The sequence below is a fragment of the Labeo rohita genome, chromosome 17, assembly GCF_022985175.1.
Source record: "Labeo rohita strain BAU-BD-2019 chromosome 17, IGBB_LRoh.1.0, whole genome shotgun sequence".
Lineage (NCBI taxonomy): Eukaryota > Metazoa > Chordata > Actinopteri > Cypriniformes > Cyprinidae > Labeo > Labeo rohita.
Genome location: NC_066885.1, coordinates 20,485,361 through 20,542,955, shown reverse-complemented (window position 1 = coordinate 20,542,955; position 57,595 = coordinate 20,485,361). Strand labels below are relative to the sequence as shown.

The window sequence follows — 57,595 nt, the reverse complement described above, 5'->3', positions numbered from 1 at the left end:
TACTCTCCCCCATGTCTTTTCAAAACTACATGGTCTTCTTTCTTTTATTGAAACGTTGAAGGAGATGTTTAGAGGGATGTTCACACTGCTCTTTTTTTTTAAGTGAATGATGACCAGCTCTTAAGCTCTAAAAATGACAGACGATAGATGATGACAAACAGATGGTGGTAAACAGATAGATAGACAGACAGACAAACAGACAGATGATAATAGGTAGGTTGACAGACAGACTGGTAGATGGATGGATGATGGTAGACAGACAGACGGATGTTAGACGATAGATGATGACAGATGATAATAGGTAGACAGACAGATGCTAGATAATGACACACAGACAATGTTAGATAGATAAGTAGACAGACAGACAGACAGAAGATGATAGATAGATAGATAGATAGATAGATAGATAGATAGATAGATAGATAGATAGATAGATAGATAGATAGACAGATAGGTAGAAAGACAGACAGATGATAGATAATGACAAACAGACAATGGTAGACATAGATAAATAGATAGATAGATAGATAGATAGATAGATAGATAGATAGATAGATAGATAGATAGACAGACAGACGATAGATAATGACAGACAGACGATGGTAAACAGACAGATAGACAGACAGACATACAGATGTTAGACAGACGATAATAGGTACGCAGACAGAGAAAGTAGACATAGTAGAAATAGGTAGACAGACAGACAGACAATGGTAGACACAGATAGAAAGATGTTAGACAGGCGATAGATGATAACAGACAATAATAGGTAGGCAGACAGACAGACGATGATAGATAGATAGATAGATAGATAGACAGACAGACAGACAGACGATAGATAATGGCACAGATGATGGTAGACGGATAGATAGGTAGACAGACGATAATTGGTAAATGGCACAGACAGACAGATGATAGATAATAACACACAGATAATGGTAGATAGATAGGTATACAGACAGACAGACGATGGTAGACATAGACAAACAGATGTTAGATGATAGATGATGACAGACGATACTAGACAGACAGACAGATAGATAGACAGATGATAGATAATGACACAGACAATGGTAGACAGATAGATAGACAGACAGACGTTAGACTATAGATAGATAGATAGACAGATAGACACAATAGATAATGACACAGACAATGACAGACAGAGAAAGATGATAGATAATGACAAACAGAATATAATATAAGATAGATAGATAGATAGATAGATAGATAGAAAGATAATGACACACAGATGATGGTAGACGGATAGATAGGTAGACAGACAGACAGACAGACAGACAATGGTAGACATAGACAGACGTTAAACCAGGGGTGCCCAACCCTGTTCCTGGAGATCGATTTTCCTGCGATTTTCCTGTTTAGTTCCAACCCTAATCAAACACACCTGTCTGTAATTATCAAGTGCTCCTTCAGATCCTAATTAGTTGGTTCAGGTGTGTTTGGTCAGGGTTGGAGCTGAAATCTGCAGGAACGTCGATCTCCAGGACCAGGGTTGAGCACCCCTGCGTTAGACAATAGATGATGACACACAATAATTGACTGACAGACAGACAGACAGACAGACAGACAGATAGATAGATTAAAGATAATGACAGACAATGGTAGACAGATAGGTAGACAGACAGACAGATTATGGTAGACAGACATTAGACGATAGATGATGACAGATGACAGTTGACAGATAGATAGATAGATAGATAGATTTTGTGTTTTCTGTAGAAGAAGAATGGGGGTCATTGGATTTGAAATGACGTGGGTGAGTAACTATCCATTTTAAGGCAACTTTAACAAGTGAAAGAACACTGTGTTACTTGCTAGTTAGACAGCATGACTAGAAACTCTGGACAAACAGGCACTGAAATGGAACAAAGAAGGACAAAAGGTCTGAATCATCCTTTATCATCATCTGAGAGATCTATTTCTTGCCTTACAACAAGAGACATTATTTATCAAATCCTAGAGTTTATTTTTATAAGGTAAATATTTAATAGCTTTGTGCCTGTGAGTGATATCATCGACTGTGGCAATGTTTTTACACACCTGCTTGTCAAAATAATGCTGTGTGCTGGCATTTTTCTATTATTTATTTATTTTTTGTCATTGCACATTGGGATTGAATGATTCAGTGTGCTGAGACTAAACTATGTCAGAGCATTTACCAGATTTTGATTGGTGTTTAATGTTGTGTGATTCAGAGTTGTTTAAGATAAATATTGAGAATACGTAGTGTTGTTAGAGAATGAATGCAGTGAACATGTTATGAAACACCTGGCTCATAGCGATTTAATTCCCTCTTAATTACTGTCTGATTTGGCAAAGCTGAAGTGTGTACTTGGCAGAAGGGCTCTGAAGTGATCGCTCATCTTGTTAATGTGTGGCATTTATTATCCCTTATAACTCCTGCAGTTCGCTTGACCAAATGCATAATTTCATATGTCTAGGATTCTAAATTAGAGGCACTCGGAAAGTTTGAGAAAAGTCTGAAAGTGCATAATTGCACCATTTAGACTTCAACAGATAAAGTGAATGTATAATTTGTGTCAAGCACAAATGCTGCAGGATTGTTCCGATCCACTATTCTCTTTATCCACTAGAAAATAAAGGGTTGTTGCAATGACACTCAAGATTTACCTCCAATACTATAAAAAACAAATGCACATTATTTTCTACATGTTGCTGATTTTAGTGCAAAATGAATAAATGTAGGTCTCAGGGCACTGTTAAATAGACTACTGAAAGGAAAACTAAAAATAAAACTCTAAAAGGTCTTTGGACTTTAGAAAAACCATCAGTGGTCTAACACTTATGCTTCTTCTGTTTTTGATGCATAACAATATGAAAGCAGCCAAGTGAATAAAACAAAAAGAAAAAAAATGAACAGAAGGTGCAGCAGATGAAAGCACTTTCATAATACAGTAATAGAGAGTCCATGGCCTTTTATGCAGCCTGACAGTGTTTTGTGCACATCCTTTGAAGATGGTGAGCAATAGTGTCTAAATACTGTGCGGTGTACAGAGCACAAACCACGCTGAAATTCACTCCTTATGCAATTCCATGCTCAATAAATCTAAGGAGAATTATAATATTACATGTATTTATTAGCTTTTTTTTTTTTAATATAACACATTCAATTGCATTAATTAGAAATTACTCTAATCTAATTGGATACGTGGTGTATGATTTGTGCTTTTAAATCGAACTGCTTGTAATGCTGTTACAGTAATGTGCTCCATGATCATTTTAAATGTAGGACGTTTATTGGGTAATTTGCATTTGGCTCATCTACCATCTGCTGAACCAAAGCCAAATGCATAGAAGCATCCGTATGCATAAACAAAAATTACGTTGCTTGCGTATATATGAAGACATATTATATTAAAAAATCTAGATAAATATTTTCAATATTATTTTTAATATATTTAATGCAGCATCACACAAGAAAGCATGCATGATATTCTGGGGGGGGTCAAGCACAATAGCAAGTGGTATTTAGCCATTTTACACTACAGTTCAATAAACCAAATGTAATTTTGCAAAAACTAAGCAAACTTAACTTTTTTTTTTTTTTTTTGGCAATATAAGTATTTTGTCAGCAAATGTAACCCTGGACCACAAAATCAGTCATAAGCGTCAATTTTTCTGAAATTGAGATTTATACATCATCTGAAAGCTGAATAAATAGGCTTTCCATTGTTGTTTGACATTGGACAATATTTGGCTGAGATGGAACTATTTGAAAATCTGGAATCTGAGGGTGCAAAAAAATCTAAATATTGAGAAAATGACCTTTAAAGTTGTCCAAATTAAGTGCTTATGTACTTAGTAATGCATATTACTAACCAAAAATTAGGTTTTGATATATTTACGGTAGGTAATTTAGAAAATATCTTAATGGATCTTCATTTACTTAATATCCTAACGATTTTTGGCATAAAAGAAAAAACAATAATTTTGACCCATACAGTGTATTGTTGGCTATTGCTACAAATATACCTGTGCTACTTAGGGCTGGTTTTGTGGTCCAGGGTCACAAATATTCCCAAAGAAAGCCACCACAGAGCCTTTTGAAATGCAGCATCAGTGTATTTAAACAAATCTGTTGAATAAATGATTAAATGACTTGTAAAAATGAATTGTTTTAATGGACAAGTGACTAATAATGTCACTTTTCACAATGAATTCATTTAACCTACAGTAATAATCACTGAAACATTCCTACTAATACACAAATTGACAGCTCGTCTTGTAAAAAAACAACAACAACACCACAACATTTAATATTCTTTGTTAATGTAAGTTAATAAAAATGCATTGGTTCGTTTTCATTCATGTTAGCTCAGGTCCATTAAATAACAGATGCAACTTTTGTTTTTAATAGTGTTGTAAATGTTAAAATTAACACAAAGTAAGATTTATAAATACTTGTCATGTCATGTGAGCTAATGTAATGAACCAATGGAATATTAATGTGAAGTGTTACCAGTATTTTAAATGTAATATTTAAACACAGAGTATATTCTCAAAGAATACATTTATAATTGTTGCACCTTTGTTGCAATGAATTTATTATGTGTTACACTGTATTGTATTACAGAGGATTTTTTTTGTTTTACGTAAACCTCTAATGGGCACTTGAGTGCTATACTTAACATCAAGCAGATGGACATACATAATTAATACATACTTTACAAAGCTACTAAATGAATACATTAACACAATGAGTAAACAGTAGCCTTTTCTCTTTTTTTTTTATTTATTTATACCACTTGTGTGTATTCAAAGTTAGAATAAATCCTTGAACGATCATTTTAGACATAATTTTTACAAACAGTAAGGAAAAAAAATGTTACACTTTATTTTAAGGACCAATACTCACTATTAACTATTTGCTTATTAGCATGCATTTGATCCCTTAAAGGGTTAGTTCACTTCCAGAATAAGAAAATTCCTGATAATTTACTCAACCCCTATGTCATTCAAGATGTTCATGTATTTCTTTCTTTAATCAAAAAGAAATTCAGGTTTTTGAGGAAAACATTACAGGATTTTTCTCCATATAGTGGACTTCAATGGGGATCAATAGGTTGAAGGTCCAAATTGTAGTTTCAAAGGGCTCTAAACTAGTGGTTGACTGACATATCGCCAAGGCCGATATATCAGCCGATATTTGGCATTTTTCAAATATCAGCATCAGCTGATAAGTTTTTCTGATTGGCTGATATGTTCGAGACTTTTATTTTGAAGATGTTCTGTACTTTTATTTTGATGGCGCTGAGAACGGCAGTGCCTGAGCACACAGTGCTCACATTCTCCCTCTTGTTCACTGTCGTTATTTAACAGTTCTGTCTAAAGCTGGCCGCACACTAGATGATTTTAAACCTGGGGGGCGTGACCCGATTTGAGGCTTGTCACAAACAATGTATTGTCTAAATTGTCTAAACAGTCTAATCCTCTGTTGGGTGGTAATCCATTTAAAAAATATAGAATTTAATCCATTTTCAAATTATTTGAAATTTCTTAAGTATTAAATTAAATAAATAAAATTATATCGGCCATCCTGCTTTCCAAGATATCAGCCTCAGTTGTCAAAAAAACAATATCGGTCGACCACTACTCAAAACGATCCCAGCCAAGGAATAAAGGCGGGCGTACACGGTGCGATTTTTGAGGTCGTACGAGCTCGCATGCGATTTTTTTGGTTATCGGAGGAAATCGTCTCTTCTCGTATGGTCGGGGCTCGTATGGTGTGTGAGAAATTACGAGACGAGCAGAGTGCCTTACGAGCACTTCACGACCTTACGATCATTTTTAAACATGTCAAAAAACTTCGGGTGCTGTCGGATTGAAAGCGTGACATGTGTGCTGTTGAACAAGCCGATTTGTTGAGCAAACTGGAAAGGACCAATCAGAAGCTAAGAAAAGAAAACCATATAGCAAAAGTCCTGAAGGCAGTTTTATGATTCTGCATTACTGTTCTTCCACAACAATAGAACATGTAAGTTACAGTATGTATACAATAATACCTGAACTATCCAGCATTTTAACATGTATAAAAACAACGTCACAAATTGCAGAAACTTGCATGACACGCAATGATTGTGTAATTTACATCTTCCACGACGACGATTAGGAAAAGAAAGTCTGCCCTTCAGCCAAACTCTTTGCCATGCCCTTCGTTTTCTTTTCTTTTTTTGTTTTTTCGCAAGCCATTGCTGCCACAAAGGAAAGGATCTCTTCCTCGGAGTCCATGTTTTTGGCGCGGAACTTCGTGAATGTGATTGCCTCCGAAATCGGCAGGTTTTAAAATCGTGCCGTCTACCACTGCGTCCGTAAACAAAGTCACTCGTGACGTGTGCGTGGCCATACGGTCTTCCGACTGTCCGAATTCGCACCGTGTACGGCCGCCCTAAGGGTCTTATCTCATGAAATGATTGGTCATCTTTTAAAAAATGTAGAATTTAAGATTTAAATTTGTATACTTTTTAACCACAAATGCTCGTCTTGCACTAGCTAATGTCTATGGAAAGGTCACGCATTGTTAGTTCTTCGTCTGTGTACTCTGGTTAAAAAAGGCAGGGTAGGGCATTTTTTCCCCCAACTTCAAAGTCGTCTGACATCGTAATTTGACTTTGCAAACACTGGGTTGGTGCTTACATCACATGTGACCTTTCCAAGGAGATTACATAATGCGTGAAGTCGAGCTAGTACAAGATGAGCATTTGTGGTTAAAAAGTATATATATTTCATATATATACTAGATAAGACCCTTATTCCTCAGCTGGGATCGTGTAGAGCCCTTTGAAGCTGCACTGAAACTGCATTTTGGACCTTCAACACATTGGCCACCATTTAAGTCAGCTATATGGACAAAAATCTTGGAATGTTTTGGATAAAAAAAAAATCTTGGTGAATAAATTATCAGGAAGTTTTTAATCCAGAAGTGGACTAATCCTTTTCTACCCCATACCTAAACCTAAGAACTACCTTACAAACGAGGAGAAGGAGAAGTCCACTTCCAGAACAACAATTTACAAAAATGTACTCACCCTCTTGTCATCCAAGATGTTTATGTCTTTCTTTCTTCAGTCATAAAGAAATTATGGTTTTTTAAGGAAAACATTTCAGCCTTGAGTTTGAACTTCCAAAATGCAGTTTAAATGCGGCTTCAAACGATCCCAAATGCGGTTATTCTCCCTGAACTGTGTATTCTGGCTCAAGACAGTTAGGGTATGTAGAAAAACTCCCATCTCATGTTCTCCCTCAAAATCGTCCTATATCTCTGTTTTACCTTTTTTGTTAAGGGTGTTTGATCTTCTTTGCATGTTCACTTTGCAGAGACTGGGTCAGAACTTCTGCAGCGATTTAGGATGATTTTGAAATGATTTTTGAAGTTGAGGGAGAAAATACGATCAGAGAGTTCAGAGAGAGTGAGACAACACCAGTGTTTGAGATTAAAAAGTATTTAAATTGTATTTTTTTTAATGAAAATAACCAATCGTGACGCTAGATAAGACCCTTCTTCATCGGCTGGGATCATTTACAACCACATTTGGGATCGTTTGAAGCCCCATTTAAACTGCATTTTGGAAGTTCAAAATCGGGGCACCATATCAGTCCATTATATGGAGAAAAATCCTGAAATGTTTCCCTCAAAAAACATTTTCTTTACGGCTGAAGAAAGAAAGACATGAACATCTTGGATGACAAGGGTTGAGTACATTATGTCAATTTTTGTTCTGGAAGTGGACTTCTCCTTTAATAAGCACTGAATTAGGAGTTTATTGAGGTTACAGTCATAGACAATAGTTAGCTAATAGCAAGAATTGGTCCTCAAACTAAAGTGTGACCAAAAAAAATGTCTAAACATTTATGAACATGCTTAATATTTACAAAAACCAACTATCAGCGTCAGACCATACCAACAAAAATGCATGAAATTCAAGCTGATTATTCAAACCCTGAATAACATGCAAACAATTTGATAAAAACCAAGCCAGAATGGATGAGGCTATAATTTTGCAACGCTTTTGCGTATTTAGGACTAAGTTCATACATATCAACAGAAGCATGACCTACCCTCATGAGTAGTTTTGAACCAACACCACCTACTGGTCAAGACATATGAATCATTTATTTTTTTGCCTATAATATATGAACAGTTTGACCAAACATCACAAGACTGTCTCCTTCGATTTAATACAAATGTTTAACATTTGAAGCAGATACAGACATTTTCCTCAGGAATCAGTGAAGCACATGTAGTTTTAAGAACAGAGTCATTGGTTTGCAACCTAAAGTAGCAACATCTGTTTGCTGTAGAGAAGATTCAGTCTTGTGAAATCTTACTAATGGCCATGGGAATGTCAGTAAAAGTACTAGAAGTATTCAAGCGCAGCATTCGGCTGGAGGTTGTGAGGCTGCTCTGAGTATGATGAGGTTTTCTTCTTTGAAATATGTTCTGGCATAGATATGACAAAAACTTGTTGTGAAGAGAAGCATAAATGAAAGGATTGTAGCAAGCTGAGCTCATGGCTAACAAGTGGCAAGACACTTGGATCACATTGACATGATTCTTGTTTAGGATGGCGAAGTCGGGGTCCAGGTCACGTATGAGGTTGACCACCTGCAAGGGTAGCCAGGAGAATGCGAATGACAAAACAGACACCAGCAGGAGGCGAAACGTCTTGCGCCTCTTGCGCCCCCACTTTTCCTGGTTGGATGGTGTAGCGGCCATGAGCCGAGGCGTAGCTCGGTGTTGCAGGTGGCAGGAGATTGCACAGTAGGATATGGAAACTGCTGCTAGAGGAACGAAATAAGAAAGGAGCAGGAAGAAACATGAATATATTAGACGATTGAGCTCCTGCCCTTGCCAGAACTCCTCACAAACCACCATTTCATGACCTGTCGCACTCAGATCCAGGTAGGCCGTGTGCAAAGCGGTGGGGGTGGACATTGTTAACGCACAGAGCCATATGCTTACCACCAACCACGCGCAGAAAGAACGACCTCCACGGCGGCGAATCGGGTATGCGACCACCACGTATCGGTCCACTGCAATGGCGGTTAATGACAGAACTGCTGCAAACACAGTGGCGGTCTGCATCAGGGTAACAAAATGACACATAAACTGGCCAAAAACCCAACCGCGCTCATCAAAGGCATAAAACGCAGTAAGGGGAACGCAGAACAGGCACATAACCAGGTCAACCAGGGCCAGGTTTCCAATGAGGAAGTTTGTAGTGCTGTGGAGTTTCTTGTTCAGGCCGATGAGGATGAGGAGGATGAGGTTTCCAGAACACGCTACCAGGACGAGCATGGCGTACAGAGGGATGAAGAGTGGCTTGAGGTCCATCAGGAGCTGCAGTCCACTGAACGATGAGGCAGATGCATCTAAAGTCATGTTTTTCCACGATTCGTTATAGAGATAGTCCATGTCTGCCTTGGTATGATGACAAACTGACACCTGTTAGAAAGAAATTGACATATAAATTGAAAACATTGTAAATATATATATCGAGGAGGCAACAAAAAATCAGCTAACAAAAATAAAACAACATCAATATAACAAAGTTTAACATTAAAGGAGAAGTCCACTTCCAGAACAACAATTTAAAGATAATGTACTCACCCCCTTGTCATCCAAGATGTTTATGTCTTTCTTTCTTTCTTCAGAAATTATGTTTTTTGAGGAAAACATTTCAGGATTTTTCTCCATATAATGGAATGATATGGTGCCCCAAGTTTGAACTTTCGAAATGCAGTTTATATAATGTCAAATGCTCATCTTGTCTTACTCTCCCTGAACTCTGTGTGTTCTGGCTCAAGACAGTTAGGGTATGTTGAAAAACTCACCGTATTTTCTCCCTCAACTTCAAAATCGTCCTATATCACTGTTTTACCTTTTTTGTTAAGGGTGTTTGATCTTCCTAGCATGGTCACTTTGCATAGACTGGGTCGAAACTTCTGCAGCGATTTTGAAATGATTTTTGAATTTGAGGGAGAAAATACGGTCAGAGTTTTTCTCTCTGACGCCGCATTTAAACTGCATTTTGGAAGTTCAAACTCGAGGGCACCATATCAGTGCATTATATGGAGAAAAATCCTGAACTGTTTTCCTCAAAAGTCTTTACGACTGAAGAAAGACATGAACATCTTGGATGACAAGGGGGTGAGTACATTATCTGTAAATTGTTGTTCTGGAAGTGGACTTCTCCTTTAAAAAGTGTATAAATTGCTTGTTTTTCTAAAGAAACATTGTCCAACAGCATAAAAGCATGATCTTTTTAGTGAGTAATCAGCTTGGTGAAATTTAAAGTAAATCTGGTGTCTGTGACTAATATTTACAGGGCTTAAAATAGTTAAAAGTGAACTATTAAAAAGAATAGCTGATACATAAGTTTAATTTGTTACTGGCTTGAGTTATTATTTTGGAATAAATGTAAAATGCTTAAAAACACTAACTTGATGAGATTCATACTTGGCTTTAATAAACAGAATATTGATTACATTGGTAATGTAAAAATATAAAATAGATTTTTTTTCTTTTTCTGATAGTGTAAGTTATGTTTATTTAACCAAGAAATAGTGACTCTGACATGACTAAAAAAAAAAGAAAAACCCCAAACTGAGCACTTTGGCTCCTCATTTCCTCATTATACTGTTTAAAAGTTAGGCAAAAATGCACAAAATTAATCAAAATGACAGTAAAGACATCTTTAATGTTTCAAAAGATTTCAAATGTAAGGATGGATGATAAATGCTGCTCATTTTCAACATTTATATTAATAATATATAATATAATAAATGCTTCTTGAGCACCAAATCAGCCTATAGGAATGATTTCTGAAGGATCATTTGACTGCCATATAAATATAAATGTGACATTAAAATAGGAAACATTTATTTTAAATTATAGTAATATTTCACAGTATTACTGTTTTTACTGTATTCGTTTTATTCAGCCTTGGTGAGCATAACAAACTTCTTTCAAAAAAAAACAAAAAAAAAAAAAAAAAAAAAATATATATATATATATATATATATATATATTAGTAATATTACCATGACTTGCCTAAGCAAAACAATTGTGTATTGCTGTTATATTAATATTTTGTAAACTGGTAAAATTATAGGAATGAAAAGGAACTGTGTTCTATTCTAAATGTTTTGAATTTGAATGATTTCATGTTGTTGGAAGCTAATAATTCACCACACAAAACACATTGTGGTCAGCACTTACCATGTTTATCCTTTGCAACTCATTTCTTGGGCTCACAACCAACCATTTAAGAATCACTGCTTCAGCAAAACTAAATTACAATAAAAGTACTGTATCCACCTTTTTCCTGAGTAACCGATGAGCAGTGCCATGAAGGATTCTAACTTACGTTTGGGTGATTTTGTGTTCTGGTCTCCAACTGGGGGAAAATTTGACTTAATTGAAACATTTTAAATGTAACTAAATATAAAAATGTGCGCAGGTTTAATGTTATATTATCATTGCAGAAATATGTTAATTTGACTAAACACCAGAGACTAGAAATATAAAGCACCGCTCCAGTCGGGCCAAACTTCCCCATTCAGAAAAAGGTGGATTCCTGGAACATTTTCCCCTGAGCAAATTCAGTTATTCCTTGGATCTAAATGCCCTTCATAATACCACAGATCAATATAGTACATCGGCCCAGATTGGATGTCCACTTGTATTATTTGTGTGTGATTTAAAGTGGAGAGGTCATGTACTCTGCAGAACAGAAAGACCAGTCCTAAACTCCAATATAGAGGAAAGGAAAGTAAAGCAAAGTAATCTAAACTGATTAAATGAACACACTACAGAAAACATAGCAAATCTGGGTTCTCTGTCCTCACAGAAGTGAAAAGATCTACAAATAACATCTTAAAATGATTCCCAGTCAGCACTGCGCGTTATTATTTTTGACTTCAGTATGATAATTGCAAGATTCCACACAAGCGATAGCAATGTTTCTGTTTTTGAAAGCTACAGTGCATTAGGTGTACCGAGGAACCACTTTTATCTCTCTGAGATAAAATTCCATGAACAACCACTTGTACGTACTTGTGAACAAGAAGTCTCTTTTAAATTGGCTAAGACTGAATAACTTCAGAAGACATTTTGGCTTCTATCTCTTAGAGGACCCTTACAAGATGTTAGCCACTCAGACAAGTTTTCACTGTAAAGGACGAATGGAAGGAGAATAGAAAAAAAAGAACTGGCTGTTGAAAGAGCACATTATTACTTTCCAGCAAATTTAATAAATGACTGTTTGCATTTTGCATGAAAAGTCATTAATGTGATTTAATGTCAGTTTCAGCTGTGACAACATGCCCCATGCTGAAAATGTTAGTATAAAAGCATATAATATATGAAGCAAAATATAAGCATGGAGGACAAAAGATAAATGGTCTGTGTTGATTATGTTCACCTAATGCATTCATATTGCCAGTGTAAGTGGATCTCCATTATTAATGAACATGCAGAGAACATTGTGAGACTGAAAGTCCTGTGTTTTGCTTTCTGCCAAATAGACTACACAATATGATCTGTTCCCAACAGACTGTATGAACAGCAGCACAGCTCAAGTCTGAATGAAAAAGACAGCAGTTACATTCTCTCCTCAGCACTAGAGAGGTAATTTAACAGTTGTAATGGGGGATCCAGACCCCACAAACCTAAACGACAGATTCAATCCAATACTATTAGTAATGGGAGCTTAACCTTACTTATGTTCCTCTGATGATAAATGAGGAGTTAAGAGGACGAAAAACTCTTTTCGGTGAATGAAATTATGACGATTAAGTAGCAATTATGAAATATAATATCCATTAAACGCATGTTTCCAAATATATATACACTGACGACTGCAAGTCTGCATATAGAGACAGGTAGCCTATCCTACTAACCTAAATATTCCTCGTATTGTGTTTTAGTATCGCTCTGTGCAATTCAATGAACTTGCCAGTTATATTATTTATTTCAACACAGTATTATTTCAGTTTAGGCGAAAAATAATATTTTGCTCACCTTTGATCACTTCTTCAGCGGATGCTGCGTGATCCAAGGGCACTTAGTTTAAGGATACAGGTAAGACTTCTTCACAGACTAGGTAAATCACTATTTTGCCATTATTAAATACAACCCACTGAAATTTGCTTCTTAAAACGTTCGCAACTCGTGTACATTGAGCGCCGTCGGACACGCGCACAGATGACTGGAGATCTCCCTCGACACGTCAATGCGCGCTCACAAGTGTGAGGAACCTTCAGTAACGACCAGCCTACTTATATAAGGCTTATAAAAACTATTGCAGTGTTCCAAAAATATATTTTGTTAATAAAATTAAATAAAATAACCTACAAAGACAGAATATTTGGTGCGAACGAATCGTATTATTTAAATATTCTGTTTATTGCTAATTTTAAGAACCATGCTTAGAATAATATCAAAACGTATATCAATGAGACAACTAAAAAGGTAAACGAGACGCTAACCTGTTTTTTCGGTTCAATAATGTAAAATAGACTAAACTACAGAGCTTGATCAATATACACGTATATTGTAAAAACAGAAACTTATGATACTCGGAAGGAAACTGAAAGCAGGGAACAGAAATTTGAATACTAAAATGTCAAAGTAAATAAAGCACTCATGCAATAAAATTAGCAATTTTACACGCGTAATATAAATACGATTTGATAAATGATAAAAAACTGACCAGCTCTGGAACAAAGCAATGATGCTTGAACGGTATAATGACAGGAATGCCCTGGAGTCCTGCCTCATCCATATTCAACAATAGTGACATCTATTGGTTACTGCTGGGCAAAAATATCAGCATGCATCACTACAAAGGTCACACAAGAATCTCATTATGCCTCCTTCAAAGTTTTTATTATCTTCTCAGAGTAAAGTGTACAGTTACTAACATTTTTAGAGACAATGGGCACATTACGCTTTACAATCCTACTAATGTTTCATTTAGTGGCTGTCTAGTCCACTAGTCACATTAGAATTCACTACACATTAGAATTCAGGGGAATATTCACCTGTATGACAGATATTAGATTATCAGTTCATACAAATATGCATAATGTGTTTATAAATGTAACGTTTGTGTACATTTGGATTAGTGTATAGCAATACTAGAGGAAAGGAGTAAATAAAAATCATGTAAATTCAATAGTAAATAATGAAATTCATTGTATAATACATACATATGTGGAATGTTACATGATAATGTAGTCAAGTTTTTACTATGTTTTTTAAAGAATTCTCTTCTGCTCACCAAGCCTGCATTTATTTGATACAAAATACAGCAAAAGCAGTAATATTGCGAAATATTTTTACTATTTAAAATAGCTTTTCTATTTGAATATTTTTTTAATGTAATTTATTCCTGCGATCAAAGCTATATTTTCATTTTCAGCATAATTACTCCAGTTTTCAATGTCACATGATTCTTCAGAAATCATTCTAATATGCTGATTTGCTTTTCACAAAACATTTTTATTTGTATTATTTTCTATATTTAAAGCAGCTCAGTACATTTTTCCCAGGATTGTTTGATGAATAGAAAGATTCAAAGATCAGCATTTATCTGAAATAAAAAGCTTTTGTAACATTATACGCTTATACTGTTTTTGGAGTCAGTATAAGTTCCCTTTAATTTCCAAGGATGTTTTAAATTGATCAAAAGTTATGATAAAGACATTTATAATATTACAAAAGATTTCGATTTCAGATAAATGCTGTTCTTCTGAACTTTCCATTCATCAAAGAAACCTGAAAAATTCTACTCAGCTGTTTTTAATATAATAATAATAATAATAATAGTTTTGTGAGCAGAAAAACAGAATATTAGAATGTTTTTTTAAGGATCACATAACTGGAGTAATTATGCTAAAAATTCAGCTTTGAAATCACAGGAATAAATTACATTTCAAAATATATTCAAATACAAAGTGGTTATTTTAAATAATTAAAATATTTCAAAATTGTACTGTTTTTGTTGTACTTTGGTTCAAATAAATGCAGACTTGTTGAGCAGAAGAGACTTCTTTAAAAAAAATAAAAATAAAACATTAAAAATCTTACTGTTCAAAAACTTTTGACTGGTAGTGTATGCTTGTACTTCTCTCAACAAATCTGATTTCTGCTGTTGCAGAGCATGTCATTTGGCAAGTAAAATTTCTCAAATATTTTATTTTTAATTCACATATAGATTTCTTTCAGTCCTACAGACATGAAGATACAATGATGAATCTTGAGTTGAAAGCAGACTGAGAGACATGCACAACGACACCTTAATATAAATCTGTGAATCGAATGATCCCATTAAGTGGATCGCAGTATTTAGTTGCTGTTCACAACAAGACCCCACATATGCTTAATTCTCTTAACACTGCTGGTCAGTTATCACTGTGATATGGTTATTTCTCTGGGCTCGGGCACTCTTCCTCCTCACTTTGCTTGTCAGTTTGGGTCGAGCTGGCAGGAGCCTCACTGTTGTGTGTGGGCAAGAGAAGGTACTCCAGCTCTTCTGCATTGATGGCCACCCTTTCAGGAGACAGCCAGCGCTTGAACTGCTCCAAAGCACTGCAGGATAGACAAGACTTGTTCACAATAATTACACACAAACCAAGAGCTGATTAGATTCATTTAACCACAGAAATAAATGGCATTTTTTTTAACTTCAGCAACATCTTAATTTTCTAGTTACAACTTTAGAGGACCTCAGGTCCATCTACAGACTGGTAAGGTATCATCGCTATTCGCTACTCCCACCAGGGTGGGCATCTTATCTGTCTAAGCAGCTGCAAGCATATTTTGCACACTTGCTATGGGTGATGCTGGGTCACAGACACAATCTAAGAGTAGGTCAACAACAGCGTGGCTCAAGCAGAACAAATTAAGTCTTGTAGATTGGCTAAGTCAGAGTCCTGACCTTCTCCTGACATATTATTGTGCAATCTAAAGTAGACCATTCCAGTAAGAAATTCAAGTAAATATATGCTGAAACAGTGGGCAGAATGGTCCTAAAAAGTACAAACCAACATCACAAAATTATTCCAATAATGACCTTATTTATGCCTTTTCTCAATGACACTGTTACATTCATGATTGTTATATATAACACTATCATACAAAAGTTTTTTTTATTATATTTAAGGCTCCATTTATTTGATCAAAAATGCAGAAATATTGTGAAATATTAATAGAGTTTAAAAAATAACTGTTTCTTATTTGAATATATTTTAAAATGTAATTTATTCCTGTGATGTAAAAGCTGAATTTACCCTAGTCTACAGTGTCACATTATCCTACAGAAATCATTCTAATATTCTGATTTGCTCAAAAAAAAATATTATCATCATTCATGTTGAAAATGATTGTGCTGCTCAATATTTTATGGAAATTGCCATTAGTAAATTTTATGGGTCTGGCTTCTGGTCTTATCCGCGTTCAGCTGAACAAAACAGCTTGTTTTGCTGCTTGATATTGCAAATTGGTGTGTCTTACCATATTATTTTTAATGTATTATCTTAATTACGAACACATTGTTTGTAGTGCAAGCAGTTTTACCGTTTACTTCACGTTGTTATTCTTCTCTAGCGGCTAATGAACAGGAAGTCTTGCTCATAGGTTTACTTCCTCATTGAAGAACAAAGTGAATAGACAGTGATGTTTATATATATATATATTCTTTGATGAATAGAAAGTTTAAAAGAACAGCATTTATCTGAAATAGAAATCTTTTGTAATCTCTCTACTTTCACTTTCGATCGATTTAAAGCATCCTTGCTAAAGAAGTGTTAATGTCTTGTGTTAGTCTAACTGTAATTAACAAAGATACATTATTCAAATTAGTTATAATCTACAGTTAAAGTGAGGCGAGTAGTAAAAGTGGAATTATTATAACGTGTAAACAATTATCCCATCAGCAGATGTAATTAAGGCTAAATAGTTCAAGAGGCCCGAGAGCAACAGATCTCATCCTTACCTCTGATCGAAGTTCCCATCCTGGAACAGTTCTGAGGTTTGGGCATCATGAAGGAATCTATCCCAACATTCCTTTTTAGCCTGGGACAATGAGCGGAGCATTTCCCTTGATGTTACTTCATTCGACTGTCCCTTGATCCTCTTCAGTCGATTTTCTGTAGCAACATAACATGCTCTTAAAAACCAAATCAACACACCGTATTATTGTCAAATGTTATTTCCTGTACCTAAACTGGCAATATAAACATCTGAGTCAGCCATTGGTTCCCAGGGACTGAAAGAAGCTCTGGGAGAGTTTGTTTGAGGGTTTCCTGGAGAGGAAGGCTCAAATGAGTCTGTAAACTGTCCACCATCCTGTTCCTGAGGCTCTGGCAGACTGGAGCAGATCTCAGACCACAGGTCTCCACTAGATCGGACCGCATGGGTTTCGAAGTCGTCAATCATCACGTTTCTAGTAATTAAAGCACATTTTTAATGAACAATCAGATATAAACAAGCTGCAGTGAAACGCGTGTTGTAAACACATGGACATTAACAATCATGGTTTAACGATGAAAAGACAGGCGTGTCAGGTTTATATAAAGGAAAAATCCACTACTAGTCGTTTACATAACAAGGTATCAAAAGTCTTAATGATTGTTGACATTATTAGGTCTCAAGCAAACGCATATAATAGAGCAGTAGAACATTGTCAGTCATAAAAATTAAAACAGTGGTGTTTACCTTAAAGTACAATGCTCTCAATACACCTCAGACCTAAAAGGATATATTAAAAGGAGAAATAAATACAAGCATTAGCATGTAAAACCCATCGTTCACTCTTGCTTTGCCTTCACTGCTGCTGCTGAGATGCACGTAACCGGCAGGAATTACCCATCAAATTCGATTGGTCGTTACACCTGTCCGTCAATAATTCCTTGAATGTGATTGGTTGTAGTGATATGTTTGGAACTGCTACTTCCGTTTACTTCTTCAGCACGTTGACATCGGGTTGAAATTTACGAGTAAGATTTTTGTTCTGTCTTGACAGTTACGCACTTGTAATTCATAGACTCTGTTACTATTAGAAAACAATATTGTGCAAACTTATATTCGAGACGCTGTATGTTGTTCTTTTTATTGCTCAGGGATTTTGTAGTTGTGCGTTAAATTGACTACGTACAACACTTTTAAAGCCCAGTTTGTTGCGTATGTAGTACTATTTTGTTATTTCACTGTCTGTTTGATGTCTGGCGTGTGAAATTTAGGTCGGGTCCGATTCTCACGTTTGTTGACCTGAATCAAGGACGCATGTTGGATGCATCAGTGGTCTGAGGTCGAAAGACAGGTAGATCCAGATATTAAAACAAACAAAATGAACAAACACACTGTTGCATGCATCACAAATTTAATTACTTTTTTAATTTTGTTTAGTTTACTTAGTTTGCACAAAATTAAATGAGAATATATATATATATATAATATCTGTATGTATATATATATATATATATATATATATATATATATATATATATACTGTATATATAACTTTATAGATAGATGGATATGTAGAATTTACAACTATTTACCCTGTTGGGGGAAAAAAAAAATCTTAAACCAGCTTAGGTTTGCTGCTTTTAGTTAAGTCTCCCAGCTTGTTTGAGTTACCTGGATTTAAAGGGGTTTTAGGGAGTGTGAAAACCAGCTTGACAAAGTATGAGTGGTTTAAGGACAGGTGTATGTAAGAGTGAGTTTACAGACTGTCCGAATTTGTCAGTTGATGAAATCCAAACATCATTTGTTGTTGCAGGCTCAGCTTGTTAGGCAATGCAGACGGTGCTTAGACTGGCAGCAGTAGCGGTCCCTATGGGTTTGCTGCTCTCCAGAACCATGGCATGGATCTCTAGTGGCAAAACACATATAGAACTCATCACCCGCTTAAGAGGTTAGTAGATAGATAATGATATAGACACAATACTTAGATGCTATTGTACATTTCAATACACAAATGTCATTTAATGGACATAATTTAGTAGTAAAGAGTTTAATGTTGTCATTCTGTGACAGATCATGGAGTTATCCGCAGTGACAGAGTGTTTAATGCCATGCTTGCCACTGATAGAGGGATTTATTCCAGAGACCACCCTTATGCTGACTCTCCCCAGTCTATAGGTGAATTTCATACTGGTTTGAATACATGAAGCAAACTGAAAAAAAAAAGAAAAAAAAAAAAACGCACAGCCATTTTTCACTCACACTGTGTGTGTTTTTTCTCTACAAAGGTTACAAGGCTACAATCAGTGCTCCTCATATGGTAGGTCAGGCAAGAACTTTTAAAATAGATGTTACTATTAAATTAATATGCTATAATGAATGACTTATTGTGTAGCACGCACATGCTCTTGAGGTCCTCAGTGACAAGTTAACAGAAGGAGCTTCAGCCTTGGATGTGGGTTCAGGAAGTGGATATCTCACTGCATGCTTTGCCAGAATGGTGAGTGCTGTCTTTTTTTCAGCATGTCATGCAAGTTTTCAGTATAAAAGTTTTTTTTCCACATTTTTGAACTCAATAAGAAATATAATGCCCTGCACATTCAAATCATATAATCATGTAGTATTTGCATTTTGTTCCATTGTTGTTTAAAAAAATTTTTTTGATTTTGTAGTCATTTTGTAAAGTTTTGATTTTGTTTGATTTTTAAAATTTAGTTAAAAAAAAATCTTTGTAAATTATGAAACTTGATGCAAAAAGTGTGTCCCGCATTGTCATGTCACTACTGAAATAGTGTATGTTTTAGTCCATTGGCTGAAACTGATTTTAACGACACCCCTACATTTATGATCAGGAAATATTTATGTGTCCCTCTCTCTCAAAGCTACATGATGAGTAGATAAGCCCCATCATTTTGAGGTAAAGGTGTTCAAAAGTCTGAAAATCTGTTTGCAACTTTAAGGAACGTGTACCAAACACATTTTTCTGCAGTTAAGCTCGCTTTTTGGGAGTTGCTCACTATATTTTTATTTATATGTGTGTACAACTTGCTAGCTAACCATATACTGGTTAGCATCTTTGAGCTAGGTTCAAAAGAATCTAAAATCACTGCCGTAAGAGTCACAAACAGTAGTGACAAAAGGCAACACATAATCCTTTATTTGGGGAAAATAAATAAACATTTTTGCATATTTTTAGTACTTCATTATGTTTTAGTATATGGGTTAAAACTCTGTAATGTGTTGTGGTCACTACCGAAACAGGATGTTTTGTCAAAAAATAAAGTGTACTGAATTATCAACTAAGATGTTAAGATATTTTTGGTTCAATGTATATTCAGACTAATGAATCCTTAATTTTTAAATCAGTATGATCAACTTTTTGCCTTTTACAAAGGAAAATTACAACAAAAATACAACAAAAATAAATTACACTTATATTGTAAAAATTGTAATTGTTATTGATTTACCTCTGAATTTCTTTTTATAAATATCAAATATATATATATATATATATATATATATATATACAATGCAGATGAAAGCAAAATCTTAATAGGTCAATATAATCCTTCTAATTAAATTATAATGTATATATTATACTGTTTTTCGGTAGTGACAAATTTGGGGAGAGGACAAATATTCCAAAAGTTTAGAGAATTAACTGCACAATTATGAGAATTGTGTACCTTGGATATTACACAGTTTGTATACATACACAATTTGTGGAAAAACTTTTTTCTTGCACCATTTTTTTTATTATTTAAAATTATTTTACGTAATAATTATTTCATTTAGTAAGATTTTTCCTGTTTTCATGTTTTGCTATGTTGATTCTGCAGGTAGGGCCCTCTGGAAAAGTAGTGGGAATTGAGCACATAGATGAGCTGGTTCAATCCTCTGTGAAAAACGTCCAGGCGGACGATCCAGAATTGCTTGCCTCAGGACGAATTAAATTAGTGGGTGAGTGATTAAAATAATTTTTATTATAAGTTTTTTCTTGTATACTGAAGCACAAACATTCACATTGGACCTGTTTATGAATTTGCTAGTGACAAGAATGTTTTACAAAACGTTTTTTTCCCTCGCAGTGGGTGATGGACGGTTGGGTTATCCTGATGAAGCCCCTTATGATGCCATTCATGTTGGAGCAGCAGCTCCTACACTCCCTAAAGCTGTACGCACATAATGAATTAGACTTAAGTGTTGTTCACATAGCCTGCAGTAGTCTTATTTAAACGTATGCATCAACAGCTCCTGGAACAGTTGAAACCAGGTGGGAGACTTGTTCTGCCTGTGGGCCCAGAGGGTGGAAGCCAAGTCCTGGAGCAGTATGACCGTCAGAGCGATGGCACTTTCCTCAGGAAAGCATTGATGGGTGTGGTTTACGTCCCACTGACAGACAAACACCGCCAGTGGCCAGGGTATGCATTCAGTCCTTATGAGATAAAGCAGAATAGACGCACTTGTATTGTACTGTAGCTCATCACAACTGTGTGGCCAATTTGTTTCTCTTTCCAGTGATGAGCTCTGATTGCAGTATGGTTGCCCCTGCAGGAGATGGCGCTGGTGCTGTGGTTCAGAAAGCCCTTAGTGCTGAGGGAACGCCTCCCATCCTATCTCCACCTGCTGCCTAGCAACACACTCTCTGGATCGTTCTGATTCTTGACTTAAAACTGTTCAAAAGTTCAAATGCGGCAACTGCTAGAGGACTGAAATGAAAGCTGTCATTTCTGAGGAGGTGTCTATTCACATACAAACTAAGTGAGCAAGAACTTCCATATCTAAGGCTTGTGATCTCAGTAGCTTCATAAGTGGCCATGTGTTCAGCTTTAACATACTATACAGCAAGAAGCAATCAAAATAGAGTACAGTTATATGTGGAAATCTAACTGCTACCGTGCTATCTTTTGATGTCTTATTACTAAGTTATGCCAAGGCTTAAATAAATGGGAAACAGAAATAATTTTGCATTATTGCAAACATTTAATGCTTTTTCTTTTGTCGTCTGCATGGAGTCAGATTTTGAGTTGAAATGTTGCCGTCGTCTAATCAAAAGTGTAGTTTGATTTAAATTATATTTTAATTAATATGAGAAATTTTGTATTAATCTACATGTTAAATGTACACAAATGTAAACATAATGTAAGGCCTTGTGATTACTTTCTCTTTTTTTGGCAAATTAATAAAGCTATTGTTATACTATGGTATGTGATTAATGAACTAGCATAAACTATATATTTTTATATTTGGCAAGAAATATAAACATATACTGTATAATATACCAAACTGCATCAAAAGACATTGAAAAAGACATAAATGAATATATCTTGTAAAGAGATGTAAGATACGCTGGACGTCTCAGTTAGAGAAAAAATTGCTTTTTTTGCACAAAAAAAAAACAATGAAAATTATTTTATGTCTGTTAAGATTGCTATTAATTGATTTACACTAAGCATCTAATTAATATTCAGCAAACATGCAAATGAAATGAATATAAGTATTTACAAGTTACAAAAAAAAAAAAAAAAGAAGAAGAAGAAGAAGAAGAAGAAGAAGAAGAAGGAAATAGATTTGGAAATAAATAAGATTATCCCCAGGAGAGTGTGTAGAATTAAAAGTTAAAAGTAGATACAAATTTATTTATTTTTTTATTTTGCAATTTTTAGAACATACAAGGCAAATACAATAATAAGCAAAAACAATTACAAAATAAATAAGTACAAGAAAGAAAAAAATATTAGAAAATCACTTGCCCATAAAGAAATACAAATAGTTACAGGTAGTAACCTATTTCTATTTTAAAATGAGTAAAATTAGGTTTTTCACTGCCCGTTTACATTTGTGGATAACAACTTTTCCATATATAATGAGAAAATTCACAATATACCAAATTTTGAAGTCAACAGTATACTCATAAAAAAATAACACATCCTTTTTGAGTTGCAATTCAGTCTTAGTATACAAAAACAAAAAGTCTTTAAACAAAAAATTCCAAAGCCAGTTCACACCATAATAATTTGGTATAAATACAATTGTAAGATAAATGGACAATACTTACAAAATTGTACTTTTTCATGCAATTATGTACATATTAGTACAAACATATACATTGCATAGCAGTCATGGAAAAAAATTGAAAAAGGGTATACGGAAAAACAAAAACAAGTGCATGTACATGAAAAAAAAAAAACAACAACAACATAGATATATGGCAGGGAAAAAGCCCCAAAAAATTAATTAACCAAATTAAAGTACCATAGTGCATCATAAGTCTTTTTTAGCTTATATTAGCTGTTTCTAATATATTTAATAAGTAGTACCATATTATTTATTTTATAATATGTTCATAATTTGCCTTCGCTTTAGCCCATTTCTTCAGATGAATATGATCATTTCCAAGTAAAATAATTAGTCGTGTAAGAAAAGAAATTGTACTTTTAGAATCAAAGGTATCTCGCACAAAAACAAATATGACATCATACATTTCGATTTATATCAATGTTCCAAACATCCTAGAAATGAAGTTAGACAAATCTATCCAAAATAATCTTGTTGCTTAAAAAATTGTACTTCACAAATAATTTGTAAACACGTGACGTCACGTGATGTCATCAACCGAAGACGGAAATAATTCTGTCATTGAGCCGCTGGATGGCATGGTTCACGTGTGTGAAGGGGAAGACAGCAGGTTTAAATGCATTACTTTGCTTTGGAAAAAAAGAACACAATTATTTTCTGAGACACGTGTATCGGAACAAAAACGTGAGTGTTCGAACTCTGGGAACGATACGGACAGCGCTAAATGTCTCCTTTATACACTTGAAGTTCTCAAAACAACAGCCCTACACTGCAGTACACGCCATGGAGACTAAAGATGCCACCGTTGAAGAAGAAAGCTGTGATACGGACAGCACTGTTAAAACAAACTGCGGTAAACGTAAAAACGAGGAGACGGATGAGGCAGCCAAACAAGGCAACCGCAAGAAGCAAAAGAAGTGTGGAAAACAGCTGCGTCGCGGAGAGCGGTACGTGCCTCCTCCACAGAAACGCAACCCGGGTGTGAGTTTCAGCCAAGAACATTTTGCGGAAACCTCCTACTATTTTGAAGGTGGTCTTCGCAAAGTGTATCCTTACTATTTTGACTTTACGACTTACTGTAAGGGACGCTGGATTGGTAAAACACTATTAGAGGTTTTTAAGAATGAATTCCGGGCGGAGTCTATGGACTACTACAATAAGGCTGTCAAAGAGGGGCGTATAAAATTGAATGGAACACCTGTGGATGATCTGAATATAATATTGAAGGTAAGACATGACTTGGCAACACTCATTGACTGTAATTTTGTATGTGCCGTTCTGTGTAATTGTTTTGTATCTCCTTTGCTTGTCTAGAACAATGACTTTATGAGGAACACAGTGCATCGTCATGAGCCCCCTGTGATTGGGAAGCCCTTGGAGGTTCTGGTGGATGATGGTGAAGTTGTGGTGGTGGATAAACCCGCCTCACTTCCTGTGCATCCCTGTGGGCGCTACCGTCACAATACTGTCATTTTCATTCTGGGAAAGGAGAAAGGCCTTAGTGGACTCCACACAGTACATCGACTGGACCGCCTCACCTCAGGTGTGCTGCTGTTTGCTCGTACACTCGAGGTCTCCAAAAAACTGGATGCGATGGTTCGTGAGAGACAGGTGAGATGAACCTTTTGAATGATGCGTGTTTATTATACCTTCTTAAAATTCTGCATTCTGTCAGTCACAGTTTGGAAATGTAGATGTAAGTTAAATTATATCAACACAGAAAATTACTTGATTTATTCTTGAGCTTTGAAAAATTGAGCAAAATCTGCTTACAGTGGTAGTGTAAAGGGTACTCTAACTTATTGATTTCATAATTAAAAAAAAAAAAAGAAATGTATATTTCCTCACTTTTCAAATTAACAAATAAATAACCTTTAAAATAAGCTTATTTTGTTTAAATATGTAGCTAAGTGTAATAATTGCAACATATAATTGCATTGCATTTTTATAAAGCATTTACTAATTACTTTTTTCCCTTTTTGATATATAAATATTAAGTTAATCAAGTTAAAATCAATCAAGTTAAAAAAAAATCCTTTTGCACAGTTCACACATGGAAGCAACCAACCAACTTTATACTGAATTTTAAGACGTGTCCTCCATAAAACGTGGCATGACTATTAGTAAAATGTATGGAGAAAGGTTGCAATATTTGAAATGCGTGTGCTTCTCATAATACTGTTATGCTTAGGATGTAACCTTGCAGACACATCTGTTTTACACATGAGGTCAAAAGTTTACATACAGAACATGCATTTACATGCAGAATCTGCTAAATGTTAATTATTTTACCAAATTGAAAGAGATTGTACAAAATGCATGTTATTTTTTATTTACTACTGACCTGAATAAGATATTTCATATAAAAGACATATAGTCTACAAGAGAAAAGTTTACATTCACTTGTTTCTTAATACTGTGTTGTTACCTGAATGATCCACAGCTGTTACACTGCCTGCTGTTCTTCAGAAAAATCCTTCAGCTCCCACAAATTATTTGGTTTCTTAGCATTTTTGTGTATTTGAACCCTTTCTAACAATGACTGTATGATTCTAAGATCAATCTTTTCACACTGAGGACAACTGAGGGACTCATATGCAACTATTACAAAATGTTCAAACACACACTGATGCTCCAGAAGGAAAAATGATGCATTAAGAGCCAGGAGTGTAAACTTCTGAGAAGAATGAATTACATTTTTCTTTTTTTGCCTAAATATCATATTTTTTCATTTAGTACTGCCTATCAGAAGCTACAGAAGATACTTGCATGTTTCTCAGAAGACAAAATAGCCTGATCTTCAAATTCAAAATGTTTTCAAATGTGCCAAAATGTTTTTAGTTATTTTAAAACTATCATTCTTGACATGAATTAAAGTTTATTTTGTGTAATATTTGTCAGTTTGAAAAGTGAATAATGAATATATTTTGATGTTACATTTAACTACATTTTTAATGTGAATGAAGTAAAATTGGAAAGAAAAATTGGATATTATGGTCACAAATTAAGAATCTGCTCCCACAACTTAATTCATGGTCATGTTTTATTAATTTGTTCTTAATTTAGTTCGACTGTGGCCACAATATCTTTCCCCTGTATCTTGTAGAAATTGCATTGTGTATGCAGTGTTAAAAAAAAAAAAAATCTAATAATTACATGTTTGGAAATTTAAAAATAGATTGAAGTAGAGTGAATTTGTGTCATGCATACTTTAACCATACTTTCTTTTTTTTCACAGCTGGAGAAGGAGTATGTGTGTCGTGTGGAAGGGGAGTTTCCCGAGGGCGAGGTGGTGTGTGAGGAGCCCATCTTGGTAGTATCCTTCCGGGTGGGCCTCTGTAGGGTTGATCCCAAAGGCAAAGAGTCCCGCACAGTTTTCCAGAGACTGAGCTATAACGGGCGCTCTAGTGTGGTCCGCTGTCTGCCTCTCACAGGACGCACTCACCAGATTCGCGTTCATCTTCAGTTCCTCGGCTTTCCGATCCTCAACGATCCCATCTATGGGTCTTCTGCATGGGGTCCAAATAGAGCCAAAGGAGGGCTGGTAGGTATGAGCGATGAAGAGCTTCTACAGGCTCTTATAGAAGAGCACCGTTCAAAGGAGAGTCTACACTTGTTGGATTTGCCTGATGAAGAGGTCTCGGGAAAGCAAGGGCCGATGACAAAGTGTCAAGAACACAATGACCAAATAACTGCACCTGAGTCGAGTGGTGTTGCGTGTGATGACGGTTCCTGTAAACTGACACAGGAAGAAGTGAAGGAAGAAGGTAGTCAAGAACTTCACAAGAGCACATCTGCTGCTGGGATTGAAGGTGAAACAAATGGTGGTCATGATGAAAAGGAATCAGTATCAGATGTAGCCTCCAGAACTGCAAATTCGAATGCCTTTGTTAGAGATAATTTATGTGGCGAGTGTAAAATTGTGCGACCCGACCCAACGGAGAAGGATTTGGTCATGTTCCTACATGCATTACGATACAAAGGACCTGACTTTGAATACTCCACCCAAATGCCTGACTGGGCCAAAGAAGACTGGGTTCAGGATTAAACTAAAATCAGATGCATTCATGCATCATTTGTTACCTGGTATTACAGCACGTGTTTACAAAGATAGGGTTATTAAAAATCCCTTTGATTACTGAATATATTCTTAGTGAATTCAAAATTACTTTTAAATTTCTTTTAATTTAAGATTTATGGATTTATAAGTCAATACTGTATTTCAGTTCCTTTTATTTGACAACATCTCATCTGACATAAGCATATAGCAATAAAAGAGTTTTGTTTTTTGGAACAAAAATAAAACGTTTTTTAACATAATTTCTTCCTTTTTTATGATTCAGTAATAGTAGGTGAGAGTAATTTTAATTTAAACGGGCCATGCAAAATACCACGTTATGCATAAAAAGGAAGCTAAAGTTTTTCATTGTCTTATGTAGTCAGGTTTCAACCTGCTTATGAATTAAAATCCACCCAAGAAAGTCAGAAATGGATTGCAGTGTTAACTCAATTAAAAATATTTTTATTTTTAATGATCTTCTTCATCATAGTTTATCTTCAGACAACTTCAAATCTGACTTTACGCACAGGCTATCGACAACAGTAGTTCCACACCAACAGGTTTTATAATACAGCTGCATATTTTCAGGGAGAAAAAAAGCTTTTTGGCACAAATCATTCTTACATTTTGGCACTTTGTATTTTAAGATGCTTTGACGATGTCAAGTGCACATCCGCTGGCCTTAATGGAGTAACATTAAATTAATCTGAATATAAAAAGGAACATCATTCTGCAGTATAACTGACATTTGCTAAGATTCCAGTTTCATAAAGGATTGACATCTTTGTGCACATCACAAAACACCACTTTTTACATACAACCTTTTGCATTCTAAATAATGCATATCTTTCAAATACATAGTGAACACAGAGGCAACACTCACAGTCTTGTATAGGGTTCAAATGTCATATTGCGGTTTTTCATAAATCTGGGATGTTAGTGAAACGTCCACACACTGAAGCATTCTGACTAAAGAACACTAATAGGCCTTTATTTTAATGTCATTGTCTTTTTTTAAAAAGAGGTACTTCTATGGCTCTGGCAATAACAAAATGATGTTTCCTTACAGCTTTTATGAAAATTTTAAAAATGTATTATTTTATCATAGCATGCAATAAAATGTGTAAAACAGTTAATAGCCACCGTAGTAAGCACTTTTAGTTAAATGTAAAATTACTGTTGTGGGATTTCAGTGCTTTTTAATTAACTGGTGGATTAAAAAAGTAAAGAAATTGATAATGATTGTGACCTTTGCAAAATCATGGAGTTTAGTTAAAAAGCTCATGGCTTGGTAGTTTAAAAGATCAGGCACAGTTGTTCTTTAAGTGTTGGTAAGTTTGCAATTCAAGGCCCCTGAAGAAAGGCTTTTTCAAAGGCTATTGTGGGTGCACATTCAGTGTATATTTACATGACATGCAAGGAATCATGCTAAAAAAAAAAAAAATCAGTCCTCTTCATATTTTTTTATAAGCACTGTGTATACTTCCAAACAATCTTTGTAATCTGGTATGCATTTTCAGACAGATTCAGAAATGTAATAACACGCTGCGGAGTACAAAAGTTAAGCCCACCATATAAAGTACTGGCCATGCTGTGGTTGTTAAGATTTGCTCAGTGTGTTGATAATATTGATCAGCTGCCACCTTCGCCTTTTCCCTCCCTTTTTATCCAAACGTCGGGCATATCAGGTTTGCTGTTGGGGAGTATCACTGGCACCTCACTTTGTGTTGTCCTCAACCTACCAGATCCTGGGGAGGCAAGGTCATACACAGTCTCCTTCAAGGATAGACGTAAAGTGTCCCTCCTGCCATTAAGGTGGCCAGGTTGTAACTCTTCCTCGATCTTAACAGCTTGAGGAACAATGATAGCAGGTTCTACTTCACTTAAACAGGTCTCATTGGAGTCTTCCAGTCCTTCCATGGAGCTCTGAGACTGACATGACAAAAGCCGTTTGTGTAAATGACAGGTAGTTGCTTCATCTATCGAGAGTGACCTTTCATTGACAGTGTCTGTAGTCTGAGTGATCATGATTTCTTCCATGCTAGAGGAAGACGATAAAGACACGTTCCAAAGTTGAACCCCGCCGCTAGACTGGACTCGGCATTTCTTGCACAAAACCTTGTCCTTAGATGCATCTTGTGGAGGACGCAGGATGTTCTCTTTGTACGGGGATGAGGTCTGAAGCGCTGGAGGTGGGTTGCAACCCTTAAGGTGTCTGCTACACATTTCTGCGCTGTCAGCCTCAATGCTGACTCGGTCATAGTCTTGCTTTGGACTAAGGCCACAGAATTGAATGTCATCAGAAAGGACAGAAGGCCTGTTGGACAGCTTGCTGGTACAAGTGCTATTCTCAAAGCTGTCGCTTAACTGGCAAGCAAGCGGCTGCAGTTCGTACTGTTCTGGCTCCCGTCCACCAATTTGTTGGCGCTTTCTATGGTGCTGCTGGTTGGGGCAGAGAAAGCCTTCGCTTTCTTTATTAAAACTTCTTCGGACTCGAGAACCCGTGCCACAACCAAATGCCCCATTAGCTGCAGGATTGGTGGTCCCGGGTTCTGTAGCCGAACAGGACGACAGTATATTTTCAGTGGCTTGCTTTGTAACACAGGGTAGGGTTATTCTCCCGCAGTTCTTTTGGGGTCCAAAGAAGCAGCACAACGACTGGAAGAAGAAAGTAGCAAAGCCGCATGCGACACACTTCACAAGCAGGAGGAAGATCCCAAGCTTTCTGAAGAGCAACGCAGTTGCCGGTAACATAATAATGCCCACGCAGAAATACGCCCCAGCACCTGTAGCTACCGGGCAACCCATTCTCTTCAAGGAATGTGCAACCCTGCCCAGTCTGTCATTGTGTGGCGCCAAGCTATATGAAATGCAATAATTGGCTACAAAGTCAACAGAAAGACCTGCAGCTGCTGAAATGAAGAGTGCTTCCACACCATTTAACTGCCATTCTAAAAGCACAAGCAGGCCAACGGTAGCAAACACACTTCCTCCCACCGCAATGGACACGTACACGCTTAATGGAATATTCCATGTTGTTAGTAACAGAAGTGCAAATGTGAGCGCTACCGAAAAGCCCGCCACCTCCAGTGTCTCAGAACTCAAGCATTGCTGGAGGTCATATAAACTTAGCTGGCTCACAAACCACCCTTTCTGGAGTCCCACTGGAGCCTTGGAGATTTCCCCATTAAACCACAATAAGATCTCTTGGTAGAACTGAGACATTCTGCTGAAGTTGAAGCTGTAAAGTTGTATGGTCTTGAATATTAAAACAAGGGCAGTGATTCGACCCTCGGAATCAAACCTTAGGCCTCCGGCACTGGGTCGGTGTCCCTCTGCGTGCTGCTCGGCTACCATCATGCTAAGGCACTGCTCGAAAACACTTGGCGGGTAAGGAAAGGGAATATTATTGCAGCAGAAGCTAAACGCATCCTCGCTTTCGGAACAGCGACGTATGGAAACCCAGTGGATCAATTGTTCCACAAAGCACACATTGTCTTCTACTGTTTCGTGGTCAATTGATACCGGAGAATAGAAGCTCTGGTTTTGAATTTTTCCACACAGATCTCGCAACCACAGTTGGGCTTGGGGACTGCTCAAATTGAACCCTGGATCAAGAGCTAAGGATCCGTTACTTTTTGGATCAAAGTGGTCACCGTCATCCGATGGAATTACGCCCCAAATTAGAGTCAGCGTCATGGGTTCGTCTTCACCCTGCTTCATTCGCTCAAACATGAACTGGTGGCGATATTCAGCGTCGTATCTTTCAAAGGGATGACTGGAGCGAAACAGCTGAGTTGTTCTGCTGTCTGAAGTTGGCAGTTTCATGCCAGGGTCTATGCATGAAATGTACGTCCCACCGGCTGCAAGCACTGCAAACCAGCAGATCCATATGTATCTGAATTTTACCACTCCACAAGGTAGGATTTTTAAAAAAAGCAGGTTTGATGTATCCGCCAGCCCTCGCCCTAATGTCCGAAGCTTCTGTCTCAAAGTAAACAGACAGCGCTTTCTTGAACTTGTCTCCCAGAACCCACCCGTATTTTTCGAGCAGCAGGGTTTCCAAGTTGCCTTAGCCACAGGGTTTGAAGACAGCACAGCATAGCGTTCTTGCAGAATGAGGGTGCACGGAAGCCAAACGAGAGCAAATAATGTGTTGATTAATGAGGCACTGCCAAGATATACAGCGTAGCATCTCACAGCGGTGATGCTGCTGATGTAGCCCGAGTAAAACGTGATGCTAGATGTCAGACCCGACACTAATATCAAGTATCCCATTTCTTGTAAAACCCGGTTCATCCTTTTCTCAGTGACAGCTGGAGGGTTGTGGCTTAGCTGTAGTTTCCAGAAGTCGACAAAAGTCAGGGCTTGATTCAGACAGCTTCCCAGAAGCACGAAGACTGATGCAAGATTGAGGAGTGGAAAAAATGTCAAGCGAAATACAACTCTGTAGAAAAAATATGAGGTGGAAAGTGATAATATGACAGCAACCAGTGACATTGCTGCTATAAATAGTGATTTGAGATACAGTCCCATTGTGAAAACAAGTGCAAGAGCTGCAAGAACAGGATAGACAGAATCCCGTGCCAAGTAGTACTTAAAAAGTTTTTGCTTAATTCCCAAATCCATTCCTGTTATGGTGGTGTTATTGTATGTGAGCTCGCGACCCTCTAAATGGTCCAAATAAATTTTCATTAGCGGATCTCCTTTTTCCACTGGTAGAAATACAATGCTGTATTTTAGGGACGGGACTTTGTATTCAACAGTCTGTGGCCCCAGGAAGTCTTTGTCCACAAGGTAATGCAGAATCTGGAAGATGCTTGACAGTTTACAACGGTGTGGAACGGATGCACAGCGGCCGGATTTGCTCCTCTCGGTGCATGATGCAACCAGGCTTCCATCGTGGTAGTAAGGGGCACAGAATCTGAGCAGCCCAAGGCTTTCAGAAACCTGCTGTGCAGTCAAACTAAAGCAGGAAGAAACGTTGTTGAGAAGAGCCAAGTAGTTTCCCAGAGACCAACTTGGACAGCACTCATTCTTCATCATGGAGCCGTGTAACTCTGATCTGACCTGGCAAAGATTTTCAAATTGTGTCCCAGAACGGATCTAAAATGAGTAATAAAAATGGCATTTCTCAGCAAAAATATTACAATGTATTTGTATGTAATGTCTATATGTATTTTTTTTTCGTATGTTTGGTTATACACTGATAAGAATATAATTTACTCACCCCATGTCATCCCAAGATGTTCATGCCTTTCTTTCTTCAGTTGAAAAGAATTGAAGGTTTTTGAGGAAAACATTCCAGGATTTTTCCTCCATATAGTGGACTTCAATGAAGATCAATGTCAATGGGTTGAAGGTCCAAATTGCAGTTTCAATGCAGCTTCACAGGGCTCTACACGATCCCAGCCAAGGAATAAGGGTCTTATGTAGCGAAACGATTGGCCATTTTCTAAAAAAATAAAATAAAATAAAATAAATAAAGTATATACTTTTCCACAAGATGCTCGTCTTGCACTAGCTCGACGTCACGCATTACATAGTCACGTTGGAAAGGTCACACGTGACACTGCTGGAAGTACCAACCCAGTGTTTATAAAGCGAATGTGCAAAGAAAGTCAAACGCTCTTTACAAAAAAAGGTAAAACAACGATGTTGGACGATTTTGAAATTTAAGGTAAAAATTAGTTTTGTTTTGTTTTTTGTCCTACCGTAACTTTTTGACCCAAAGTACATAGAAAAAAAGAACTAACCACACGTGACTTTTCCATCATGATTACATATTGTGTGAAGTCACGGACGCTTGTCGCAGAGCTAGTGCAAGATGCATTTGTGGTTGAAACGTATATACATTTTTTATTTTTGTTACAAAATGACCCTTAGATAAGACCCTTATTACACGTCTGGGGTAATGTAGAGCCCTTTGAAGCTGCATTGAAACTACAAATTGGACCTTCAACCCATTGACCACTAATGTCCATTATATGGAGAAAAATCCTGGAATGTTTACCTTAAAAACCTTCATTTCTTTTCATCCGAAGAAAGAAATACATGAATATCTTGGAAAACATGGGGGTGAATAAATTATCAGGAAGTTTTTATTCTGGAAGTAAACTAATCTACTGAATAGATTCTATCAGATATAACCATCCAAACACTGCATTTAACAACAATTTAAGAATAGGAAAATATAGCCTTTGGTTTACCTGTGTCTGTTCCATCTGGCACATGGAGTAAATTGCTTTTAGACTCCAGAGACTGGCAGAGTTTCCAGAGCGGAAGACCAGCTGAGCATAGCGCTCTCCTACAGAAACACAGATCGGGCGATAGAAAACAACATGACATAAAACATGCCATGCTCCATTTGCTGATTTATTAGATTTGGAAATACACATGAGTAAAATCTCACCTGGGGCGTTACAAAAAAAGTTGTGCTCAGTGTAATCTCTGTGCAGCATTCTCCGTGATCGTTCTCTTGATTGAGGGTCAGATCTAATTGTGTCCTCTCTTTAAGACAAACAAGTAATCTTTAGTAATAAAATCTACAGTCTGATTTAGTAAAATGATCAGTGGTCAAAATTGTTTTTAAAAGTATATTAGTATGGTATGATCAAGAAGAAATACCCTGCTATTTTTTCTGTGAGTTGCCATGGAAATGGGGACAGTGATTTTCCAGGTCCGGTGTTTTGCTGTAACCTCATCCATGTGGCTAGCCGGATGCTTATGTCTGTTCCACGAGGCTCAAATCCCTGTGAGGTCCGATCAAAGACACATGAGCGGTGAGAAGAACTCTTTGAAGTCATTATATAAATGAATTAAAGTCATTTGAGAGCCTAATTTACAATTCTAATGATGAAAGGCCACCGCTGGTCAGTTTATTTTCAGAAATGTATTCATAGGCTCAAGCCTATTTCTGCCTCAGAGTAATAATCTAACAAATTCAGCTTCATTACTTGTTACAACTTTATACCTCTTAGGTATAAAGCCTATTTCTATGGAAGCCAGAAGTGCAGAAAATTTTTACTTTATTTTTATATTTAAAGAAGAAACTATATGTAAAAATGTGGCATGCTGTTGCTTCAAACAATGGTATAAAGCTATTCAAAACATCACTCAGTGTAAATTGTAATAATCGTAACTAATAATCGCAATTACAATTTCAAGGGAATAATTGACAATTATGATTTTTGTCATAATTGTGCAGCCCTAATATAAACTCAAAAAAATTGCGAGAAATAAAGTCTTTGAAGACTTTTTGTCTCACAAATGCGAGTTCGTATATTGCAATTCTGACTTTATTTCTCGGAATTACGAGTTTATTTCACATAGTTTAACAATTGAGACATTGTTTCTCTCACAATTCTGACTTTATCTGACAATTCTGAGGAAAAAGTCAGAACTGTGAGTTTGTATCATGCAATTCTGTTGTAATTACCTTTTTTCAGTGGCGAAAATGGGCTTCCATAGTAAGCTTATGTTGCAGTGTGATTTTATATCTCACAGCTGTAACTGTTGTTCCAAACTGTAATTTTTTATCTTACATTGTGAGTTTATCTCTTATTTTAAACTTGATCTTACAATGAAATCTTACTCTGAATTTTTACATATTTTTATATCATTTTTAGTATGTGATTCATTTACTTTCTTTACTTGTAGTACAAACAGATGCATAAGCATGAACCATTAAAATTCATTATTTCTCACATATATTACAGAGATGTAGATACTCACCAACAAAGGGTCTGAGAAGTCTGGCAGAGGACCAGTCAAAATCCCAGCAAGGGAACAAGCAAACAGGACTACCGTACATGAGATGAGTACAGTCATTGGATACTCCACTATGACCTGGGAATAGCTGTAAAAATCAATGGCGTTCATATGATCAATTTTAATCTAATTGCTTTATGGCACATTAACTTACACTATACCGCTGGTATTCACCAAACTGCATTTACACTCACTTTTGGCTCAGTATTTGAATGCTTCTACCCAATTCCTCTCAATATAATATTGAACATAAGACTACAAGACTATGTTAAAGAGACAGTTCACCCAAAAATGAAAATTCTGTCATTAATTACTCACCCTCATGTCGTTCCAAACTACCTTTGTTCATCTTCAGAACACAAATATAGATATTTATGATGAGATCTCATAGCTTTCTGATCCTGCATAGACAGAATTTTCATTTTTGGGTGAACTATCCCTTTGATGTGCACTACTGTATTACTGTAAACAATAATCTTAATACTGAAATTTATGTGATGTTATCATAAACAATTAAATCTTTATCAGAATTTGCTATAAAAGCATCTCACCTCCTTGGTATCCTATGCAAGCCATCGTTCCTACTAAGCAAACAAACATAGTGATTAACATATTTAAATGTTTACAGTTAACTAGATAGTCCGTTACAATGCTATTTATGATAGAAAAGAATCCAGACCTCACTGTCACCATGTGATGCTGTACAGGCTTGTGGTTGCTGCTGTCATGAGATTCATGAAGCCAGTGGCACTGTGTTTTATTGTGACACGAAGGTAGGTGTGATGGACTGCAGCTATGGACAATCTTAACAGGACTGGCTGAACAGTCTGCTTGATGGTAAGCATTCATTTGACCTGGACAGACATTGGTTTGATTCGACTGTTGGTGGCCACAGCAGGGGCATTTTTTGCATTGCGGCGAATGATATCCAGAGCCCTGCGATACTTGACGGTGGAGTTGAGCAGAGGAGTGTGACTTGAACGGACTGCTGTCAGCTTGGTTCTCCTCTATCCTGACCGGACACGTCTGAGATTCTGTGCTGTCACTGTCTGGAGGACACAGCGAAACCTCAGGGATCTCACTGCAAACAGAAGAGTCACATGACATCAATCATCAAATGTTTACAGTCTATTACTTTCACAACATCAAGTCCTGTCAATAGTTTTCAGTGAACCAGTGGAACGTTTCAAGAATTGCCTTGATCCAATTGCTAGGAATCAATGAATCATTGATTCAATGATCCAGTTGAGTCATTTTGGGAAATGAATTATTTTCACTTCACCAAATGTCAACGCAAAACTTTGTGCTCCACTGGATTTCCAGAAATTAAACATGCCATTCCTAGTTAGCTCTGAAATTAAACTTTTTTTTCATTTAGCACTAACCTTCAGAAGCTACAGAATATGCTTACATGCTTTCCAGAAGACAAAATAAGCGCAATTTACCCTGATCTTCAAATTCAAAAAACATTCACCCCCTGGCTCCTAATGCATTGCGTTTCCTTCTGAAGCATCAGTGAGCATTTGAATCTTCTGCAATAGTTGCATATAAGTCCCTCAGTCATCATCAGTGTGAAAAGATAGACCTCAAAATCATACAGTCATTGTTGGAAAGGGTTCAAATACCAAAGATGCTGAAAAACCAAAGAATTTGTCCGACCTAAAGGATTTTTCTGAAGAACAGCAGGCAGTTTAACTGTTCAGGACGAACAAGGGACTCATGAACAACTATCACCAAAAAAAAAAAACAGCTGTGGATCATTCAAGTAACAACACAGAATTAAGAATCAAGTGTATGTAAACTTTTGAACGAGGTCAGTTTTTAATAAATTCAACTATTTTCTCTCATAGACTTTATGTAATCGTCTTTTATGTGAAATATCTTATTCAGGTCAGTACTAAATAACATGCATTTTGTATGATCCTTCTTATTTTGGTAAAATAATTCACATTTTGCAGATTCTGCATGGTGTATGTAAACTTTTGACGTTAGCTGTACATGTTTGTGAATAAACATTTGCTTAGCCTGTTTCCAGATCATGCACTGAACGTCTAAATTCATCATACTGACCAAAAATAGTTTAAAGATTTTATAATATAAAATAATTACTTGTCCCTCTTTTTGAAATGCTTATACACAACATGGCTGTCTTGTTCGGTCTGAACAATATGCCTCTAACATACAGTTTGTCTCTGCCAGGAAACTGCTTGTTGAGAATTGTTGAGTGCACAGCTGAGTTGCTGGCAACATACTGTATATTAGATTAGCAATGATGTCTAAAAAATGTATCAGCGAAATGCTTTAAGGCCCAATTAGGCCAAGAGGGAGGGACTCCATCAGCTTACTCTGTCAACCTCATAAAAAGCCTGTTCAGACGAGAGAAAAAAACTCACTAGTGCATATAAGGCAACTGCTCAGGAAGTAAATATGAGAGTGGGACAACTAAAATGTACTACTGAATAATGTAATCACCTTGAAGAACCAGAAGATTCAGAATACATTTTTTCATTGTTCAGTCAACCCACAGTACTAATTATAACTGTTTATGCCTCTTTATGGGGTACCTTTAGATTTTACTATGCTAAAGCATCAGCTTATTGAGTTCAGATAGGCCTGTTTACCACTTTTCAACTATAAAGATGCCAGGATTGATGTGAGAACAAATTTCTACTACTCTGTTAAACATTAACAGGTCCTAATAATGCAATTGTGAGCTTTTAACAAGTTTGTTTTTTTTTCACACCGATTTAATGTAGCTGACTCTTTTGTATTACCAAGGTGACAAGCTATACAAACACTGCAACACATGACTGCTGGTCAAGCGTGTAAATGTGTTCCTAAAACAGATATGCTGTCTTTTTTGAATATTTCAGATGTGCAAACTAAATTGGGCAGATTATAATATGCAAGACTGATCTCATTTAGCCACAGATGATATAAACACCTAGGATAAACCATGTGCAAGGAAAATAAAATGACTTTTGAACCAGAAGTGTTGGAATAAATGTTACACTTCAGCAGGATTAAACAAAACACTTGCTCTTAACCCTCAGCCTTTTTATCTCCCATTACCAAGCTTCTTGTTTGGCTTAAATGCTTAAAATCTTTCTTGACACACTGCTTATTTGGATGTGAACTGCTTCATCTCCATTAACTCCAATGGATTTATATGAGATATTGCAGAGGTGTAAAATAAAAATAAGAGGGATCATTCAAAATGCATGAGAAAATATTAGTTGAATTTATAAAAATGACCCTGTTTGATAGTTTATATATGCTTGATTCGTAATACTGTGCTGTTACCTGAATGATCAAAAGTGTTTTTTTTGTTTAGTGATAGTTGTTCATGAGTCCCTGAACAGTTAAACTGCCTGCTTTTTTTCTGAAAACCTTCAGGTCCCACAAATTCTTCGGTTTTTCAGCATTTTTGTGGATTTGAACCCTTTCCAGCAATGACTGAATTATTTTGACATCCATCTTTTCACACTGAGGAAAACTGAGGGACTCATATGCAACTATTACAGAAAGTTCAAACGCTCACTGATGCAAAATTATGCATTAAGAGCCAGGGGGTGAAAACTTTTTTTAATTTGAATATCAGGGTAAATTTAACTTATTTTATCTTTTGGGAAACATGTAAGTATCTTCTGTAGCTTCTGAAGGGCAGTACTACATGAAAAAAATATTTGGTGATATTTAGGCAAAATAAGAAAAATGTACACATCTTTATTTAATTCAAAAGTTTACACCCCTGGATCTTAATGCATCATTTTTCCTTCTGAAGCATCAGTGAGCATTTAAACCTTCTGTAATAGTTGCATATGAGTCCCTCAGTTGTCATCAATGTGAAAAGATGGAATCCAAAATCATACAGCCATTGCTGGAAAGGGTTCAAATACACAAAAATGCTGAAAAACCAAAGAATTTTTGGGACCTGAAGGAGTTTCAGAAGAAAAGTAGGCAGTTTAGCTGTTCAGGACAAACAAGGGACTCATGAACAACTATCACTAAACCAAAAAAAACAGCTGTGGATCATTCAGGTAACAACACAGTATTAAGAATCAAGCCTATGTAAACTTTTGAACAGGGTAATTTTTATAAATTCAACAGTTTTCTTTTGTGGGCTATATGTAAAAAGTCTTCTTCCCCTTATTCAGGTCAGTACTAAATATTTTGTATGATCCCTCTTATTTTGGTAAATTCTGCAAGGTGTATGTAAACTTTTGACCTCATCTCATCTGTAAATATATACAGTGGGTACGGAAAGTATTCAGACCCCCTTAAATTTTTCACTCTTTGTTATAATGCAGCTATTTGCTAAAATCATTTAAGTTCATTTTTTTCCTCATTAATGTACACACAGCACCCCATATTGACAGACAAACACAGAATTGTTGACATTTTTGCAGATTTATTAAAAAAGAAAAACTGAAATATCACATGGTCCTAAGTATTCAGACCCTTTGCTGTGACACTCATATATTTAACTCAGGTGCTGTCCATTTCTTCTGATCTCCTTGAGATGGTTCTACACCTTCATTTGAGTCCAGCTGTGTTTGATTATACTGATTGGACTTGATTAGGAAAGCCACACACCTGTCTATATAAGACCTTACAGCTCACAGTGCATGTCAGAGCAAATGAGAATCATGAGGTCAAAGGAATGCCTGAAGAGCTCAGAGACAGAATTGTGGCAAGGCACAGATTTGGCCAAGGTTACAAAAAATTTTCTGCTGCACTTAATGTTCCTAAGAGCACAGTGGCCTCCATAATCCTTAAATGGAAGACGTTTGGGACGACCAGAACCCTTCCTAGAGCTGGCCGTCCGGCCAAACTGAGCTATCTGGGGAGAAGAGCCTTGGTGAGAGAGGTAAAGAAGAACCCAAAGATCACTGTGGCTGAGCTCCAGAGATGCAGTCGGGAGATGGGAGAAAGTTGTAGAAAGTCAACCATCACTGCAGCCCTCCACCAGTCAGGGCTTTATGGCAGAGTGGCCCGACGGAAGCCTCTCCTCAGTGCAAGACACATGAAAGCCTGCATGGAGTTTGCTAAAAAACACCTGAAGGACTCCAAGATGGTGAGAAATAAGATTCTTTGGTCTGATGAGACCAAGATAGAACTTTTTGGCCTTAATTCTAAGCGGTATGTGTAGAGAAAACCAGGCACTGCTCATCACCTGTTCAATACAGTCCCAACAGTGAAGCATGGGGGTGGCAGCATCATGCTGTGGGGGTGTTTTTCAGCTGCAGGGACAGGACGACTGGCTGCAATCGAGGGAAAGATGAACACGGCCAAGTACAGGGATATCCTGGACGAAAACCTTCTCCAGAGTGCTCAGGACCTCAGACTGGGCCGAAGGTTTACCTTCCAACAAGACAATGACCCTAAGCACACAGCTAAAATAACGAAGGAGTGGCTTCACAACAACTCTGTGACTGTTCTTGAATGGCCCAGCCAGAGCCCTGACTTAAACCCAATTGAGCATCTCTGGAGAGACCTAAAAATGGCTGTCCACCAACGTTTACCATCCAACCTGACAGAACTGGAGAGGATCTGCAAAGAGGAATGGCAGAGGTCCAGGTGTGAAAAACTTGTTGCATCTTTCCCAAAAAGACTCATGGCTGTATTAGATCAAAAGGGTGCTTCTACTAAATACTGAGCAAAGGGTCTGAATACTTAGGACCATGTGATATTTCAGTTTTTCTTTTTTAATAAATCTGCAAAAATGTCAACAATTCTGTATTTTTCTGTCAATATGGGGTGCTGTGTGTACATTAATGAGGAAAAAAAAATGAACTTAAATGATTTTAGCAAATGGCTGCAATATAACAAAGAGTGACAAATTTAAGGGGGTCTGAATACTTTCCGTACCCACTGTATATAAAACATGGCAGCTGCAAAAATAGCATCAGAAAATTTGATAATACGATGTGATGTATGAAGACCTCAATGTAAGCAGATATAATGAAGTTCTGCTACATTAAAGAGAGTGTGCATGTTCCCATTACAAGGTTTTCTGAAGAATTTCTACAAAATGTTGTTACATTTCTATATATATTAAACCACAAGCATAATTTTCCAACAAATACCCTTCAGCATCTGATGGAGCTCATGGGTTTTGGTTGTGTGCATGCTGCAGATGTTTTGACGGTTATCAAAAGGAACACGGGCTTAATTTGATTTGACAGCTCTGCAGCTGGTACGGCGTGTCAGGCGGTCTGCGCTGCCAGAACTCAGAGGTGATTGTTGTGGCCTGTCAGACTGTAAGGGTGAAATCAGTTCATCATTTCAGCATCAGTCAAGGAAAAACACTTTTCTGATGAGATCCCATCCTGAACCCAGCAATGACTCGAGGACAGGAAAAAAACTAAGCTTAATGGATATGACTGTAATTTCCAGAGCGAAAATAAAATACGCTATTTAACTACAGTCAGCTTAAATATTTACTGCAGCAAGCATAAATATCTGCTAAATACTTAATTTGTTTGCTCCCTTTGCACCAATTTGTATGAGCATATGAATAATATTCTGCAGTAACATCACTCGGTTTGTATTCCCATCTCCCCTAAGCTTTTTTAACTCAGTGGTCTTGTATGGTAAGAGTCATGATCTGGAATAAATGCCTGGAATGTAACAGAAACTGAATTGATTGAACAGATGCCCTCACAGCATTTCAGTGGATATCAGCCATGCTGGCTGGCAAACACTGACTAATATCATGTAGTATAATGGACACTCGCACTGCATGAGATTTACTTCAGGCCACTGATACCCAAGGTGACTCAGTCTAGATAAAAAATAATTGGACTGATTCACAAGGGTAAATCAAGTGCTCAAAGGTGCACCTTATTGCACCAAATTGCAAAGCAGCTGCCTGCTTACATTTAAAAAGCAACTATCTTGTTTCATAAATGATACTTTCTACACTATAAAAGTGGAAACCTACAATTCTTACCTTCTGTCATTAATTACTCACCCTCATGTCATTCTAAACACGTAAGACATTCTCTTTGGAACACAAATTAGGATATTTTTGATGAAATCCGAGAGCTTTCTGACCCTGGTAGTTGCGTTGCTGTCTATGCAGGGTCAGAAGCTCTTGGATTTCATCAGAAATATCTTAATTTATTTTCTGAAGATGAACGAAGGTCATATGGGTTTGGAACGACTTGAGGGTGGGTAATTAATGACAGAATTTTCATTTTTGGGTGAACTATCCCTGTAAAGAGTTTTTTTTTTCTTACCTCATTTAACCTATGTTTTACCTTTTTTTTTTGGCTGAATGAAACTTGATTTGAGCTTTTCATTAAAAAAGTTGATTGAATGAATCAATGTCATCAACTCAGAAGTGTAATTCTTCACCAAAAGATTTAGATTAATGTCGCTGCCACCAGACTATAAAATCTCCCAGGCTTGTTTGTGATAGTTTTAGGAGATGAAGCACTTGCTTTTGTGTGTAGGATACGTGCAGCCATTTTAAGCAACATAAACAACAGATAATAACATGGAACAAAACCTTTGATTAACAAATCAAAGGCTGGTAAGTGGGGCCCACGTGTGTGGATCGCACTGGAATATAAGGACAAGGCTTCTCCTGAGAGGGTCACACTCTAACATGAGTCACTGCAGCTTTAGCTGGATCTTCTCCACCAAATCTGGAGAACGCGTCTCACCATCTGCTCAGCAGTACTTTGATCTACAGACAGGTTTCGTCATTAAAGATAATCATTGTCGATGCAGAACAGGGAATCTACACCTAGTATGCTGAAGCAAAATGTCTCAGTCAGAGTAACAGATGAGTCTTGTGATTAACATTCTCCGAGTCAATCGTCTAACACCTCCATTAAGAGTCCTAGAGCCCTGTGTAGTTCATTATGAGAATTACTCCAGACAAAAGGAAACATGCCTGACTAATGAGGATAGAATAAAAAGATTTCCTCTACTTTTTTTGGCTTACATTTTCAAGTGTATGAATGGCAAGTGTACTGTAGATTGACTTTTTTCGGGGGTTGAAGGTTAACGGTCCAAAATGCAGTTTCAGTGCAGCTTCAAAGGGCTCCACACAATCACGAGGAATAAGGGTCTTATCTAGCAAAAAAAAAAAAAAAAAGAAGTATATACTTTTTAACCACAAATGCTCATCTTGCACTAGCTTTGCTATGTGTGCCTATGTTTCCATAACCCTGTTTTTAATGCGCATTTTGAAGTATCGCATCAGAAACGAGTGATGGAAATGTCACATTTCGAATGTTTTTACGCTTGCTTGAGGTGGTTTTATGGGAGATGGAAATGCATTTGCTGAATAAATTCCTCCATACGCATCAAAAAAGTCATGTGACTTTGCGCTATGGGATGGCAAAACCCATCTAACCGATCTCGTTCCACAGCATCTGAAATGTTATGGTCATTCCGAAATGCCTGAGCAAAGTCTGTCATCAAAGTATTTCTGTAGAATTGCCTCCCAGAACTGTCTTACACGACTACATTCCCAAACAGCAGGCATCCACCTCTGAAAGAAATGATTTTGTCTGTAGTAACTATATATGAAAATTACTATATTCAGTGGCTTCTCCTACTTTTCTTAGTAATATATAGTGTCAGTTTATCAGGAAGTGATGATTTTGTTCTCTTTCACTTGTTGGATGGAAACGGTGCTTATTTGCAAATGCAATATTTAAATTTTTGTTAAATTCGCAACTTTGGATGGAAACCAGGTTTACTGCATTACGTAATCACGTTGGAAAGGCCACGCGGGGTTAGTGCTGTGTCTGTGTGCTCTGGTTCAAAAAGGTAGTGTAGGACAAAAAACTCCATCTCATTTATTCCCCCAAAATCGTCTGACTTTGTTGTTTTACCTTTTTTTTGGAAAGGGCGTTTGTCTTACTTTGCACGTTCGCTTTGTAAACACTGGTTCGGCACTTCCGCCTGCATCATGTGTGACCTTTCCGACGTTATTGCGTAATTCGTGAAGTTGAGCTAGTGCAATATGAGCATTTGTGGTTAAAAAGTATATAATTAAAAAAAATTGTTTTTAGAAAATCGATCGTTTCATTACATAAGACCCTTATTCCTCAGATAGAGCCCTTTGAAAGTGCAATTTGGACCTTCAGCCTGCTGATTCCCATTGAAGTACACTATATGGAGAAAAAATTCATGAATGTTTTCCTCAAAAAACTTAATTTCTTTTCAACTGAAGAAAGAAAGACATGAACATCTTGGATGACATGGGGTTTCATTCTAGAAGTGAACTAATCCTTTAAATGAACTTCAAGTTGACATAATGTGAGTCGTAAAATATGCAAATCTTGTTTTAATTTCCATCCTTTTAAGCATTCTGTAAATGTTCTTGCAATTAATATAATAATAAAGCGATTATAAATTAAGTTTAGATGACCAGACATATGAATTATATGGTTTACCCTTTTATAGAATTACTTGCTTAATATTATTATACAAACATTCATTTTTATCAAGTTGCAGAGCTCAGAAAAGTACTGCATAACAGGAATATTTTTTCTTATTGTATTATAATGCTTAATAAAATAAAGAATGACTCAAATAATGTGCTACTTATATTTTTAAGTTAAATTTCCATTATTTTATCATTCATTGCAAGAATCTATAGAATATTATAGAACATATCCATGTGTCCTTTTGAATGTCAGGTGTACTGTAGGTCAAATATAAATTATCATGGAGTTTGCCCTAAACATTCATTCATAGTGGCTTTTGTGACCAAAAACATCAACGGTAGCATCAAGATCCGCGGTCATGTCAGTTTATGGATAACATAAGGTCAAACGCAACAAATTATAGTGTTTAGTAGTATATATTACTCGTGATCTCCTTGCACTTTCGACATACAGTTCAGTTGTTACCCTCCGAGGATAGTATTTCTCGCTTGTAAACAAAAGCCAAGTCGGTTTGATATACAGACACCTCAAAAAGCGGCACGTTGGTTATTCCTGTTTATTCGCAAAAACAACCATTTAAATGACTTACATTTGCTCACAAACACACTTGCTCCAAAAATAAGCCGTATAAGCCCGGTATCCACACACGTACCTTTGAGGTGCTTCCTGAGAAGGTCCCTCTGTCGTGGATGAATCTGTGATTTCAGCATCATCGCGCTCTCTAGAAATGCACACGGTATCCATGCTTTAGTATGTGTAATATCCGACTGTCAGATGTGTAATTCTGTGCAGAATGCAATCGAAGCAGGTTCTAGCCGTGCTGTTGAAGGTTAGTGAGTGTATGGAGGCTGCTTCATCGTGGCGCTGTGATCTGAGGTGTTGACAGCGAGTTGAACGCGCGCTGTTCACCCGAGGGTGGTGCTGGAGAACAAAACCACTTCGCTTTTACACCGCAAGGGTGTGTAGCCACAGACATAGCGAATTTGGAAATGATGTGATATTCTTTTAATGTGACATGACATGAAGCTGCTATGGTTTGCTGCATAGAATATGCATTACAATATGTAATATGCACAAAATGCATACTTTCCAATGCAATATTTCCTGACAGTTCTAATTTCTAGACCGGGGCTAGTTGTCACATGCAACTCTAAGGTTTTGAGTCAAAGGTTTAATTACATGAATTTGCGTTTTGGAGTACTTACGTATGTTTTATCTATGTTGGTTATACATATAGTGCAAATGATCAAAATGTTTACTTTTTAGTCAAATTAATCTTTTACGTTAACCTTCATTTCGTTTTATTTTTTCCATTTACATTTTCCTGAAATGCACACAATTATAAAGAAAAGCCTAAAAATGCTGGTTCCCATTCTGATGTAGTATGACATTGAGACAACATAGCCTACCTGGCTGTTGGGGCATATTGTCACAAATGATCACTGCAGTGACTGGTGCAAGATTTGCCCAGCAGATCCTGATAAACATAACAGATACATGTCAAAACTTTGAGAAAAGCATTATTTTACATCGTTATGGGCTTTATGTTTGACACTAGTTGGGCAGTAGAGGAACATCACTAACATTCATACAAATGAGCTGTGATATGACTATATGATGAAATTCATTACAAATTTAAATGCCGCTGGCTTGATTTATTATTTATCATCATGACTCACTATTCTCTACAGGCAGTGTAAGAAGACTTTTTCTCACATGCCTTAACTCAGCAAGCTTTGACATGATATGTGTTAAGCCTACAATGCAGTTGCCTCTGCAGTCCTTCAGGCATGTTTGCTTCAGATCATGGGTGTTTCTGTATTGCCACTCATGGTAATCTCTAGTGGCACATTTCTCCCAGTGAGTGTTGATGTGAGCTACATTGTTGTTTTATTTCCTCTGTGCATTGCATGTCTCTGTGTAATGCATTTCCTTAATAAAATTGCAGTGAGAAATGGCTCCCAGTGGCAAGAGATGTATGTGTGAAATAATGTTCTGGAAAACATTTCTATTTTGTAGTGTTTCTAAACTGTTTGGTTTCAAAATGTGTACCAGGAGATGACTGGTGTAAGCGTCATTTGTGTGTGTTTACACATTATTCCTACAGCAGTTTTGTAGTTTAACAGTTTTATAAATGCTTTCAATAATACTTGAACTATAGTTCACAAGTATTACTTCACTCTTCATCAGATGCTAGAAAGTGGAGGAAATCACTCTTGGTCTTAAGACTACTTTAACAGCACAACAGTTGGTCCACAGTTATAAATATATAATGTGTTAAATAAGATATTAACTATGTCTGCCTATATGATACATCACTATGTTTTGGGATTTACACCTTCTCTTCCGCCTTGAAATGAACTGAATGAAATGAGTCTTTGTGACTAAATATGATCTCACTTTTGACAGGATCACCTACGAAATATGGGGCAACTTCCAGATGTAAAACAGGCCAGTGATATATTTTTTAATATTTAGAATTAGAATGTCAGCCCATGTGAAGGGAATTTTCACTATTCATGGTATAATTAAAATAGCAAACAGCATCTTGTACTTTATAACTAACATTCCTGTATACAAAACTTGGGATCTTTGCGATATGTTAAATAAAAAAGGAACTTTTACATGACAGGCCTGCATATACTTTGCTACCATCTATTGACATAAAGAGGTAAGCTCACCTTGCAGTTTTTATTGAACTGACACTCATTAACTCTATATTGCAACATGTTATCTCTTTGTAACAGACCATTTCCTTCACTTTGTAAACACATTCAAATTTATTAGTGAGTAAAAACATTTTAAAACCTAGGTTAAAAGCTTTACAGTCACATAAATCATGTTTATGTTACAAGGAATTGCTTAAATATGACTTCACCTTGAAACATGTTTTTGTTTAGATTTCTTTCTCTTTTTTTGAGATTTGAGAATTTATTTGACATTCATTATTAGCTTTTCCTACATACTTTTTCGGATTTTCTTAACATTTAGGCTACATTTAATTAGACATCATTCTATTAAATCATGTATCACGTAGCATTTAGTGTGAACCTATGATAACTGTTTAATAAAAGTTTATGATGTATATAAAAAATATATATTTTTAGTCATTTCTTTCCATTGTCCCACAATGTTGCCTCCAAGCAAGATCTTTTTTTTTTTTTTTTTTTTTTTTTTTTAAAAAGTGACCCCTAAAATTATTCTCACAACGCAAATTACTGTCCCTGCTGAAAAAAATGTAATTGTTTTACTGGTTATAATGGTTTTAATGGAAACTGGACTGTTAAAACCACTCCAAATGGAATGTGTCACAAAACACACTACGGAAAACCATTTTTAATGTTTTTAATGGTTAAAAGTTGATGGTTTGTAATGTTTCAGTGGTATTTGTAGTGGAAACCATTAGAATTTCTGTGATGGTGTCAACTGTTTTTTTCATCAGGGGTAATTCTTATTGTGTACGAGCGTTACGTGTGATCCTTCTAGCAATTAGCACAAAAGAGCTCATTGGCGCCGTCTTGTGAGTGTAATAAAACTACCCTGAAAAGACAATATTTATTTTAATACATGCATGGTTAAAGAAAGAAAATGAAAATAATAGTAACAACATATACACGAATATTTTTCGTATTGTGCTGAGATGGGCTGTTTTTCTTTGTGAAAGCTTTAAGTTATCTAAGATAAAATAATTTCAAGTCAATGTGTTTTATTTATTTATTAAGCTAGATACAGGCAGTTTCAGCGTGGGCCTGATCACCGTGTAAGGGTTTATTTGAATGTATGTTATCCTTTACATACATTATTCAAGAGGTCAATGATATGGTAAAAGCACATATAGCCTCTTTTGTTTATGTGTCAATCGAAGTTGCATTGTGTGGGAGGTGATTATTTGGCCATGAGCAGTAAGACACGCCCACGGGGCGTTACCACAGCTCACAGTTACTACACTAAATTACAGTGCGCACGTACTGTGTGTGCCAGAGAGAAGTATGACCGGAGAGACCGTGTCGGAGTTTGATAGTAACAACTCAGAAAGGATCTATATGAACTCACCATGACTTTTTCAAGGAATCCCTTTTGCACCTTTTTCTTTCTTGCTTTGTTGTTTTTGTTTTTAACAGTTATCCTGAAAAAATGGCACTTTGGTCTCCAGGAGAACAAACCTTTTGGTGATGCTGCCCGCCCAGATGGTTTAACTCCAGCGAGTGACAGATTGCTCCAACAACTTCAGGAAAGACAACAAGAACTTGAGCTCTTTGATAATTTGCAAAGCTTTATGGATCCAAGTTTACCTACAAATAGCAGTGTAAAATATATCAATGGGAAATTACGTTTGGACAACCCTGCTAAAATTGATATTGGCTGTGAAGAACTTAGTGGCATCAAAGCTGTTGACTTTCTTGGTGCAGGTTACACTAAAACAGTGTTAAAAGCAGCATTGCCGCAAGGATTATTTGTGGCACTGAAATCCGTAAACCATCAAGGTACTGACATGAGACTGTGCATGGAAGATTTTCTAGATTCCCAAGGCTGTCATGAGCTAGTGTCTTTCAAACTGAGGAAGGAGATTGTGTTGTTGCAGAGACTGCAGCACCCCAATATTGTAGAGGTAAGAATAACACCCTTATGCAATACCTTGGACTCACTGCACTGGTCTCAAGTTTGTTACGTAATAATTTAGAAATGCAAACGTTTAAAGGATGGATAAGTGCCACACCTTGCATTTTGCCATTTATTTATCCACTAAACTTTGTTTTGTTCTTTTCAGCTGAAAGGTCAATGTCAGGACAGTGCTCTGGTTGGTGGCATCACAGCAGTTCTGGAGCAGGGGATGCCACTTCAGATGATACAGCTCCTGCAGAGCCCCTGGGAAGAGCGCTTTCGGGTAAGAGCACCACCCCCAGGCCTCCTGTGGAGTGTTAATCAGAGATTCCCCACCCACAGTCCCCCCACAGGGCATACCTGAGGTGGGGGTGGATGAAATTCTTTAGCTCGGGTGGATTAACTAGAGCCCCATCTCCATACCAACTGAGCCTGATCAAATAGTACCGAGGGACAGATGTCTGTCTCAGATGTCCATCCTTTTACTTTTCTTTAGCCTGATAATTTCTCGGCACCGTTTGAAGGAGTGGGCGATACCAAGTTTCATGAGGCGAGGGTATTTTCTTTCACGTTTGCTCTGGTATACAAGAAGCAGGTGTTGACACTCTGCACCTTTGATTTTTGATGGGTTCTGATGATGACAAATGCGTTTAAGCTAAAGGGCTGTAATTGAGTGACTTGTCTCGTTGACATTCTTGCCTTCTCTGAAACACGTGGTTGAGAGTTAGTCAAAAGGTGTTTGGTTTCATCCTCCTCTGTTTTTCAAGAACTGTGGCTATGCTGTCTTCAAGGCCATATTCAAAAGTGACTTAATACCTCTCCAGTTTTAAAACGTTATGTAAGAAAGTAAGAAAAAGTAATGGATATGGTGAACACTAGTTAGTAAAATCAGAGTCTTTACAAATTTACATAATTTAGGTTGCGCATATAGAAGGATTTTGGGTGTAAAACAATGCATAAAACGTACAATAATTACAATAATGTTCATTAGTTAACTACATTAACAAACTAAGAATGAACAATACTTCTACAGGATTTATAAATCTTATTTAATGTTAATTTCAGCATTTACTAATGCATTATTAAAGTCACAAGTTGTGTTTGTTAACATTAGTTAATGCACTGTGAACAAACAATGAACAACTGTATTTTTATTTACTTACATCAACAAAGATGAATAAATAGTGTAATAAACGTATTGTTCCTTCTTTATTCATGTCAATTAATAAGTTAACTAATGTTTAACACATGACACCTTGTTGTAAAGTGTTACCTCAATACTATTCACACAAAAATGTTTTCCACTTTTTAATGTATGAAAAAAGTTATGAACCAGCGAAAAATTCTGCCAGTGCAGTAAGACAAAAGGCACTTGTATTAAAAAAACTTTCTATAAAAATAATACATAACATTGTTACATGACATTCACAGGGGAATAATCTCAAAAACAGACTGCAATATATATATAAATCGCGATTAATCACATTCAAAATAAAAGCTTGTGTGTGTACTGTGTATATGTATATATAAATACACACACATACATGCATATATTTTACAAATATTTACATATATATGTATTTATTTTACATATAAATAGAACATGTTTTCCTAAATACATACATATATGTGTGTATGTATATATAGATAATAAATATACACAGTACACACATATATTATGTAAACAAACTTTTATATGTTTATGTTTATGTTTGTAAGGCAAGTATACATGGAGTTTCGAAGTTTGGCGCTCAAGTTCAAAGAGACTGAGGCAACAGAAAGTGCATCCTGTTTGCTTTAATTATTTTACAAAAGCACAACGTTTCGTTGTTATTGTGAGTGCACACAAATAAACAAATAAAGTCTTTACAGATTCGAAAGATGTAATATTCTTACCTCTATGACCAAAAAGTATTTTAAGAGCAAGTGACTTACATATTTCACATGATAAGCCACATTTGAGGTCAGTGAACAAGACCACTTGCTGTGGAGTGACTAAGCAACTAATAAAATTTTGGTTGACTAAGTCTATTCTCTAGCATAATATATATATATATAATCGAGTAATCTGATCATTTTTTTGTGGTAATAAAAGCAGACTTAAGCCTATATATGGACCTATATAATATGATTTTTTAACAATTTTTGCTCTTGCCAGTTTTAGTAACTATTGATTGTGTTTGTGCACAGGTCTGTCTTGGTTTAGTGCGGCTTCTTCAATATTTGTCTCATTCACCACTGGGATCAGTAGCCCTGCTGGATTTCCAGCCTCGACAGTTTGTTATGGTGTCAGGAGAGCTCAAGTTAACGGACTTGGATGATGCAAGTATTCAAGAACCGGCCTGTCAAGAGGACTCAGACTGCCTGCTACAGTTTCCCCACCGCAATTTCACCCTCCGATGCTCTCCCTCTAGAATCTGCGAAGGCTTGAACGAGATGAGGAACCTCTACAATGCCTACAGGTGAGCGCTTCCTACATTCCATCTTCATTGTCTGAGCCAGATAATAAAATAGTTGTTGTACAAGGTCGGTGTGGGGAGTATCATGGCAGCTTCTCCCCTCCTGTGCCTGTTATGATTAATTATCCACCCCGCTGAGTGTCAGGGCATCAGTTGTTGCATATTGATCTCGCAGCATGAATTGCTTCTCTGCTGTTCTTGGCAGAGTTTCGGATGAATTATATGAATTCGTTATTTTCCTCTCCAGGTATTTTTTCACCTACCTACTGCCTCATCAAGCTCCCCCACTGCTGAAACCTCTTATTCACCAAATAATGAACTCCACAGGTGAGTTTTAGTGCAAAATTCATCTTGATGAACTGGCTATCACAGCAAAAGTGGCTATATAATGCAAGCTTAATTTATGTTTCTGTCACAGGAGATTTGAGGCAAGGCATTAATGAAACCTTGGTTGCCTTCGAAGAGGTTTTGCATATGTATCAATCTGGGCTGCACCTGGAGAATTTGCCACCATCAGTAACCAGAGGTAATGCATTGATTTTAATGATGAATTACACTTCTTAACAGTTTTCAACTCCCATTACATGCATATTCAATCATAACTCCGGCAAAAAGCATTCCAGATATATGCAGTGCTCTCAGCATGATGTGCCTCCGACTGCACCTTTAAGAAGATGTACTTCAGTCATAAAACCTGTGTAACTCAATCCATCTTCAAGGGCAAGTTTTCTAGCCCGTAAGACTCTCTCACTCCCTCCCTGTGAGCTTTGACACCCATAAATCAATCACACGGCCACAATAAAGCTGCACAGGGGCATTAAAACAGCCAAGCATTGTCAAAGAATATTCAAATCTTATGTCCAAACGCGTTCACAACAACTCTCGTAAAAGTTTTCACACTTTTCCCTCTATTTTGAGATTTTGGCAGAGCCACCGCTGGCTTTTGTTGTCCTCACGTGTGCACACACATTTAGTAACATGAGATTCTGCCACCTCTACTGTGAGAGGGCTCGTTTCTCTGAACATGGTAATATTTTACAGATGGGTGTTGCAACAGTGTTGAGTGGATCCTGGAGTGGTTTTGATGCATTTTTTCCTCTTTGTGCAGATTATGCTGTCCTGAAAGGAATGAGGAGTGTTGCAAATATGGAATACAGATGCTGGCCTTCGTACAACCAGCAGGGCTGCGTGTTATCTGTGCACGGTGCCAGAGAGGCCGCGCTCATCTGCAGTTCTCATCCACAGTGCACAAGCTTTTCTCTCAGCAGTGAAAAAACATGGACAGGTCAGTGTTTGCTTTGGATCGTTTGATTCCACTTACATCATTAACTGTTCTGTGTGACTTTGACAGAATAATCAATTTTTGTTCTTTGGTGTAAAAAAAGACACAAAAAACTTTAATCATAAAACATATTAGAGTTGTCAAAAGGTACCAGGTTCTGTACTTTCGGTACTGAAATTTTAAAAACGTCCATTTCCCACTCACATTTGAACCCTGTTGAGCCAATTTTTAAACATCGCTGATTGGCCAAGTGTTCACGCGCTCAACAGACATGACTGTGATTGGCTACAATGGTAAGCGCTTCACGCTACTCACCGAGCACTCACACATAAGCACAACGGGAGTGTTTGAAAGACACGTGTCAGCAGATCCCTAGTACATCTGCATATAGACGGATCCGCTGACAGACTTGTCTTTCAAACGCTCCCGTTGTGCTTATGAGTGAGCGCTCAGTGAGGATTTCCCGCTCAAATGTGAGCGGGAGATGGATGTTTTTAAAATGTCAGTACCGAAAGTACTGAACCTGGTACCTTTTGACAACCCTACAACATATACATATTAAAGACATATTTAACTCAAAACAGATCCCAACCATAGCAGAAAAAAATACTTTTAATCACTATTGTATTTCCATCTTGCAGTAAAATATTCAAAGGTGTTTAAAACAAGATATATATTTTGTAAACATTTTTTGCACGGTTGTATACTATTTTAATTTAATATTTCATATTTGGCATATTTTCCTTAGCCCTTTGGGAATTTTCTTTTTGTTTTCTGAATAAACTTCATTCCATTTCTGCCACTGAATAAAATGTTATAAGTCAATGTTATAAGTTGTTATAAGTCAAAATTGTTGTACAAAATTTTTTTGCAATATTATATCACAATTCTCGCAATTGTGAGTTTATATCTAAGTTTATATACATTTTTAAAAAACATTTTGCAATTCTTTTCTCAATTCTTACTTTATAACTTGCAGTTGTGAGTTTATATCTCACAATTATGAGGAAAAATGCATAATTGAGAGTTTTTTAAAAAAAACTTTTCGCAATTCTGACTTTATAGCTTGCAGTTGTGAGTTTATATCATGCATTTCTGAGTTACTTTCTTAGAATTGTGAGTTTATTTCCTGGTATTCTGACTAACTCACAATTTCAAGTTTATATCTCACAATTATAAGAAAAAAAGTCAGAATTGTGAGAAAAAAAGTCGCAATTACTTTTTTTTTTTTATTTAATGGCGGAAACTGGCTTCCATATGGTTCAATTTTGTTAGATTTATTTATTTGTTAGGTTTATGTATATTTGTATATTTAAAAAAAAAAATTGTAATCCATACCAAATTTTGTTCGATTTGTTTAAAAATAATGTTTAATTTTTTAAACAATTAATTTTAAAAAAGTTAAATAATAGTTTTAGTTAATGTATCTTGAAAAAAGATATGTTTAAAAAATCTATAGTTTTTTTTGGAAAGCATAATCCTTACCAATTTTGTTAGATTTATGCGTAAACAGCACAATTGAAATAAGAAAACTAATAATCTTTATTTAAATATAAATTCTGAAAGCAATTTTGATAACACTTTACAATAAGATCTCATTTTTAGCATTAGTTAATGCATTAACTGATATGAACCGACAATGAACAATATAATTTTACAGCCTTTTTTATGTTAGTTCATAATTCACGGTATATTAACTAATGTTAACAAATGCAACTTTAAGGTTTAATAATGTATTAGTAATGTTTAAACCTAATATTAACTAACATTAATAAATATTATATATGATTGTTCATGTCAACTAATAGAATTAATTAATGTTAACAAATGAAACCTTTTTGTAAAGTGTTACCCAATTCTTCCAGTTCCCATTTTAAAGTCTTTTTAAGTAAACGATTAAAGTAATGATTTTCGTTGGGTGTTATTTGAGAAAGAATGTGTTTTATATGGAAAACAGCAGCAATAAATCTTCAAAACTGCCTCGCTTTGGCAAAACACCGCACAAAAACGTTTGAAACATCAAATAAATATCTGTGTGATGAGCAGGCCTTCAATAAAACGGCTACTACCTCTGTTCAGCATTATAAATCATCTGAACCCATGACTGTTGTGTCTCTTTGGAACAGGCTGTATCTAACCCAGGGGCTCTCTTTGCCTTTACTTGTCTGCAGGTCGACTTCTTGCCTCTTTCAGAAGTGGCTTCAGCCATCTGGTTCCAGATGTGAACTCAGCAGTGTACATGAGGAGGGTTAAAGCCTCGGGAGCAGTGCTTTGAGAAAGAGAAAGCCAGAGGAACTGAGGGGGGAAGGGGGAAAATTTTGAGACAAATGAATGTGTTATATTTATAGGCATCTTACTCAATGGCTGTTTGATCTTCCTGCCAATCCTACACGCTGCCAAGGAGTGGTTAAAAGGATTTCCCTTCAGGTATAATTAACCTGAAGAAAAAGAAAAATACAGCTTTCAAATTATTCCTCCTGTCTTACGTTCACATGGCACGGTCCACTGCAAGGACATTGAGCCCATTTTACACTGACTGATGCCTGCAGGAGGAAAAAGAAAACAAGCGCTTTCACAGATTTACTTTGATGTTAATAAGGCCAGAAGTTTGCAGCATTTTGCTGGATGCCAGTGTGTGCCGTGTCAATAGGCGGAAAAGTGCTGAAACCACAAAAGCGCAGAAATGGGCGCCATTGTCCTTCCTGCATTAACTGATGTATTAATCTAGATATATCAGTAGTAAGCCGTACTTCATCCTATGGGTGTGTCTGTTTTCTTGTTCTTTCAGAGAAAGAGATATTAATGTTATTTGTGTGGATATGTTTGTTCTACATTCCTTTTTTTAATACAAGCTAAGTAATAAACTTCATTTTTTCACAGTTTGCTTTTTTGTTTCTTTACTAAGGACAGTTTTTTTAGCACACCAGTGAAAAGTTAGTGTTTTCCAATCACATTAACAGAAACCTTTTTGCATTAACTACATCACATTACCATCTGAATGTTATCAGTGCTTTCTGTTAATTCACTTTTCAGGTGTGAAATCAACTGTAGGTCTCCATTTAACCAAGTATTTCTGAGGAGACCTCCAAGCACATAGTTTACACAAAACCTTTCCACCGCATGCCAATAAATCACTTGCAGGGTCATTATAGTTTAATTGTTACATGTAAATGCAGCTTGTTTGAGGCCCCTTTCTCATGGAGAAGCCTAAAAACAAAAGAGCATTAAGAACAATTAAAGTAAATCTGCTGTTAGCACACGAATGGGGCTGCCATCTGCCCTAGTTAGGGGTTTCCATTCATGACTACATAGATATGCACAGATAAGCCCAGCTATGGTTTCAGGGGCAGGGAATGTTTAGGTGGGAGCCATTGTCCCTCTCGCATTGCTCTGGAGCTCCTGGGGTTTGACCACTGATAAGATCTTATGCAATTATTTTACATTATCTGAAACACTTGACATCAGAATGACTTAATGCAGAGTGAATCAGTGGTGACGGAATTACCCAAAAGTTTATGCACCATGCAAACTGTTGGTGGAAAAATGTTGACGTGAGCTGATGGTCACTTTTTGTTTGGGTCTAGTAGTTCACATACAATTATTTGGATACACTTCTTTAATCATGGCCGTGTTTTTAATTTGTAAATTATAATTGACTTTGATATTTTTTTTGGGGGGGGGGGCATAAAAATCATTAATTCACTGAATTAATTGAAAATAAAAGAAGTAGTTTGACATAATCTTTTATTATAATTACCCTTACGAAAATTAACCATGGTTTTACTACAAATAAAACCAAACAACATGGTTACTATCGTTAAACCACGGTAACCACAAATTAACCATGGTCTTGCTACAATAACCATAGTTTAACCATGGTATTTGTAGTAAAACTATGGTTATGAAAATGGTAATCAATGCACCAAAAACCATTACTACACTCTATAATAAAATCTAAGGCTTCTGATTGGTCAATACATTCCTAAGTTCAACAGAAACGTGACTGATTGGTTAAAAGGCTCAACGCTACACAAAACAGCACGTAAAAGCAATCGGATGCAGTGTGAGAGGATCTAAATGTTATTCCGCAAATTGACACTTTTCATTAATTTTTACATTTCATTTTAATTGCAACAGCCGTAATACGTTTTTTAATTGGGGCATGTTTGTTCATTTGGTGGGATTTTTGCCACAAGCCCTTGTTAATTTCTCGTTAATTTTAATGTAAACACAAAACTTTTTTGTGGCTATCAAATCAAACTTTTTTTACCATATCAAATCAACATGAATACAAGGAGCACATTTCTAAAAACTTGACACATGTTTTAAACTAAGATTTTTAAAAGATTTGTACACTTATTTGTCATTGACCATTACAGTGATGCCATTCATTTTGTGGCTTCCAGTGTGTTTTCCCGAAAATACAACGATCATCAAATGGGGTTTGCAACCGTCCTTCCCACAATTAAATTTCTGGATTCTGCTGTGTTTTTCTTGGCTTGTACTTCGACAGTAATGGCAGACATGACTTGTAGCTGTTTTTGGCCAAACTCACAAAACCATGCATCACAGCACACAGATGGAAACACTACAGTGTTTAAAACACACTCTAGGCTTTTTGAAAAGCGCTACATATGCTTCACAATGTCAAGAATGAAAGAACATGTTGGCAACTTGTGGCTCTTTCCTCTCTATTTGTGTTGGCTCTTGAATCGCAGCCTGAATCACAGTTGCATCGCCCACACCCCAGCATTAGCTACGAAACCTACAGTACATTTCTCCTGTTTGTTTTTTGGGTAAGGATACATGGAGATTCCTGTCGTCCTTACCTCCCAGTGTCTCATAGTGGGGCTCTGTGTTTCTGTGGTTTGAACTGACAGCCGGCCAGTTGTGTGGCGTTGAAGTGGATTGTTATTGCGC

The 57,595-nt window shown here is 36.5% G+C and overlaps 6 protein-coding genes across 8 annotated transcripts; 3 read left to right on the top strand and 3 right to left on the bottom strand.

Annotated features, from left to right (window-relative positions):
- Positions 1-7,457: 7,457 nt before the first annotated feature.
- prlh2r (prolactin releasing hormone 2 receptor) lies at positions 7,458-13,304 on the bottom strand. The gene is made up of 2 exons (XM_051133936.1): positions 13,064-13,304; positions 7,458-9,484 (listed from the first exon to the last, which is right to left on the bottom strand). Exon 2 carries the CDS (start codon positions 9,452-9,454, stop codon positions 8,348-8,350), a length of 1,107 nt encoding a protein of 368 aa, XP_050989893.1. The 5' UTR covers positions 9,455-9,484; positions 13,064-13,304; the 3' UTR covers positions 7,458-8,347.
- Positions 13,305-15,085: 1,781 nt separating this feature from the next.
- On the bottom strand, positions 15,086-17,902 carry ccdc32 (coiled-coil domain containing 32). The gene is made up of 4 exons (XM_051134240.1): positions 17,762-17,902; positions 17,266-17,489; positions 17,040-17,193; positions 15,086-15,634 (listed from the first exon to the last, which is right to left on the bottom strand). Exons 2-4 carry the CDS (start codon positions 17,480-17,482, stop codon positions 15,469-15,471), a joined length of 537 nt encoding a protein of 178 aa, XP_050990197.1. The 5' UTR covers positions 17,483-17,489; positions 17,762-17,902; the 3' UTR covers positions 15,086-15,468.
- Positions 17,903-17,971: 69 nt separating this feature from the next.
- Positions 17,972-22,215, top strand: pcmtl (l-isoaspartyl protein carboxyl methyltransferase, like). Of its 2 annotated transcripts, none has more exons than XM_051132513.1 (10): positions 17,972-18,042; positions 18,286-18,365; positions 18,828-18,962; positions 19,085-19,189; positions 19,300-19,331; positions 19,407-19,511; positions 20,851-20,971; positions 21,100-21,185; positions 21,263-21,432; positions 21,566-22,215. In XM_051132513.1, exons 3-10 carry the CDS (start codon positions 18,845-18,847, stop codon positions 21,600-21,602), a joined length of 774 nt encoding a protein of 257 aa, XP_050988470.1. In that variant the 5' UTR covers positions 17,972-18,042; positions 18,286-18,365; positions 18,828-18,844; the 3' UTR covers positions 21,603-22,215. The 2 variants fall into 2 exon arrangements, with proteins under 2 accessions (XP_050988470.1, XP_050988471.1); XM_051132514.1 differs by having other exon boundaries at positions 21,530-22,215.
- A 1,420-nt stretch (positions 22,216-23,635) lies between these two features.
- Positions 23,636-27,999, top strand: rpusd2 (RNA pseudouridine synthase domain containing 2). Its single transcript, XM_051133885.1, has 3 exons — positions 23,636-24,316; positions 24,404-24,700; positions 26,328-27,999. The coding sequence occupies exons 1-3, from the start codon at positions 23,663-23,665 to the stop codon at positions 27,135-27,137; spliced, it is 1,761 nt and encodes a 586-aa protein (XP_050989842.1). The 5' UTR covers positions 23,636-23,662; the 3' UTR covers positions 27,138-27,999.
- Positions 28,000-28,583: 584 nt separating this feature from the next.
- Positions 28,584-45,240, bottom strand: disp2 (dispatched homolog 2 (Drosophila)). Of its 2 annotated transcripts, none has more exons than XM_051133882.1 (8): positions 44,985-45,240; positions 35,599-36,000; positions 35,471-35,503; positions 34,884-35,007; positions 33,777-33,901; positions 33,562-33,659; positions 33,359-33,456; positions 28,584-32,255 (listed from the first exon to the last, which is right to left on the bottom strand). In XM_051133882.1, exons 1-8 carry the CDS (start codon positions 45,074-45,076, stop codon positions 28,782-28,784), a joined length of 4,446 nt encoding a protein of 1,481 aa, XP_050989839.1. In that variant the 5' UTR covers positions 45,077-45,240; the 3' UTR covers positions 28,584-28,781. The 2 variants fall into 2 exon arrangements, with proteins under 2 accessions (XP_050989839.1, XP_050989841.1); XM_051133884.1 differs by having other exon boundaries at positions 35,471-35,500.
- A 3,091-nt stretch (positions 45,241-48,331) lies between these two features.
- pkdccb (protein kinase domain containing, cytoplasmic b) lies at positions 48,332-55,521 on the top strand. The gene is made up of 7 exons (XM_051133851.1): positions 48,332-48,941; positions 49,101-49,217; positions 51,125-51,396; positions 51,641-51,720; positions 51,812-51,919; positions 52,502-52,678; positions 54,847-55,521. The coding sequence occupies exons 1-7, from the start codon at positions 48,387-48,389 to the stop codon at positions 54,948-54,950; spliced, it is 1,413 nt and encodes a 470-aa protein (XP_050989808.1). The 5' UTR covers positions 48,332-48,386; the 3' UTR covers positions 54,951-55,521.
- The last annotated feature ends 2,074 nt before the right edge of the window (positions 55,522-57,595 follow it).

What these genes read in the sequence shown, in the direction of transcription:
- prlh2r (XM_051133936.1), bottom strand. Translation starts at nt 9,454, where the DNA reads ATGGACTATCTCTATAACGAATCGTGGAAAAACATGACTTTAGATGCA.
- ccdc32 (XM_051134240.1), bottom strand. Translation starts at nt 17,482, where the DNA reads ATGATTGACGACTTCGAAACCCATGCGGTCCGATCTAGTGGAGACCTG. An exon ending in TGTTTATATTGCCAGTTTAG is followed by an intron (nt 17,194 to 17,265) that starts GTACAGGAAATA and finishes ATGTTGCTACAG; the next exon opens with AAAATCGACTGAAGAGGATC. An exon ending in GATGGGAACTTCGATCAGAG is followed by an intron (nt 15,635 to 17,039) that starts GTAAGGATGAGA and finishes TCTATCCTGCAG; the next exon opens with TGCTTTGGAGCAGTTCAAGC.
- pcmtl (XM_051132513.1), top strand. Translation starts at nt 18,845, where the DNA reads ATGCAGACGGTGCTTAGACTGGCAGCAGTAGCGGTCCCTATGGGTTTG. An exon ending in AGGACGAATTAAATTAGTGG is followed by an intron (nt 20,972 to 21,099) that starts GTGAGTGATTAA and finishes TTTCCCTCGCAG; the next exon opens with TGGGTGATGGACGGTTGGGT. An exon ending in CTCCTACACTCCCTAAAGCT is followed by an intron (nt 21,186 to 21,262) that starts GTACGCACATAA and finishes ATGCATCAACAG; the next exon opens with CTCCTGGAACAGTTGAAACC.
- rpusd2 (XM_051133885.1), top strand. Translation starts at nt 23,663, where the DNA reads ATGGCATGGTTCACGTGTGTGAAGGGGAAGACAGCAGGTTTAAATGCA. An exon ending in ATCTGAATATAATATTGAAG is followed by an intron (nt 24,317 to 24,403) that starts GTAAGACATGAC and finishes TTGCTTGTCTAG; the next exon opens with AACAATGACTTTATGAGGAA. An exon ending in CGATGGTTCGTGAGAGACAG is followed by an intron (nt 24,701 to 26,327) that starts GTGAGATGAACC and finishes TTTTTTTCACAG; the next exon opens with CTGGAGAAGGAGTATGTGTG.
- disp2 (XM_051133882.1), bottom strand. Translation starts at nt 45,076, where the DNA reads ATGGATACCGTGTGCATTTCTAGAGAGCGCGATGATGCTGAAATCACA. An exon ending in CTCACAGAAAAAATAGCAGG is followed by an intron (nt 33,660 to 33,776) that starts GTATTTCTTCTT and finishes TTTGTCTTAAAG; the next exon opens with AGAGGACACAATTAGATCTG. An exon ending in CTTTTTTTGTAACGCCCCAG is followed by an intron (nt 33,457 to 33,561) that starts GTGAGATTTTAC and finishes GTGTTTCTGTAG; the next exon opens with GAGAGCGCTATGCTCAGCTG.
- pkdccb (XM_051133851.1), top strand. Translation starts at nt 48,387, where the DNA reads ATGACTTTTTCAAGGAATCCCTTTTGCACCTTTTTCTTTCTTGCTTTG. An exon ending in AGCACCCCAATATTGTAGAG is followed by an intron (nt 48,942 to 49,100) that starts GTAAGAATAACA and finishes TGTTCTTTTCAG; the next exon opens with CTGAAAGGTCAATGTCAGGA. An exon ending in CCTGGGAAGAGCGCTTTCGG is followed by an intron (nt 49,218 to 51,124) that starts GTAAGAGCACCA and finishes GTTTGTGCACAG; the next exon opens with GTCTGTCTTGGTTTAGTGCG.